Raw genomic sequence first — 59,380 nt, forward strand, 5'->3', positions numbered from 1 at the left:
GTGGACAAGTCTGAAGAACATGGTGGCCATAACCCCTTGCTCACAGTTTGCTCCTCCGTAAACCGTTCATGAACCCGTTCCAGTGAGGTGCGTCATGTTGCCCCGTCTTGTTGGAAACAGCAGGACATTTTTTTCCTCTGATGTTAGTTGGTTGGAAAATTGTTCAAAGATGTCCAGTTAAATTGCGGTATTCACAGTTGATTTAAAGAAAATTGGGCCCACTACTCGTGTACCTGACATTGCGCACCAAACAACTATTTTCTAGTAGTGAAGGTGTTTTGTGAGTCAAATGGGTATTTTCAGCAGACCAGTACCTCATATTCTGGGAATTTATGTGACCTGATAAATGAAACCAAGCTTCATCCGTCATGAAGTACAACAATGGGTCCAAATGTCTATCAGCATTCATAGTCACCAAGTCCAGTAATTTCCACGTTTAGCTTTGTCAGACTCAGTTCCTGCACACGTTATTCGGTGCGGTTTCAGGTTGAGATTTCAGCACTTGCTGACACACCAACTTGCGGAGACAGTCTTAGAGTTGATTTTTGGTGGCTACTTGCAATCCGCTGCTGAATTTCATGCACGACTTCAGCCGTCCTGATCCGATGGAGGCCTCTGTTTCTTCGTGTTTGCAACAGAGCCAGTTTGATGCCATATCTGACCAAGACTGAATACGTTTAGCTGTTTTTTTTCCCTGGGTACTTGTCAGCAAAGGTCTATTGCATGTCTTTAATCGATCTCCATTGCACATCACAATCACTATTCGCTGTTCCAGGGAAGAACACCATCTTTCTGACACAATAGACCGAATCATAGCAACCAATCAGAGCTCAGCTTTCAGTTCTTACAGGGCTCTGAAAAAATGAAAGTAGCACTCCGATTGGTTGCTATGGACAACTAAGACTGATTTACTATTAGGCAGTTTGATGTGGAGATATTGAAGGCGGGCTACTTTTTCGTGGGCCACCCTGTACTAGGGACTGCTATAGCATCTTTACCTCTGCACTAATCACTGTAGGGAACAGAAGGGGCTTTTAAGGCAGATGATACTAACGAATGGCATAACTGATGGATTGTAAATCGGAGGCCCATCTGAAATATTTTAAAGAAAGCACAAGACTTTTTTTTTTTGAGAAATGTATTTAGGGGAAGGATGTAATGCACAATAATACAAAGATCACTGTTCGAACAGAGTGAAGCATTTATCAAACCTGTTCATGCATCGAGTTATCTTACTACAGATACTTCACATTCCTGGACCCCACGGACATGTACAAAAAGATCATTTAAAAAGGGTTATAAATAGATCAAGTTTGCCACAAAAATAGATTTTGACATACAAAAAAATTACCAGAACATTACTGCATCACCTAAGAAAAGACCACATGGGAGGTAAACTGGCATGGGAGAAAACGATTAAACTTTTCCTGTTGGCACAATATTAGCACTGGTCCTTGGGCTGGTATATGGAAAGCTAAGGCACGGACTTGTCACAGAACAAAAGCCAGTAACCACAGTAATGTGTGCATTTCATGAAACATTCACAGCAATGCCAGCTGAGAGGGGGCTCTTTAGCAGATTAGAGGCATTGTAAAAAAAATCTGATTTCTGCAGTTTTAGCCACTGCCAGTACTGATAGGTCAGCCGTATTATGCCATTCAACTTCTTCATATTCGGGTATTAGACTAGGGTACATAAAATGAGAACGGGATACCTTTGGCACCTAAACGTTGAGCAGCACCATAATGGAATGCACAATTCACATTTACTAGCTTTTGTTCTCCTGCTGCACAGGAACTATAACGCTTCCAGTAAACCAACCATTAAGAAAAGGAACAGTTACATCAAGAAAATATTCATTATGTAAGATATTGAACATTATCTAGCTATCCAGATGAGAAATAATCCACAAGTATAATGAATGACATGCCTGTGCCAACACAATGCTCACATCTTTAAGGCTGGGTTCACACAAAGCATCCAGTCCAGATTTAAAGGGGTTGTCCAGGGATTTATTTTAAATCTGCCTCCTAAGCCAGCAGGACGTATGGAGAGATACATACTCACCTGCTCCCCGGCTGTCTTCACTGGATTTCAGCTCCTTGTCTGATAACTTTCTACACGGACAGGGTCAGATGCACTGTTGCAGTCAAGGACTGGCCTTAGCAGTGACTTCCTGCCAAGCCGTATGTCGCAGCTCAGGGACACGTTACTGCTGAGCAAGAACTAAATGGCAGGAACCAGATGAGTATGGATTTCTCCACAGTACCTGATGGCTAGGGCAGAAGTAAAAAAAACAAAACAAAAAAAAACAAAAAAACACAAAAACACATGGACAACCCCTTTAATGCTCTGCTCACATCTGTTAAGAAGATCCATTACGAGCCTCTATTGCAGATACTGGTTTTTTTTTGGGAACAACACTGGTGTATGCAGCAGCATTAGGCCAATTTCAGATGCATGGGTCCATTGCGTGAAGCATGCTCCATGTGGGGGCGTCATTTCCCTTTATAATGCTGTGCGTCTCTGCTCGACCTTCGCTGTAATGACTTTGTACTGACAGCATTATGTGAGTACTAATCATTACAGTTGAGGTTGGGCAGAGAGACAAAGCATTACACAGCATTATAATGCTGTGCAATCCTGTCACAGGAGAAGTGTCCAGTCTAGGAAATCAAGCTCCCACTTGGAGCACGTTTCCCGCGGTGGACACTAGTCTGAACCTGCCCTTATTCTCATCAAAACAATGGACACCTAGGCTGAACCTGACATACCCTACTATATATCAATTGGGACTGTGGAGCAACTGCCCTGTGGCTCCTGTTATAAAGAAAAGCCACAACACAGATGTGAACAGAGCCTTAGCTGCACAAACTAACATCTGGGCCCAACTATGTGTTAAGGCAAAAAAAAAAAAAACATTAAAAAAGTTCTCTACTTTCGTCACTTCTGTCCCAATATAAGTTCACCACATCCGTACCCACACAATCACAGCAATAATGCGGACCTGGGGTTAAATTGTGCATGACCAGTTGGTTTCACCTTGAATGTTGGCTATGGCCAAGCCATGGGGCATCTAACATATACTTTGAAGTTTTCAGGGAAAAGCAAATCATTTTCAATTCGACTGAAATGTTATTGAGCCTTTCCTTTTTGTGTGTACTCTTCCCAAATTAAACTTCTCAATATTACTTGATTTCAGGCTATGCAGTCATCATGATATTAGGAGACAAAAATAATTACGGTTTTCCCTGAATTTGGGCATGTGAGGTAAGTCTACATATACAGGAGTTTTCCTATAAACATTTCTATCCCATCCAGAGGATGTATTATCAGTGAGGGTCCAGCCACTGGGACCTCTGTTCTCCTGATGGGTGGGGCCTCCAGCATTTGGACCCACAGTAACTATACATTTATTGCCTACCCTAGGGATAAATGATTATGGGAAAAACCCCTTAACTGTCACATTTATGAACAAAAATCAAATATTTGAAAGAAGATTTTATGCAGTAATTTCTAAAAGAAAAGCGAGAACTGAAAGCCTTGCACCAAACAGGTGGTCAATAAACATACATATATTTCAGTATGTTTATTTTTTTCTACTTGGATCCCCAAAGCAAAGCGGCGATGTTAACACTGGCCCTCTGTCGGATTTGTGTTGTGTGGCTCCAGTTTTAATCTATGCATACTAACAATTTGTGCAGATTTGCCACCTTAAAAGGATGAATATGAAGAATGAATAGAGTCCTCCACAAATGATTCTTTCCCAGAGATTTCTGTGACTACGGCTTTCTAGTTCATTGCTAGCAAACTGGGCAATGCAGTCTGAAAAGCTTTGTGGCTGTGAGGTGTCCCTTTTTCACATAACAAAGGCTTGGATCATTCCAATTCAGACAATTTACACGGCCTTCGGAATTCCTGACCCCGTTCGTGGATCCATTTATTTGACACTGCAATAAAAGACGCGGATAGAAGCTATTAATCAAAAATCTTATATTTTTTTATCACATTTTTAATTTAAAATTTTAAACTACTTTTTGGCAGCAGATAAAGTAAAATATATCTTCATTTTGGCCACTGGGGCCACAACACATCGGCAACAGTCCATCAACACCCTACTCTGCAGCAGTGTTAGGACGGTCTCACACGAGCGAGTCCATTGCAGGAATTACGCTCCGTGTGCGAGTGTGTTCCTCAACTCTGGACTTGGATTATGATTTATAATGCTATGTGCGCCTGCTTGACCTTACTTCTATAGGATTATAGTAGGAAGGTCAAGCAGAAGCACACAGCATTATAAATCATGATGATGCCCAGAGCTCTCCTGCAAGACAAGCTATGTCCAGAACGGAGGATCTCGGACACACGAGACACCATTCCCGCAATAGACTCGCTTGTGTGAAACAACCCTCACACTGCTGGCACAGCCTTCCAGCAGGTTGTTCCAGCATAGAATGTCAGGAATCGGACAGACAAAAACTGCTATTTGTCCGGCCGTTTCTCAGATCACTCCCGAACCCCATTACAGTTAATGGGACCGGAAAGCAGTGCCGGCAATGCAGCATCCGGCAGGCTGTTCCCGGCCGCAACAGCATGCTGGAACAGTAAACGCTAGTGTGCAACTAGTCTTAGGTGATATCACATCTGCATTCGAGGGGCCTCCATCACAAACTTAATTAAAACTGACCCACAAAATAGTGCAGTACACTGCACCATTCTGTGTGGTGAGAGCCCGGCTCCATGATGGAAACCCAACAAACCTCCTATAACACAGCAGAACATCAGAAATACAAAGCCTTAGACAAATGGCTACCATACTCACCCCATTTGCTGCCAACTAAAACAGGACATGCTGCGTGCCTTGTACTGTAATCTCCTTCTCCACTTTCAAAGAGATTATACCAAAAAACTGCTGTTCCCTGCAAAAAGACACATTTACCAGCAAGATTAATTTTATTAAAAAAAATATATATTTTTGGGATTGACCAAAATGCCTTAAAATACAATTATTGCCTATTTTATCATTTTTGTCAAGCCTGCATGAGACCATGCAATGAGAAAATACATTGATCGCTTTTTGCTTGTCAGCGGTGGAGAAATAGCCACAATAACAGAAAACCGACTGACATGCTAGATTGCTTAAAGTATGTAACATCTGTAATGTGTGCTGCAATCCATGTGATGGATAACACCTTGACTTCAGTATGATGAAAGGACGAAGTGAAATTTAGAGACATACACCAGCATTACAGCACGATACCTTTTTAGGGTATACAGCAGCTCCTACTTCTGGAAAGACTGTAGCGCCACCTGCTGGCACATCACTCATCTGTAAAAGTCAAATATTAAATTTTTTTGTGCATTTTATAGACAGGCATTAATTTCCATGTTCTGATAACATTTCCAGCTGTAAAACTAAACCTTTATATCTGGGGGGACTACACATATGTATGTCCACACAGAGTAGTAAGGCATAACAGCTACCAGTCAGTTACCAGAGATCTAATATATAAAGCTTATTCCTACTTTTATCTATGCTCCCGTGAGGAAGCTGGCAGTCTGCGAGCGTCTTTCCCTCACCGCGCCTGCGGTGCGAGATTTGAACGGCGCGAGATTTCACCAGAGCACAGGGCTGGAAGAAAGATGCGAGCGCTGCCTACCCCTGTCAATCAGGACTTGGAGGGAGGCGACAAAGGTGGGAGAACGGAGCCTCTAGGAGCAGGAACAACGCCCCCTCTGCTCCTAGAGGCTAATTAGCATATAATAAAAGTTAGATTTCTGGTGTAACGGGGGCATAGATAAAAGTAGAAATAGGCTAGTTAGGTTTATCTGACATTAGCACATCGCTAATGTCAGCTAGCTTAATAGGGTTAATTCTGGATAGATCAGCATCTGATCGGCGGGGGTCCGACACCTGGGACCCCCGCCGATCAGATGCTGATGATCTATCCAGAGGATAGATCAGTTTAAACAAACTGCAGAACCCCTTTAAATCTGGTGACAGAATCCCTTTAAGGGGGTGGGCTGCTGTGAAGGTCCCATTTTAAGGGACGGGGCGCCGTGGGGGGTGGTCAGTGTTAAGGGGCAGGGTGCTGTAGATGTCACTGCTATAGTGGATACTGTTGATATCTTAACGACACACACACAAACATTAAATGAAATAGATTAAATATACCCGAGCGAAGCCAGGTCCTTCAGCTAGTACATTTATGTTTCTAATTGTTTTCAGGCCTAATCTACAGGCAGCATGCTACAGAGCAGAAGATGCTGAGCAGATTGATTTAGTTTTAAAAGGAAAGGATTTAGTAAAAGTTTTAATTTATAAATTTAAACCTCTGCTCTTTCAGAGATCAGTAGTCCCCGTGTACTGATCCCAGTGACTGACAGCCATCTCTGTATATACACAGACAATGCCATCAATCACTGATAAACCAACCACCCCGTATATAACTGAAGTCAGAAATAGCAGAGACATAAATTACAAGTTTTACTGAATCTTTTCCCACAAAAATATATATCAGTCTGCTAAGCTCCTTAAGATGAGCTCTCTATTTCTGGCAAATAAAAAAAAAAAAAAAATCTAGTTGTAATGTGTTTGCTGCTTTGTGGAGCAATTGCTCCTGAATCAGGTTGTGTGGATCTAGCATTACAACAGGTCTTTGGTGGGACCTAACTTAAAGGGGTATTCAGATTACATTAAGTTATCCCCTATCCACAGCGTATGATCCCAGCGTAACAGAACACCCCTTTAAAAACCTGGCTCAGACACCTGGCTACTTTTTGTCAGAGTATTAACTACACAAACAAGGGTTCATCCAGACATCTTTAGCTGGCCATACACATTAGATAAGCCAGTGGATGATGACTGTATAAATTATTCCCCCAAAAAACAAGCCAGCATACAATAGAGAGATTTATGTACTGCCTTTCGATAATGCCCTGCCACTACTAAGAGACGAGAGGAGCAACCAACAAAGCGATTTGTTGAAAAATTTCAAAAAGAAAAAGTCCAAAGAATGAAACAAAAAAAAAAAAACCACGACAACTTTTGAACAAATATCCGTGAGGTGTGGGTTGAAGTATACACTTTCATGTACAATATTTCCACACAGATTCCTACAGTATGTGCATGGTATCTTTATCTAAGATACCAATTCTTTAAAAAGGTAGCTATCATTTTTACAAACTTCTGACATGTCCGGTCAACCAAAGGCATGAATCCGTACTCTGCATGCCTGGCATTCAGAGGAGACAAACAGAAATAAAGGTGCCCAGTGCTCAGCTGAGCATTTCTGCCCCTTTTTTTCAGTGATCGTTGGGGATGAGCACTGAAACCTCCACCTATCAAAAGTTCTGACATGTCACTACGACATGTCAGAAGTTTGCAAAAATGATCGGTAAGCCTTAAACAATTTTGACACCTTAGAAGAATGGGGTGAATAAATGGTCTGACTTAACACTCTGCTCATATACAGATGAGGCCTATGGTGGCATAATGGGTGAGACTAGTAACTTACATAAAACAACCAAGTGGCAATTCTGTTGCCTGTACCAAGCTCTTTAAAAGCATCCGGTTCATCTTTCTGTGGAACACACAAGAATAGGTTAGATTTCCCCTGCCATTTTAAGAAGGGTTCTGACGATGTGCACTAATTCATTGTATCATGGAAAGTTAATTTAGCTTCCACCATATACCGAAATCAGTTTTTTTTTTACAGTCAGTGTGTTATAATCAGGTTACAAAGATCCAGAAACATGCTCAGACAAACATTTTCAGAAAAGTTAAGGATTAAATCAATGTATTACATTCAAAACAGGTATAGATCTCCCAGTCCAATTCTGATGTATTGATCCCATTCTACAAAACCACCATGAGTTTCATCAAGAAAAACAAAGGACTACAAATTCATTTTTTCCAAGGTAATATCCATAAGGGCCTTGTTGGTAATTTTGAGTATTCCTTATTCATTTTTCTCTTGGTGGTTTTATTAATTGTTGTACGGAGACAGATTAAATCATCAATTGTAAGATTTCTGTTGACACAAAAGTATGGTGGCATCACTGAAAACAGCAGTCCCATCAGCTTCGGCTCAGGTAATGGAAATAAACACGTTACTGCAGTTATAGCCCACAGATGGAAGTGCTGCTTGCAGGACCAGAGCGTTACTTGCCCGTGCAAAGTCAAAGTGGGGTTCATATTGTCCTCCCATGCCATAATTTGCCACCTGAAAGAGATAAAAGACAACACATGGGAATATTTAACTGTGCTTTAAAAGATAAACTTACCCTTCCAAAATCAAAGTGGGGCTCATATTGGCCTCCAACACCATAGTTGGCCACCTATGAGAAGAACACAGTGAGGAATGAGAGTGGATAGACAATGATGACGTGAATCCGTTTGGCCTTAAAGGGTTTGGGTTAAGTATTAAACTTGATAGGGGATATGCAGAGGCGTAGCAAAAGGCTCATGGGCCCTAGTGCAAGACTTCAGCTTGGACCCCCCTTCCCTCAGTGCTTTGTGGCCAGAGGCAAAAATTGAAACGGCACAAATACCTCCCTCCACCCCCAATGCCAAATTCTTGACCGAACCCCTTCCCACCAGCCAGTGATGTAACTTGACTAGCATGCACTTTCTATAATACTGGTGTCTTCTTATGCGGCACAAGGATCTTTGGGCCCCCTCAGGCTCCTGGGCCCAGTAGCCACTGCTACCTCTGCACCCACTATAGCTCCGCCCCTGGGGATACGGGATAAGCGTTTGGTGAAGGTCTCAGCAGTTGGACCCCCACTGATCAGTCTTAATAGCGGCCCTATGTCTCTCCGTATAAATGTAGTGACTGTTGAGCAGGCACACTGCTGCTACATGGGACTGCCAGATATTGCATAGTGCTGCACTCTGCACCAGTCTACAGAGATTAAGGCCTCTTTCACATGGACGTCGTGTGTGAGGGCTGGACAAGATGCGGGTGCGCAAGTGCAAAGAGTTTTAATCGGCATATTTGGTACCCAGACCCAAACCTGGACTTCTTCACAGAAGTTCGGGTTAGGTGTTGTGTAGATTTTATTATTTTCCCTTATAACATGGTGTAGGTAGGCGCAAGGGTCAGTCATTGACGGAAGGTACGTGTCACCGAGGTTCCTGGCCTCGATGAGATAAGAACAGTTTATTTTAGGTGTCAGCCGCAGCTAGTGCTTGCTGACACGGTTTATTCTTAGTGTGGCTGAAAAGCCGATCCGGGCCGGTTCTTATTGGGAGCAGCCAAAGAGCAGGGTGGGTGGCTGTTCCCCACGTCCAGGCCAGGTCTTGGGCTGGGGTTTAAAAACCCAGCCAGCAGCTGGGGGTGGTATGTTCCTCCAAGTGAAAGTGGAGCTGTGAAGGCTCTGTCTCTGGGAGCTGCATGAGAGCCACCAGCTGGAAGCCAGGCGCCCTAAAGCCTGCTGTGGATATCTAGGTGACGTGTTTGTTTTGAGTTCTGTGGACTTTGGCCGTGTGAAATAACACGAGGAATTCCTGTGGTGTGAATTAACACCAGGACTCTGCAAAGTGTTTGTGTTATGTTTTTCCTTGGGTGTGAATAAACACTGAACTTTTTGCTTTACTACCGTTATCTTGCCTCTGTACTGCGTCCGCTTACCCTGCCTACCAGAGCAAATCCCTACAATGGTTATAAGGGAAAATAATAGCATTCTTAATACAGAATGCTAAGTAAATTAGAGATGGAGGGGTAAAAAAATAATTAAATTCACCTCATCCACTTGTTCGCGCAGCCCGGCTTGTCTTCTTTCTTCTTGAGTACCTGGGAGGAAAAGGACCTTTAGTGACGTCACTGTGCTCATCACGTGGTCCGTCACATGGTCCATCACCATGGTGATAGACCATGTGATGAGCACAGTGATGTCACCAAAGGTCCTTTTCCTCCCAGGTCCTCAAAGAAGAAGAAAAGACGAGCCGGACTGCGCGAACACCTCCATCCCCAATTTACTTAGCATTCTGTATTAAGAATGCTATTATTTTCCCTTATAACCATGTTATAAGGGAAAATAATAAAGATCGGGTCCCCATCCCGATAGTCTCCTAGCAACAATGCGTGAAAATCTCACCGCATCCGTACTTGCTTGCAGATGCTTGCGATTTTCACGCAGCCCCATTCACTTCTATGGGGCCTGCGTTGCGTGAAAAACGCACAAAATAGAGCATGCTGCAATTTTCACGCAACGCACAAGTGATGCGTGAAAATCACCGCTCATGTGCACAGCCCCATTGGAGTGAATGGGTCCAGATTCAGTGCGGGTGCAATGCGTTCACCTCACGCATTGCACCCGCACTGCATTCTCGCCCATGTGAAAGGGGCCTAATGGAACAGCAACGTGCATGTTCAACTGACACTCCATATATACGGGGAGGCAAAAGCAAAGAAAAAAAATTATTTATGCAAATTAGGGCTTTAGTGCACCAAGGGGTAGGTCCTGTTTCCTCAGTGCACCTCAGCTGTCCGGTGCTGGCCACACGCCTCGCTGCATAAAGCAAATAAGACTTTTTCTCTCTGGAATGCTGCAACTGATTTTGACTGGTATTATTTTAAGCAGCAGGATTAACCCAGACAGGTAGTATGACTTTTGTAGAAGGGTTAATCCTGGCAAGAATTGTGTTTTAAATAAATGACAAATTTTGCTGAATCTTGTCCCTCAGCATCTCTTGCTCTATAAGACGTTGCCCACAGAGTGGAACATTGTGACAGGTTCCCTTTAAGGAATATAATGGTAAACTAAAGCACAGGTAGGAACCTCTGATTTTGTATGAATCTTGTTTGTACACCTGCAGTTCTAAAAGCTTTGTATGAATGTGCTTTTCTTGCGCAACAGAGGGAAAACTGGGCGCAATAACTGATTGAACAGCTGCTGGAAAGTTACATAGGCCACAAGAGAATGCTGAATTGTTGGCTTATACTTAGGTTTCTTTTTTTTTTTTTTTTTACACATTTAGTATTTTTTGTGTTTATTTTCCATTATGCAAGTCCCTTTGAACTTTTCCATCAACCTACCTGCAGTTCTTCAGCAGTGGACACATCTAGCCCTGTTAATGCTTGTATTCTTGCATTAATTCGAGCAATGACAGGGTCCTCGTAGCTAGACAGCCAAGCACTGGTGTAAAAGGAAGAACAGGGACACCGATTATTATTCTAGTCAGGTGCATACAAGTTTTACAGCTCTTTTAAGCACAGTCATTTAACATGCACAGCGCTAGTGCCTTAGTGCCATTTCAAGAGGTCAGCGTTGCTGCTGCGCATACATATGGACTTGAAGGTCCATCCACATCACCCAACTATTGCTATGCAAAGCCATTGCCCTGCTGCAACACATGGCTGCACCGTGGGATTCTCGAGGTCTACAGTGTATTGCTTGCATAAATGTGGGAAATACAGAATTCAGGGTCCAATCTCCTCTAATAAGCAGTCAGCCCGCAATAATAATTTTGAGCGGTTCCAAAAAAACGTACAGTGCTAGTCATTAGGAAGCTTTTTATGCAGTTGTTTCAGTTTATGCCAGATCACTTTATTAGGGCACGTCCACACCAAAGCAGTAGCGGATTTGCCACAGATTTTACCGCATGCAAATGAGAAAATCCGCAGAAAGAAGAGTCACGGACTTAAAATCTGCACTGTACGTCAATGTCTGAGCAAATTTTCTTCCGCAGCATATGGATGAGGTTTGTTGAACTCTTACCCACAGTGCTGGTACTGTAATATACTGCAGGTTTTCTGCAATTTATATTCTGTATCAATTTGGTGTCGTTGTAAAGATCTCTACATGCAATCATTTAGGCTGTGCCTACATGATGTGCCCATGGGTGCGTCTTCTGTAATCATGGCAAAAAGTTGCGTTTCTGCCGTGATTGTGGAAAAATGTGGCAAGAAATTCAATGCTTCTGTGGTTTGGACGCAACGGGTAGTCCTGGCTTTTGGCCTCATACATATGTCCGTGTCGGTGACCACATCTGTGACAAGACAGTCAGTGGTTCATCCGTGAAGATGTCGGTGTGGGATCAGAGTGCCGGTTTTTTTTGCTCACTGCTAGGCTGAATATTTCCAGAGCACATCCATGTTGGGGACCTGTAGACTATTATGAGTGTGAGGGATCCGTAATCACTGGACACAAATGCGGCGTACTACCCTGGTGTCACCACAAACCCATTGTTCCGTGGAAAACCGCTGATGTGTGAATACACACATTAAAGGCAATGTATACGTGTGCTGTCCGTAGAGATCACAGACGGCATACGCCCCTGATTCACTGACGTGTGAAAGATGTGTTAAAGAGGACCTGGGGGCGTGTCTACTGTGAAACCCCCCCCCCCCCCCCCAGTAAGGCTCCATTCACACTAGTGTTTTTGCTGGAAATGGCAGGGTGCAGCAAAAACGCTTTTGTTACAGATAATACAACCATCTGCATCAGTTATGAACAGATCCGGTTGTACTATCTTTAACATAGCCAAGACAGATCCGTCATGAACTCCATTGAAAGTCAAGTCTATTGTGTCAGAGAAAACTGATCCGTCCCCATTGACTTGCATTGCTTCGCATGCCATGACGGGAACCTTCGCCGTTTACAGAGGTGCTTAAAGGGTTTCTGTCATGAGAAATAACGTTATGTAGCTGACTGACATTAGCAATGTGCTAATGTCAGCAGTACATAACAGTGTGTTTTATAACTCCCTGCCTGCCGCCGTTCTATTAAAATACTTTTAAATATGCTAATGAGCCTCTAGGTGCTAGGGCGTTGCTTCAGCACCTAGAGGCTCGGTCTACACACCCTTTGGCACGCCCAGGTCCAGTTGATTGACCTTCGAGTTCTCCTCGCCAAAGGAAGGAAGCCGGCAGCAGGAGCACGTCCTTCCCTCACTGCGCCAAATACTAAAAAAAGACGGCACGGGATTTACAGGACACTGAGGAGAAATCGAAAGTCAAATCAACTGGACCTGGGCGTGCCCAGGGGTATGTAGACCGAGCCTCTAGGTGCTGAAGCAACGCCCTAATAGCACCTAAAGGCTATAGCACCTAAAGGCTCATTAGCATATTTTAAGTCTTTTTTTTTTTTTAAGAGCACGGCGGCAGGGAGTTATAAAGCATACGGTTATGTACTGCTGACATCACTAATGTCAGTCAGCAACATAACGTTATTTCTCATGACAGAAACCTTTAACTCATTAGGCCTAAAATGCTAAAATACAACATCAGAGCTCATCCATGTAACAAGCTGTGTACCAATCCCCTGATGGGGGCAGGTTTTTATCCACTGGATGTAAACAATTAAGGTTCCCATTGGTTGACTGCATATATATATATATATATATATAAATAAATGGCGGCACTGGCTACAGAGAGAAATTGCGGGTGCACGTCCCAAGGGGAATAGACTGGTGTCCCCGATGAATAAATCCGGAAAAAAGAGCGGCACTCCAAAAAATAAATAAAAGCAAGTGAACCTTTATTCACCCCAGTGGTGCAACGTTTCGGCTCTGGTCACGAGCCTTCCTCAAGCGCTTGAGGAAGGCTCGTGACCAGAGCCGAAACATTGCACCACTGGGGTGAATAAAGGTTCACTTGCTTTTATTTATTTTTTGGAGTGCCGCTCTTTTTTCCGGATTTTTATATATATATATATATATATATATATATATATATATATATATATATACACACATATACATACACATATACATACACATACACACACACACACATACCACTTTATAGAACAAAGACATTAAAATTCTATGGGTGGATGTGAATGACTGTCACATTCAGTGAGTGGAACCCTCTTTATCAACTCAGACAAATGTGAACCAGAAGTGCTTTAAAAAAAAGGAGGGGAGAATTAAATAAGCCCTAGCTATGTTGCCAAGTCGACTACATTTTAAAGAAAGATGGGTGATACATTGTCAGTCTTTTGAATGGGCCACTGGGAAAATTTTGTAAATTGTAATCCTGGTGGAAATTTAGGGAAGTTCGGGCTCACAAAAAAACTGGCCTATATGCCTTGCATATATGTAAAGAGTAAAACTGAGGGTTGATCAAATCTTGAGGAAAAAGTATCCAAAAAGATAGGATGAACTAGAGGCACCAGTGGATTAGGAGTGTTTGTTGGTGGGTTGACTAAAGATTTACCCAATAAACGGGTGAGTTAAGAAGGAGGAGTAGATCGCTAGTAGACAGTAGGAAGGGATAGGCTGCTAATGGGATAGACTACGTGGATAACAATCAGCGTGTGAAGCAGGTGCAGTAAAAAGTGTCCGATGGGTTCAGGAGTGGACCCAAAGGGCAAAGCAGTTTTTTTTTCCTCCCAAATAAAAGTACCAGATACCTAAGATGGAGAGGAGCAGTGTGTCAGTGCCACTTTAGAAGGGTAGAATACTGGAAAAATAGACCCTAGCTGTACACCAGGGTTAGTAATCCCTTCTATTTGTATATAGTAAAGTATACAATAAGGCACAGTGGGGATTAACAAGGTCCAGTATTTAGATAAATAGATATCTGAACTTGCCAAGCATCAAATAAAAGGTAATAGAATAAAAATTATGAAAGTAAGTATGAGCTTTACTCACTTCACAAGAGGGTGGTTTCCTGGATAAGCTCAAGACACCAGGAAACCCCAAAACCCCCCTTGCCTGGATCACTTGTAGATTGGTAGAAATTGAAGGCAGCCACGTCCACAGGAATTTCTGATGAAATTTTTTATTGGTAAATCCGGCTCAACGCGTTTCGGGGTTTAAGCATACAAACCCCTTTTTCAGGAGCATCATACATGAGAATAAATGACGACAAAGTGTACATACCTTGTTTAAATGAGGTTTTGTGGTCAAAAAGCCAGCCAAAAGGGACAGGGCTACGCATCATGCTTTTTCCGGTCATGCGCATGACCAGGTGCCAACTACCGGTCCGATGCGTTCCACTGTGAAAAGCATCGGGTACTTCCGGTTTGCTGTGCGTTCCAGTGTGGAGCGCTGCTAGTATCTCCGGTCACCTGTGTGCTTGACATAGGCAAACCTGCTGAATAAAACCTGATTTGTAGAGAATATCTATGTACATAAATGTATATGCACAAAAAGATATATCCACATCTATCCTGAGGATATACATATATATTGGAAAAGGATTTTTACAATGATTTTTTTCAAGGATATTTAGTCAGTGGTATAAAAAATAATTGTGTATATACGTCTAAAACAATATTCATATGTCATTAATAAGGAGAAATAAATAGTAATACTTAAAAACTACTTAAGGACAAAGGCAATAGATCTTAATTCATTAGAAAACTGACACGTCAACGTCATTTTAGTATAAAAAATTCCCTTAAGACCCCCCATCCGGACAATCAATTAAAGGTTTTCTGTCATCAGAAATAACGTTATGTAGCTGACTGACATTAGCGATGTGCCAATGTCAGCAGTACATAACAGTATGCTTTATAACTCCCTGCCTGCCGCCGTGCTCTTAAAATAAAGACTTAAAATATGCTAATGAGCCTCTAGGTGGTACTGGGGCATTGCTTCAGAACCTAGAGGCTCTGTCTACTCACCCTTTGGCACGCCCAGGTCCCGTTGATTGACTGTCGAGTTCTCCTCATCGTCACGTAAATCCCGCACCTGCGCCATCCTGTTTAGTATTCATGCAGTGAGTGAAGGACGCGCCCCTGCTGCCCGCTTCCTCACTGCGCCTGCGCCGAAGGAAGGAAGCCAGCAGCAGGAGCGCGTCCTTGACTCGCGCCTGCGCCGAATACTAAACAAGACAGCCAAACGCGGGATTTACATGACGATGAGGAGAACTCGACAGTTAATCAATGGGACCTGGGTGTGCCAAAGGGTGAGTAGACAGCCTCTAGGTGCTGAAACAACGCTCCAGTATCACCTAGAGGCTCATTAGCATATTTTAAGAGCACGGTGGCACGCAGGTAGTTATAAAGCATACTTTTATGTACTGCTGACATTAGCACATCGCTAATGTCAGTCAGCTACATAACGTTATTTCTCATGACAGAAACCCTTTAATTGAAGAGTCAGCCATTACAACTCCAGCGGCTGACCTCAAACCAAACGGATCCATACTAAACCCCATGGATACAGTTACTGCTATCAAACCAACAATAAAGAATAAGTCATCCTTTTACCCTTTGGAAAGTAGAGGCCCCCACATTGAGAGTTATTACAATATGGTAATGGGAGACCTAAAAGATGCCTTTTCCACTCTCGACCCCCATAATCCTTCAACCAATAAAAAAAAAAGAAAAGCTATCTATACTCCAGAACCCAATTACCTAAATCCAGACCTGGCAAAGGCCCTAAAAAACAAAAACAGATATAGTGATTAAAAATGCCGACAAGGGCGGAGGTATAGTCATCATGGACACCAGCTATTATGAGGCTGAATCTGTAAGAACACTTTCAGACACTGAATACTACAGACCACTTAAAAATGATCCCACAAGAGAATACAAAAAACTACTTTATGAATGGATAGATCTGGGATTCCAAACGGGCGTCCTCGACCAGAAAGAAAAACCTTCTTGAAAGTCCTCCACCCCACCACAGCTTGATTCTATTTTTTACCAAAAATACATAAGTCCCTTGTTAATCCGCCTGGACAACCCATAATATCCGGGATAGACTTCCTCACCTCAAATCTGTCTGAATACATTGATGGAATCCTTCAAAGATACGTCAATACATTACCATCTTACCTTAGAGATTCATCACACCTCATTAACACTCTGGAAAATATAGACTGGCAAGAGAACTTCTTGTGGGCAACCTTAGACGTACCATTACTTTACAGTAATATAATACACTCACTAGGCATCAAAGCAGTCAAGGAATATATAGATGCTGACACCTCTATGCCACAAACACAAAGGGATTTCATTCTGAAATCCATTTATTTTATTCTGCAACACAACTACTTTTCATATAAAGACATAGGGCCAGATTTATCATTACTCTGACCGCTCACTCCACTTTCACATGTGGCTAAAGTCAGTTTTAGCCAAGTCAGATTTATGATCGGCCCTTTAAGACTGTAATAAATGTGGTTCGACGGTAGTAGTTTATCCGTCAGTAAGCAGCTTTACAAAAGTCGCACATCTTTACGAAAAGGTCACACGTCTTTACAAAAAAGTCACATGTTCTATTAAAAAGTCTCATAAAATAAGCATGGTCCTCACTGGAGTGAAATTGCGCATTTTATTTTAACTTTTTAAATAGTCGCAATAGTAAATCTGTCTAGAGATTTATTTACAAAAGAAAACACGCCCACTTTCTGAAAACTGGCGAGCATAGTGCAGAGCAGTAAAAAGTCGCAAAATTTATGCGCAGTTTAAGCGATTGCGCAAAAATTTGCAACTTTCACTCCATTATTCTGACTTGAGCTAATGATAAATCTGGCCCATAATCTTTATACAGGAGAAAGGAACGGCGATTGGCACAAAATTTGCCCCATCATATGCAAATTTTCTAATGGGCTCGTTTGAGAAATATATAGGCTTATTCAGCCACCCTAATATCGTCTTCTATAAGAGATACATTGACGACATCATATTAATATGGAATGGGAAGGCAAATGAATTGGAATCTTTTATACGGACAGTTAATGCTAATGACAGGAATCTGAGTTTCACCTTGGAATCCCACCCTAGGGAAGCCATTTTCCTAGACCTTCACCTTAGTAGAATCAACATTCAAATCTCTACTAAAACACATTGTAAAACAGTTGATGCCAACAGCTATTTAGACTTTAAAAGCTGCCACCATCATAAATGGAAAACCAATATACCATTTAGTCAAATGAAAAGAATCAGACGAAATTGCTCAGATGATACTGTCATGTGAGAATAGAACTCCTGAGGACTAGGTTTTTCGAGAAAGGATATCCCCCAGCTCATAAAAGAATCAAAAAAGAAGGTCCTCAAAGAGAACCAAAAAGAAAGCCTAAAACAAAAGACTAGTCCAAAAACTTCTCCACATCCATTCAGACTTTGTTTAATAACCAGATACAACCGCAAACACAAATTGATCCGACAAATCCTAACTAGACATTGGCCGGTCCTACTAAAAGATATCCCCAGACAACCCAATTTAACATTTCGTAGGGCCAAAACTATAAAAAAAAATATGCTGGCCCCGTCATGCCCTAAAAACAACTCTACCCTAACAAAGCCCCACAAGGAGACAAAAGAGAAGGGTTCTTTCAAATGTGGGGCACGTAAATGTAACTGTTGCAAGATGATCACTTGTGCCACTGCGGAGGTTTAATTACCACATCTCAAACAAAATCCATTTTCAACACCATCTGACGTGTGGCAGCACGAACATAATATACTTATTACAATGTCCCTGTAACCTTTACTATATAGGCCATACAACACAAACGCTCAGAGCGAATGAATGAGCACTATTCTAACATAAGCAGGAAAATCACCACCCATAGTGTGTCGCGCCATACGATGGGAATTCAGCCGGTCTCAAAGTGACCCCTCGCGAATATGTATACTTCTCCTTCCAACAGCTCTGCAGAAAGGAGATGTTTTGGATTTATCAATTAAACACCCTTACACCGTATGGCCTAAATGAATCACTCGAATATGTTAACTATTGAGCTACCTACCTATCCGACTTGTGCTGCTATTACCTTTTATATTAGATGTATTTTACCTTTGTATACTTTTTTTTTGTATTTTTTTAATACTTTTGTATTTTTTTATATGCTCTTTCATAATTGTCTTGTACCTTCGGCAATTTTTTTTTTATTAGTTATCATTTAATCATCCTATATATTTACCATTACTTTTACTATAGGACTCCATATCATGACCATTACCTTGTTTATAAGATTTTTTATTAAGCTTTTAAGATCTTCTGATTATGACTACTCCCCCCCCCCCCCCCTTATATCATGATCTCTTTTGGTCCTTAAGGCGTTTTTAAGTATCACTCCATTACTATTTATTTCTCCTAATTAATGCCATATGAGTATTGCACAATTTTTTTTTATACCACTGACCAAAATTCCTTGAAAAAAAAAATAAATCATTGTAAAAATCCTTTTCCAATATAATATATATGCATGTCCTCAGGATAGATGTGGATATATCTTTTGTGCATAGACATTTACAGTTGTGTTCAAAATATCAGTATGTTTAAAAAAGTGAATAAAGCTCAAAATCCTTCTAATAGCGTTTATTTCCATACACACAAATGCATTGGGAACACTACACTTTCTATTCCAAATCAAGAGATGAAGAAAAATATATCACATTTGTGTTCCTCTAAATTAAATTAAAAAAAAAATAAGAAATGTGAATATTAGACTGTTCAAAAATAGCAGTGTTTGTATTCTTCTTTACAAACTCAAACATTCACTATATAAACTGAAAAATATTTGAAGATTTTGCTTTCCTTTGAATCACGTAACTAATATTTAGTTGTCTAACCACGGTTTCTGAGAACTGCTGTACATCTGTGTTGCATGGAGTCAACCAACTTCTGGCACCTGTGAACAGGTGTTCCAGCCCAGGATGATTGGACTACATTCCACAGTTCTTCTCTATTTCTTGGTTTTCCCTGAGAAACTGCATTTTTTTTATTTCACCCACAAGTTTTTTATTGGATTAAGATCCGGGGATTGGGCTGACCACTCCATAACGTCAATCTTGTTGGTCTGGAACCAATATGTTGCACGTTTACTGGTGTGTTTGGGGTCGTTGTCTTGTTGGAACACCCATTTCCTCTTAAGGCAACATGATCTCGTCAAGTATTCTGATGTATTCAAACTGATCCATGATCCCTGGTATGCGATAAATAGGACCAACATTCCCATATCATGATGCTTGCGCCACCATGCTTCACTGTCTTCACAGTGTACTGTGGCTTGAATTCAGTGTTTGGGGGTCGTCTGACAAACTGTCTCCGGCCACTAGACCCAAAAAGAACAATCTTACTTTCATCAGTCCACAAAATGTCTCTTTAGACCAGTCAATGTGCCCTTTGGCAAATTGTAACCTCTTCAGCACGTCTTTTTTTTTTCAACAGTGGGACTTTGTGGGGGCTTCTTGCGGATAGCTTGGCTTCACATAGGAGTCTTCTAATTGTCACAGTACTCACAGGTAACTTTAGACATTCTTTGATCTTCCTGGTGCTGATTGTTGGCCGAGTCCTTGCCATTTTGGCTATTCTTATATCCATTTGAATGGTAGTTTTTCGCTTTCGTCCATGTCTTTCAGGTTTTGGTTGCCATTTTAAAGCATTTGCGATCATTTTAGCTGAGCAGCCTATAATTTTCTACACTTCATTATATGTTTTCCCCTCTCCAATCAACTTTTTAATCAATGTACACTGTTCTTCTGAACAATGTCTGGAACGACCCATTTTCCTCAGAATTTCAGAGAGAAATGCACTGTAACCAGCATGTACAACATTTGCTGCCTTCCTACCTTCCTTAAATATGGGCAATAATTGCCACCTGTTTTTCAAAGAATGAATGACCTCACTCACTGAACTCCACACTGCTATTATTTTGAACATGCACCTTTCAATTAATGATTCAAATACAGAGAATCAGCAGCATGCATGTCATGACTGTTGGGTTTCTATTACTCTACTACACCTGCTTGTAAATTATTTGCCATGTAGAAATATAATTTCTACCAAAAACAGTGATTGATCAGGTTAGTGATGTCTGACTGCTATTATTTTGAACACAACTGTATGTACATAGATATTCTCTACAAATCAGGCAAACCTGCTAAATAAAACCTATGTCAAGCATGCAGGTGATCGGGGATACAAGCAGCATTCCACGCTGGAACGCACAGCAAACCGGAAGTACCTGATGCGTTCCACAGTGGAACGCATCGGACCGGTAGTTGGCTTACACCCCAAAACGCGTTTGCGACGGATTTACCAAAAAAGAATTTGACCAGAAGCCCCTGTGGATGTGGCTGCCTTTAATTTCTACCAATCTACAAGTGATCCAGGCAAGGGGGGTTTTGGGGTTCCCTGGTGTCTTGAGCTTATACAAGAAACCACCTCCCTGTGAAATGAGTAAAGTTCATACTTTCATAATTTTTATTCTATTACCTTTTATTTGATGCTTGGCAAGTTCTAATATCCCTTTACCTAAATACTGGACCTTTATAATCCCCACTGTGGATTATTGTATACTTTACTATAAAAAAAAAAATAGAGGGGATTACTAACCGTGGTGTACAGCTAGGGTCTATTTTTCCAGTATTCTACCCTTCTAAAGGAGCACTAACACACTGCTCTTTTCCATCTTAGGGATCTGGCGCTTTTATTTGGGAGAAAACGGCTTTGCCCTTTGGGTCCACTCCTGAACCCATCGGACACTAGCCTCCTTTTTACTGCACCTATATGCCTTGCCTCACATTTAATTGTGTGCTGTAGACACTTTGTGCACCTAGACATGGGACAGGCTTAGAGGGAAAGAGGCATGACAAAATGTTACAGTGCGCACCCATTTTTGTAAATGAGCTATAATGTTGAAGAATTACTGTTCACATGTGGGTTCTACCATAACTTTAAACAGTCTGTTTTACGGGAAATTTCCAACTCAATGCCTTCCTTTGCACCTGCTCACATGAAAGTCTGAGAGAATAGCAATTTTTTTTAGCAAAACTGTTCCGTTTGCTGTAAAGTAGGAGGTGCCAAGTTGAAATGAGCATTTTTCCAGAGTCATAAAAGTACAGTAACTCTTTTGAGAGTCTGAATTCCTAGAGTGCCAGCAAACAGTGCTGTCTTTTCTGTATGTGTCACATCATAGGCTGCCCTGGTTCATTTACGAAGAGCTTGGTGGATATTGGCGAGATGCCATAGTGAAATGCCACGTATTTTGCACAGGGCACAGTAAGTTACAAACAAGGGTGTATCTGTCATTTATGCCAATGCTCCCGCACAGAGCCAAGTCTAAGAAAACTAAATAAATGAAACCCCTGGAAGAAATTCCATGAACATCACCGTACATACAGTGTCTATACAGCGCACATTCCTATAATATCAGAGTATTGTCTGCAGAACATATGCCATTACATCATATAAATGGCAGTACGTTCTGGAGACTGTCATGCAAGAGGTTAGAATTCAGTTAAAAGGAGGGACCTCAGGTGGTTGATATTTCCTTTAACTTGATAATTTGATTTAAAAAAAAAAAAAAAAAGAAAAAGCAGTGATGAGAGAGACAGAGAGACAGAGACAGAACCTCCCTCTCTAGATGTGAGCTGAACTTGGGCGCAGGGAAACATTTTATGCCTACAAACCATATTATTTTGGTCCATAGTCTACCAATACGTACAATAAAGAAACAGGGCTTCAAAACAAGAACAATTCTTTTTTGTGTACAGGCAATAATTGAATAAGGAAAAAAAACAAAAAGGTGATCTAATAAAATATACAAAAAAGAAAACATCATAAGCAGCAAGAAAAGTGTGAGCATCCACAGAGGTTATTGGGGAGAAAAATTAAAAATATAATTAACATTCAGGTCATGCATCTGCTACCGAATGATTTCTGGCTAGAGACCCCTCTATGGTTAGTATGAAAGATGTAATCATGATGGCCTTAGGGAACACATGCATTAAAGGGGTATTCCGACTTCAGAATATTGTAGCCTATCCTCAGTATCATATCTGTCGGGGTGGTGCAGGGTAACTACTTGCCCCCTTCACTTAACTATGGCGGCGGTGTGCAGACAAACAATGAAGAGGTGGCAGAGCTCGCAGAAAAATTGGTTCTTAGACTCATGTAAAGAACCTTAGTGAAGCCTTTCCCCTCAAAGCTCAGAAGATTGTGCTGACCTCTCCTTCTTCCTAATACACTAACAATGGTAAGTTGTTATCACTGTCATGTTACAGATAGAGGGGAACTGCAGCCCAATTAGGATTCCTGCTTCTACAAGCATTACACTTGGCATTCCTCTTGTGTTCATCACCTCCTAGACACTGACTAACAATGTACCAGCGCTGTTGGAATTGCACAACTTTATTAAAGGGGATGGCTAATTTTTAAAAATGCTTTCCAATAATCTATTATTGATGTGATATACATGTATATCAGATTATAATGTAACCCCACCATGCAGCAGAAGACCCCCTGTGTCCTGTGTAAACACCTACACTGCTATGGTGCAAAGTCCAAGATAGTGGCGGTAACGTGATTCACCCATGTCACAGTTTTCTGTGCTATCCTGAGGGGATTCTCTCCTGTGCATGTTTAGGGCATGCTTAGAGGAGGATCCGTCCATCGAAGGCGCAGAAAGTGGTGACACGGGTGAATCACATGACTGCTGCCATTTTGCACCCTATGGACACAGTGCCTGATAATCAGAGCTTTACATAGGCTATAGATGTAGACCCAGGGGGCTTTCTGCTACCTGGCAGGGGTAAGCTATGATGTGACATACAGATGTACATCATGTCAACAATAGTTTAAAAGCTATTGCAGAACATTTTTACAAATTGGCTAACCCCTTTAATTTTATTTGTTCCCTCTAAGCTTTCTCGCTCTACTTGCTCCTGCAGCGGACATCGGCAGGGAGGAAGTAAAGCGCTGCAGTAATTTCCTCCTACTCTACCCAATATTAAAATGAATGGCTTGTTCAACCTGCAAACTTGAATACACACTGAGGTGCATGTCTGAAAAGTAGATGACCATAGGTACAAATGTCCACAGGAATTTCCCTTACCTCTTAGAAACTCTGTATTGAGCAGTGGTCAACTGTCCTGTCACAGGGTCATGCACTGTAGCCCGTCTCAGCTACAAAAAGAGAAAGGACTATGGTTTAATTTAGGAGCAGGCATGATGTGTGCCGTGCCAGGGGTTCTGATTGGTCTGGGCGAATTCAGTGTTGACTAAGCAGCCATTCTGGTATATACAATGAACATAGCAACAATGCAATTTAACGTCCTTTCGCTTTTTATTAGAGACAATGGAAATGATCACTTTGTGATGCAGAGTTCTTGCCCAATCCTTTTATTTAGATTTTTTTTGTCCTTTAGGTCTTAATTGAGACAATATAATAATGTCACTGAAGATTTATTGAAGGCAAATATGAGACCGTATGATGAAAACCTTTATAATAATCAAAATAGTCAACTTCAGCACCCATACTATAATTAATTCACATGAAAAGGATGGATCACTCTGCACCAGCAGCGACAAGACCAAACTGATCTATCTGGAAATCAATCCTGATAACTCAGTTCCTTCACATAGAAAACAGCATCTAGCCCAAGAAATGGATTGCAGAGTTATGGAACACTTACCTTTTACTAATTCTGTAGTGAGCAGTCTCCAGGACTCCTGTGATAGGGTTGGAAATGGTGGCTCGCCTCAACTGTGAAGCCAACCAATCACAAGAGTTGTAACAAGCAAAAACTAAAATTCACCCAACCAATCAGAAACCCTTTGGATGAAACTTCTGGTGCCAGTAAGAATCAATAATGTCCTTTATTTTATATCTTCAATAATACATTATCTGACTAATGACCTACGCAGGTCAAATTCCACATTATACACTGGATGGTTCAGAATATTGTCCATACTGATAACCAGAGACTCAACCATTGACTCAGGGGAATAAGAAAGAAGAAAAAAAAAAAAAAAAAGTTATTGATAGCTTAAATTAAGGTAAGAGACCATGACTGGACTGTGAAGTGGCCTGGTCACCAGAAAGCCTCTCCAACTGGGCCAATGGAAAAAGTGAATAATGATCATCCTGAGAATGAAAATATCAGAATGAAAAAAAACATTTACACAATCGCCAAATTTCTCAGATATATAACATTTTGGGAGATCTAATCATGACCAAAGCTCCCCTTTCTATTGCACAGTGACATATCAAAGGTTTTTACTGGTGGGTATCAGAGGAGACGTCCACCTATCCAGGGAGGAGATAGATGCTCACACTGGGCACTGTCTTTTCACTGTTGCAGACAGACTGGAGAAATTCTCATTGACTTTCCATTGAGCCCGTCTTCAGCAGCGAGGATAGACATCGCCATGTGCGAGCTCTTCAATCCCCTAATTTTAAATATCAGTGAGGATCTCAGCAGTTGGAGCCCCATGGATCAAACCTTTGATATGTCACTACGAAATATCTAAAGTTTTTTAAAAGTACAGTTACACTTTAATTTAGTAGTGACATCTTCGGTAACAACCATAACACTAATCTATTTCCTTATGTCAATAATTCCCATCTTTATCTACAACAGGGGTAGGCCACCTCTGGCACTCCAGCTGTTGTCAAACTACAACTCACAGCATGATTACCTGCTTTGCTCTTCTCAAAACGCTCATAGAAATGAATGCAGCATGCTGGGAGTTGTAGTTTCACAACAGCTGGAGTGCTGAAGGTTGCCAACCCCTGATCTACAATTTCTAAAGGGTATGTTCACACACTGTGGTAATAGTGTGGGACTAAGGCTCACCACTACCACACTTCAAGGTCCTGACTTGCATACTGCCCTACTTAAGTCAACCATGGAGGAAAGGCTAGAAAACATAAGAGGGAAAAGTATTAAGCTTGTATACCAGAAAACTGGCGAACAAGTCTAAAATTTCGGCACAATTCCAATTTTGCTACCAAATTTTAGACTTTGGTTTAATCTGCCACCCTCACCACTTCTACAAATGTGAATAGGAGGGGACAGACCACAGAGGGCACCACAATTCATTAAATAATGTGGGCCAGAAAACTGGCGCACATTACACCTGAAATCTACCCGGTCTTCCTTGCTGGCATATTTTTAAATTTTTTTTGGTGCACAGATTTTCCGAGGATGAGTGAAAAAATTGAGCTTTCAAGTCTTAATGCATTCCCCCCCATAGCGTGAATGGGACTGGCAAAATACTGCAGCCCCAAAGGGGGTTCTCTGGTCCTTTTATATGGTTAGCCTATCTTCCAGACAGGCCATCAATATCTGATCAGCGGGGGTTTGCACACCTGCACCTCCGCTGATGAGCAGTTCTGCAGCAGCTCTGACGCCTGAACTGCACAGCTCCGTCCATTGTGTGTTGGATGGAGCTGGTTACTGCAGCATTGCTGCAACTCCCTTCAATGGGAGCAACACTATAGTACCCAGCTCCTTCCATTATACAATGGACAGAGTTGGGAAAAGGTGACTGGCAGGGTGCGATCAGATAGTGATGGCCTATACTGAGAACACACCATCAATATAAAAGTACCAGAAAACACAGCAGTATCAGGGTGTTTATGTGAACATACCCTTATCATTACACAATGCTACACCGTCAGACCACAGCTATAATGCTGCGCTCTCAAGACCAGAATCCAGTAACCTCCAATACAGAGGCACTCCCTAAGTTGAAAAAAAACTCTTTTGGCTCCCTTATGCACGTTAAAAAGGTAAAGATGATCACGTCAATGAAAAGTAATTTCACCAACAGATGAATTTCAGAAATATGGACCATATTTCAGTCTCCAGAATAGGAAAGTCACCCGTCAGCAAAATTTGCCATTTATCAGCTTGCAAAGCAAATTACAAAGTGTTTTCTGTATGCTGCTATTTGATGAAGAAAGTTAAACACATTAAGATCCAGCAGAGCTTGACCATACTGGAATACAAAGTGGTCTACAGAAAGAAGCAATGCGGTGAACTACTTACCCTGGGCTTTGCAATCTGTTTAACTTTTTCAATCTCCTCATCAGAAATGATCTCATGGTATCTCACAATGCGAGGTTTGTCCCATTCATCTTCTTGCTTCGTAGGAGACAGGATGAAGGTAGGGCTCTTGTTTCCATCATGGTAGCGGCAGAACAGTTTCCTCTGTCTGCGAGGAGTCTGGGGCAGGAAAATAAAATAAGGGTCATACCTTGTATTTCATACAAAGAGGAGTGTATGGATATATACATACACGAGTATACAATTTATGTACAGCACTTACCATTTTAACACCTTCTCCACGGCACAACTTCTCATACTTCTGTCTTTCTGGTAAATGATCCTTGCTGCGCCCCTTCTTCGTTTTTGGCTGGACAGCTTCAGAATCAGATGAGCTGGATTTATTTTCCTCTTTGGTCATGATATATTCAAAATATTTCAGATTACCATTTCCTCTTTGATGTTCAGGATCTAGAATGCAAACAGGTGGATTAGTTGATGTGCTGAAACCTCTAATTTTAAGACTCTGGACCGACCTCTTCAGTGAAGGCGTTAAACAATTTATTCAGCCATGTCTTACAGAAGTTTCTGGACAACCTAAATATAAAACCAGCAATTGGAGGCCATCTTCAACCTATCCTGGTCTCTTTGGGCCAGATGCATGCCAAAAGTGTCACGTTTGCATATGTCTAGATGTTCTGCACCAGCCCACCTTTTTTGCTATTGAACCACTGTCTACTACACTTTCCAGTAGAAGAGCGCGATAGAAGTCAATGGCTGCCATATGCAAATGCACAGCTTACAGTTGAAGAAATGTGCAATACATTCCCAAATGGAAACATAGCCTTTAGACCCCTTTACACTACCCAAACACCAGGCAGATCATCGTTACCAAGCATTTGTGGGAACGCTTAGACAATCTGCAAGTAAAAAGAAGTCGCTGATAAACGAGTGAAACACTCATTCATCACTAATCAAATCTTTCAAGCAGTCACCTGATTCATTGTTTGCCGGCAGCAGATTTAGCGCAGTGTAAAGCGGCCTTTACTCCCACAGGGGTCGTCACTCAGCTTTCCCAGACTCCAGAATGGCACATCTACCTTGCTCTACCATAAAACATCCTCCATTTCTGTAGTGGAGGATGGCCATCAGATGTACCTTCAGATGTCTGTTGGCCAACAACCCATACAGAAAACTGCATTAGTGGACATATTAAAGGGGTTGTGCAGCCAGTACATATTGATGACCTATCCTCAGGATAGGTTAGCAATATCTGATCAGTAGGGGTCTGACCTCTTGCACCCCTGACGATCAGCTGTTTGAAGATGAGTTGGCACTCCTACAAACCCTGCTTCCTCTTCAAGATTACACTTGGCATGGTTACCGAACTCTCCGTGGTGCAGTGTAATTACAAGTGCTTTTTTGCATTCACTTGAATGGGAAAACCACTTGTGCTTACACTGTGCCGCCGCAAGTGAGACGGCACGCAGTGTTATCTTGATGAGGAAGCAGTGCTCGCACGAGTGCCGCCTCCTCTTCAAGCAGCTGATCGTCAGGGATGCTGGGAGTTGGACCTCCACCAATCAGTTATTGATAGCCTATCCTGAGGATAGGCCACTATATACAGGTTGCACAACCCCATCTAAGTCGATAGAAAAAAAAGACGCATGGTCTTGCAAAACATAATGGGGGTTCTAATTTTGTGGGGGTTGCACTTAAAAAAAAAAAAAAAAAAAAAAAGAAGCTTAATGGAATGGTAAGCAACAGAGGTAACTAAAAGCACTGGTTTTACTTGCACATATAATGCAGCAGGAAACGTCCAAGTAATTTTCAGCATTTAAATGGCTCTAGCAACAGTAACTCCAAGTTTCATGCTGAAAATTTTAATGCCTAAAAAATTGGATCTGAACACCTAACATACATATTCTAAAGTGCATTGAAGGGGGAAGTAAAACAAGCAAAAAGCTGCCCTAAAAATGAAACGATCAGATCCATACTCCTTTTTCAGCAATTTGCACGTATGAACGGTATAATCTCACCAGGACTGCGGCAGATATGTAATTAAAGGTGACAGCTCATATTCCCACACAGGAGCTGTGTTTCCCCAAAGTCAAGATGAGTTATTAAAAGAAACAGCTTATTTGAATATGGCTCCAGTTAAATATAATGTATTAGTGATATGTTTACCCTCTGTGCTCACGACTCTATGCATCGTAGGCTACTGTACAGAGGACACTGTAAAAAACGAATGGCTTTCCTACAGCAATACCCATCCCCAAAAGAAATTCCGAAAGACTAACCCCTGTACTGGACATCAATTATTACTGGTGACTTACCTAGCTCCAGCAACCTTTTGGTTAACATCAAGGCCTTTTCTAAGTCTCCTTGTTGGTATACGGAATAGCTGAGGTAATCCAGAACCAAAGCCTTATCGAGAGAGGATACCTCCCCCGCATCCAATTGACGGAGAGCTTGCTCCATCCATAGCTCTGTGTGGTAATAGTCAGCTTCTGTATATGCAATTTTTCCCAATTCAAAGCAGTCTTCAGCGGTCAGAGTGGCCTTGTTGTGGACCCCTATGACCAACAAGTCTTGATTAGTGATTCTTAGAAAACGAGGTTGACTTGGGGGTTTAACATACATAACATGATAGTCTTGTAGGATTCTTCTTCATTGCTTAAGAGTTTTCCGAGATTTTAGTACTGATGAGCCATCCTCTGGATAGGTCATTAGTATCTGATTGTGGGGGTTCAACACCCCGGACCCCCGCTGATCAGCTGTTTGAGAAGGCACTGGTGCTCCTGTGAGAGCTGCAGCCTTCTTGAGGCTTGTATATTGTATAGCAGCTGTGCTTGGTATCGGGCTCATTCCCATTCACTTCAATGGGGCTGAGCTGCGACTGGCCCCATGAACAATGAGAGCAGCTCTGCCTTCTCGAACAGCTGATCGGCGGGGATCCAGGGTGTCAGACGTCCACCGATCAGAAACAGAGGATAGGTCATCAGTAAGTCAGTCTGGGAAAAACCTTTTAAAAGTCATTTAATATAAATACATTACCTGGCAAGTTTCCTCTGGAAATGGTTTCTGTGTCCAGGTTATATGTGTCCTGTAGACGAATCAAAGCCCTGGCTGCTCCAGTCTGATCCTCATCATTGGGAAAGTACTGACGCTGGATTGTCAAATTGGAGATGAATCCTTGCAAGAAAATCATAGTTAGAAATAGGAGAACAGATCTTATTATATTTAGTAAGTACTGATGTCACGGCCATATTTAGTGATAAAAATAAATAAATAAAAAAAATCGAGCACACAAGACTAATATAGGCAAGACCAGCTAATTTTGTGGAGATCGGCCAACCATCTAATGTGTATAAGGGTACGTTAACACATGTGGCAGCGTATCCAGCAGGCTGTTCCAGTAGAGAACAGCCTGACGAATTCCACAGTTCACCACCATAAAAGCCAGGTTGTGGCCGGACAAAACCCATTTCATGCAACAGTTTTTGTCCAGCGGACATTTGTGCCGGATCAGGCATGCCACACATGTGAATGTACCCTTAGAGGTTCAGCAGAAGTCAGGAAAATAAATAAAAAATTATGGGGCACTACCTGGTCGTTTTATTCTAAAGGGGCATAAGCTGAAGCCAGGTGTCTGGCAGCAGTATTACCCCTCTACACATTGTGCTGAACCAAGCGTGTAGGTTTTGGGAAAGTTGGGAAGAAATGCCGACAGCCAAACCAGCAAACCACTACTGAAGATGTAGGGCTATCTTACGTCTAGTACAGTAATTCATGCTCATATATTCTACCATCTTCACTTAACTGCATCTCAATCTGCTCCTTACCATCTGACATATCCTTAAGCACAAGATTCTCCAGGTCTTGCCACTCAGTATTGAGTCTCTTCATGAATTTGAAAGCGTTGACTGGGTGACCCAGGAATCCCTCTGGGTCCTTCGTAGCAGTTTCTGACAATGAATCAAGTTTCTCTGCCCATCTGGCAAAAATAAAAAAATTTATAAATAGATTTTTACAAACTATGAAAATGCAAAGTCATCACATTATTATCCATAAATGACATTTCATCAATTTACTGTAAATGCCAAAATGGGGATATAGACAAAGTCCATAGATCTCTCAGTTTTCAGAGAGATTTTGCACACTGCCAGGCACGTGTAATTACTTGACAGTTCTTTGAACAATGGATTATGCAAAAAAAAAAAAAGCCAGTTGAAGAAATGCAGCATTTCTAGCCCAAAGGTGCAGGCTACAAGACTAAACATTTCTGCTACAAATAAGATATCCAATAGTTTTATCATGACAGTCATCCGGCAGGCATTTGGAACTCAAACCAGATGTATGGCACTGTATTACAATATAAACATGATTGCCAAGAAACTTAAAGTGTAAAAATCACCAGAAAGACCCTTAAAGGGCTCATAAACACAATTCATTCTCATAATGGTGGTCTCCGCAATGATCTCAGCTGATCACCAGGTCAGCTCATGTTTAAAAAGGGAGTCTCTCTACAGGAGCTATTAGGATACCTGTAACATATTCAACAAGGTAAGTGGTGCAAAAATTTCCCCGATGGGAGAACAAAAATGTTTCAATGAGAAATGTAAAAGCCTTTGCAGCAGTGTATATGTCTCCATTCCATGAATCCTTCAGTAGGTACATCAACTAAATTATATGTTTTATGGGTTGTGCCAAGTTTTTAAGTTATCCGCTGGAATCCCCACTGATCACGAGATTCTGATTCAGGTTGTTCATGCGCACTGCCCTTCCATTTATTCTCTATGGGAGCGGCAGAGTACAGCCATCAGCTATCTCTGGCAGCTCTATAGAGAATGAATGGAGCAGCAGGGCGCATGCACAACCTGCAACTCCATCAGAATGGGGAAACGAGATAGGGGATTACTTAAACTTGGCACAACCGCTTTAAATGTTATTTATTATTATTATTTTTGTATTGTACTATTTTTGATCTAAAAATCATTTTTTCAATTGGCCTTCATTAAAAATATGGAATCCTTTTAGGCTACTTTCACACCTGCGTTCGGGTGTCCACTCGTGAGCTCCGTTTGAAGGGGCTCACAAGCGGCCCCGAACGCAACCGTCCAGCCCTAATGCATTCTCAGTGGACGCGGATCCGCTGAGAATGCATCAGTCTGCCAGCGTTCAGCCTCCGCTCAGCGAGCGGACACCTGAACGCTGCTTGCATCGTTCGGGTGTCCGCCTGGCCGTGCGGAGGCAAGCAGATCCGTCCAGACTTACAATGGAAGTCAATGGGGACGGATCCGCTTGAAGATGACACCATATGGCTCAATCTTCAAACGGATCCGTCCCCCATTGACTTTCAATGTAAAGTCTGGACGGATCCGTTCAGGCTACTTTCAGACTTAGTTTTTTTTTTCAAACTATAATGCAGACTGATCCGTTCTGAACGGATACAAACGTCTGCATTATAGGAGCGGATCCGTCTGAGCAGACATCAGACGGACCCGCTCTGAACGCTAGTGTGAAAGTAGCCTTATCTGTACATAGTTGACATGCTCTACAAGCAGCCTGTTGATTTTCTGCCTTTTCTGTCATCTGAGGAGCAGACGGACTCCTTATCTCTGCTCTCTGACCTTATAAACACTCCTGATAACTACTGATAAGAATGTGGCTTAAATAAGTGTTTATGACTTCTCAGTAGTTTAGAGATAAGGCTTATTAGATGACGAAGTGAAAGTAAAAGTACTAGTCACGCAGTTAGAAAAGCATTTAAGCCTTTGCGACAGAATGGCTCAATATTTTTAATAAAAGCCAATCGAAAATTATTTTTAGCCAGAAATGAGTAAAATGCAATCAAACAAAAATTTCCTCTTACGGTGTACATAGCCTTTAAGGTAGTAGATCGAAGTGTCCTTCCAGACATTAGGGTACTCAGACATTAGGGTAGAGCGGTGATCTGCGACTATAATTTTGCTACGGTGCCCACAGGGGGGAACAGAGGTATTCTGAGACCCACCCCCATCTCATCATTGTTTCAGGCTGTTGCTCCACTTTTGAGCTCCTGACTGTAGGGTAACCTTATAGCAGTGGTTCCCAACCTACTTTAAGTCACAAACCACACCGAGTAGTGAAAGTAAAGGATCCTCTTAAACATATGGCACAGTGATAAGACTCTTACCCTAGAGTTATCTGACAGTGATATGTTTTTGACCCTGGCACCCAGTTCTAATAATACTATGACCTCCCTGATGCCATCACCAGTGCACAATAGTATCTGTAGTCGCCAACAGAAAGAGAGGTAAAGGCAGAGAGCCTACATGTTGCTACCAAGCCTTTGGTTAGCAGATCAGAGGATTAGGGGATCAGTCAAGTGAAGAATAAGATTCAGAGCTTAGGTTCAACTTTCGTAAGTTTATTCTAAAATAAAAGATCTGCACTATAAGCAATTCCCTAGTATACTTCTGACTTTATAACGTAAGAGACTAGAATTCACTCACTTTTTAATCTGTTCCAACTTCAACTCTTCAGCTTTTATGTAATCTTTTAGTGATGTTAACAGATCCTTTTCAGTGTACAGTAAGTCTGTCATATGACCTGCAACGCAAATTAAAACAGTGAAAAAAAATAAAAGAAAACAAATACAGCACAAATATCACAAGAAGAAAAAGTTTTCATAATGTTTAGTTTTAGGTTCGTTAATTTTAATTCTAGAATAAAAAGCATTACAACACTATAAAGTACAAACATGGAAAATAAAAATAGGGGGAAACAAATGGATTTAAATTTTACTTAATTGGTGTAACATTCCAGAAGTCTAGAACTCTTATGTTTTTCTATTTTCCACAAAGCTGTATTGGGTTATTGGAAATGGATAATACCCCAGAGCTCCATGTTCAAGGTCTATTTCATGCCAATCAATTTCTGGAGGGCTCTCTCTTCATAAAGTAAAACACTAGAAATAATGAAGCGCTTGGAAAGAAATACACTTACCAATGGAAGTAAAAAAGTCTGTACGTGCTTGGCATGAAGAAAACAGCACCAACAGTGGTAAAACCTTGAGTATCTTCATTGTATTCACTGTACAACTGCCAAGAAAAGGGAAATGTTACAATAAATGACACTACAGAAGTCTGCAATGCATTCATACGGCAAGAAGCAATGAAGACATCACCTTGATGCTCAAGGTTTTGGGTTTTAGCAACTGCTAGAGAAGCCTATGTTATGCTAATGTATATACGGATCTCTAAGTAAAACTGCATGGAAGAGGAAAATTACTGCAATATGAAGGAAATATGCCATGAGGTTACACCTCTCTGACCCTTCATTAAATCATCCACACAGTGACTCTCCAGTCAACAGGGAACTGCCACATATCTCCAGTCAAGTGAATGGGGCTTTACTGTAGTAAAGTGCACAAGGGGAGAATTGCACAAAAATTGTGACTCCACTCCAACACAATTTTTTTTCTTTAAGGCCCTTGTGCAGAGATAATCTGTGAAGGAAGATCAAGGATCCATTAGAGTGTAAACATCTGGCCTCACCAATCAGGAAGTGAAGGTGTTTTCCCCATCTTCTAAAAAGTAATAGCATGTAGCTGGGACATGTGGGGGGGGACTTTGGGGTCCCCACAATACCAGCACTGGATGCTCTTAGATAGCAAGCTGTGCAGAGAAAAACAATGAAGTGGACACAACACTAAATCAGTGCTGTAACCAGACCCCCACTTGATCGCAGAGAAATGGCATATACTAGTGATATTCCAAAAGTATAAAATGGGAAGACCACCACAGGATGTATGTTCAAATAAAGATGATATGTTGTACGTTTTCATTCTGGATTTAAAGGGGCTTTCTAGGGGTAAAATACTGATGACCTATCCTCAGGATAGGTCAATATCTCATCAGTGAGGTTCTGACACCACCAATCAGCTGTTTGAAGAGGTTGAGGCGCTATAGTGCACATATAATAAGGACAGCACCGTTCACATACTGGCTGTACTTGGTATTCCAAGCTAGTCCCATTTACTTGAATGTAATGGAGCTGCGTCTTGGCCATGTGACCAATGAACGCTACATCACTGGCCTAGAAAGAGGCCATAACAGTCACCAGAGCACCACAGACTCAAACAGCCGATTGGCACCTCCACCAATCTGATATTTATGACCTATCCTGAGGTTAGGCTGTCAATATTAAAATCAAGAAAAACCATCTGAGACAATGGGGGCATATCACTAGGATATGCCCCATTGGGACCTGCACCTACACCAAGAACAGAGTGGGGAAGGAGGTGGCTGGAGGACCCTGGGTTTTCCAGGGTCCGGCCACAACTAAACGCTCTCCCCTGAGTAGTGAATGGGAGTGCACCACATTTGTGCAGCCACCGCTCCCATCTATTTCTATGGGGTCAACGGAAATAGCCGAGCTAGTGCTCCTCAACTTTCGGGGCTCCATTCTTAGTGTAGGTGCGGGTCCCAGAGGAGCACCTGCGGCTGCAAGAAAACTTGAAATGACTGTCTGTATGTCCGTTCCGCAAAAAAAAAAAATGCATTACAGACAAGGATAGGATTGTTCTATTATGGGCCGGCCGTCCCGTTCTGTAAAATGCTAAGCGCACATGGAGAGGATCTGCAATTTGCGGAAAGCAAAACGGTCGTGTGCATGAGCCCTAAGCCAGATTTCCAGGCCTTCATCTCCTACAACAAATCTTAAATGTACAAATTCAGATGACAGGATCTATTCAGAATATACCAATGTGGTTTACAGAATACGGTTTCCAAGGAACTGTAATAACATCATATAACTAGCACTTGGCTGTAAATCAAACACATTAATAAAGATGGTTCAGAGGCATAGTTCCAAGATAAGCTAAGAGCATCTGTTCTTTTAAATTAGCCTTTTAAGAAAAATACCAATCACCCTGCTGCATGACAGATATTTTCCTTCAAAGAGTCAAAGAGCTACTAAATGCATAACATAGACGTATGTATGGCGCTCAAGTGAGTCCACTTTATTTCGTTGAATGAATTATGACGAAAAACGGACAAGGGTGCATGCTGCTGCTGATGTGTAAATGGCACCATTTAGGGTACTTTCACACTTTTCCGGTATTGAGTTCCGTCCTAGGGGCTCAATACCGGATAAAAAAAACTGATCAGTTTTATCCTAATGCATTCTGAATGGAGAGCAATCCATTCAGTATGCATCAGGATGTCTTCAGTTCAGTCACTCTACGTTTTATTTGTATTTTCTCAGTCCAAAATTCATTGAAATGCATTAATGCCCAATATGGCCCCAAATGTTCCGGAAAAACAGATGACAATCGGAGAGACGGATCCGGTATTGCAATGCATGTGTGAGACTGATCCACATCCAGTTCCCTTTACATACATACATACATAGGAGCAACACTGCAGGTGAAGACCCTTAGACCCACAGATCTACTGTACCACACAGGGTGGCGCATACATGTGACCATCAGGCTGGTTCCTGCGCCTGCCTGACACTAGTCTGCTGTCACCATCCACGACCCAAGGTCATACAGGGTGCACGTCTGCGACTGCTGGCTTGCACTGGCAGATTTCAGTTTTAAAAAGACTGGAATTTCTTGCCCAAGGGTCAATGTAAAGAAGTAGTTGTCATGATATACATTATGGGTTATGCGGAGCACCTTGCCTGGTCCCCTGGAATGCTCATTGCAGTACGTATTGTGTGTGAGCTGTCTGGCCAGAATTCTTTGCTCATTGATTTGGCAGCTTCCCACATTTTTCATTTGGTCAGACTTTTTCTGCCTTAAATTTATAAAATGTCAGGCTTTCCAAATACTTGTGAAGCTTGTTTGCTACCGTAATGGAAGGCTTCAATAAATAATTTCATCTGGAGCAGCATCCTATCCGCACTGACCTGAGCACAGCCGCCACCAGTCTACACTGGAACCTCTTTGCGTGCAGGATATTCGTACCACTTGCATCCAGCTCTCTCTTTTCCTGGATGCTGTGAGAGAAGCCTTTGTATCCTTATGTCTGAAAGGGGTCACTTTTAGGACCAATTGCAGGAACTCCCAAAAGCAATGCTCGTTGCTTTAGGCCTCATTCACACAGATCAGTTTTAGAACAGAATATATAAGTATGTAGGTGTCCAAATCCAGGCACCCCTGTGGATCGGCAGAGCTCTAGATGCAAATAAACATATGATGCTTATTCAACGTAGCGCATTAACCGAATCAGATCTTGGCATCAGGGAAGGTGTACTCTCCCCACTGCTGAGATCTGCACCGCGCATGTGCCGACTGAACATCCAACAGCGCATGCGCAGTCCAGATCTCCGCACTGGGGAAAAATACACTTTTACCAATGTCAAAATCGGAAAGCTGTTGGATCTCTGCCGGATAAGGAAGGGCTCCATTCACACGTCCGCATTTTGCGGAACAGAATTGCAGACCCATTCATTTCTATAGGGCCACACTATGTGCTGTCCGGATCCGGAAATGCGGACAAGATTAGGCATTTTCTATTATAGTGCCGGCGATGTGCGGTCCGCAAAATGCGGAACGCACATTGCCGGTGTCCATGTTTTGCGGATGTGTGAATTGACCCTTATAGTCAAGGGGGTCTCGTGAGCAGTTGACACCAGGGTTGCCACCCAGAATTTTTCTTTTTTTCTGAACAAATTATCCCCAAATCACGGACAGGCTGCATTTTTTAAGGACAAATTGGAAAACCATAATGAATGATAAAGATTATAAGTAACCCATGTCTATAACTCAACATACTGATAAGAAATCATTACCAATATTTACTGTGAGCTGTAAAATGATGATCATTTCCAAAATAATCTAGTCAAGTACCACCAAACTCAAAAAATATATAAAAGTTGCCTTCTTTTACGGACGGTCCAGAAGGTTGGCACTATCTGGCAATGCCAGATCCAGAGAACTGTGGCAGGCTGCTCTCTGCTGTGCCGTAAAGATAAAAACTAGCTTTACTCAAGGGGAGAGAGGAGTGGCTAAGAGGGAAGGAGGTGGGAAAGTGGTGCTATGTGGGACTAGGCCCGCCCCTTGGTGCTTTAAACACCTAATCAGCATGTTGAAAAAAGTGCATGTTTCTCTAAAACAGATTTGAACTACTAAGGGATTAATTAACTAAGCAAGCCTAACAGAAAATACGCCTGGTTTAATAGGGTTGACCACGCTGATAAATGTTCGTTATAATTATAGAGCCACATATCCCAACTTCCGGCTTATAATTCTCATCAGCACAATGCAGAACAGGGCTTTGTTAACTTGCACTGATGAAAACTGACAAGTCTGAAACTATGCATGCAAGTTTGAACAAGGGCATGTTCACACATGGCCAAAGTGTCTGCATCTGTCCCATTCAAAACAACCTCATTCAGCTGTAAGAACCATTTTTTTTATTGCATATTACAAATTTGCCCTGTTTGCGTATAACCCAGATATTTTCATTATTTCTCCGCAGAATGAGATCAATAGTTAACAAACATGTGGACACGAGCCACTTTGGAAGCCTACTGACTGACTCACATTTGCAGCAATATTTGCACACTGCGTGCCCTCTGCAGGGATGGGACTGTACATGTTTCTGTACTTGACAGTGGTGCCAAGTAGGGATGAGCAAATTTCATATTTTGAAGTTCGGGTTGTGGTATAATCTGAATTGCATTATGGATTCCGTTACCACGGACCATAACCCAATTCCATGATGGAATGCCTTTAGAGGCATTCCGTCATAATAGAAGTCTATGGTCTGCATAACGGATCCGTCCCATTTCCGTAATGCTGGAGTCCTCTCCTGCAGCTGTGAGCTGGTATAGATTTCAAACTGGGTGCACGGACTGCCAGAGGATGTGCTTAATTTATGAGGTGGCCTGGGCAAGACTGGCATATAAACCTTGATAAATGAGCCCCACTATTGTTAATATACACAACCAGCATCTTCTGGCCAATATGCCGTCCACTTTACAAACAAGTGTCTTAGACACTTAGGGGGTCATTTATTCAGACTGGCATTTTTGATGCCTAAAACAGGGGGTCATTTATTCAGACTGGCATTTTAGACTCCTAAAACAGGTGTAGAAAATGGTAAATGAGACCCGTTCCCCTGATCGCCCTGCAATCAGAACCAGAAATATGCCTAATATAGGCGTATTTCTGGATAGTAAATGACTCCTTAGCGCCTCGCTTAGAAAAGAGGTGTGGTTATCAAAAGGGGGCATGGCTTACCAGAAAGGAGTTTGTCTTTGTTGCCTTAAACAGTAAGGCCCCTTGCAGACTAGCGCGAGCGGATTAAGTCCGGATGCGTTCAGTGAAAATGCGCGATTTCGCAAGCAAGTTCATTCAGTTTTGCCTGCGAAAGTGTTCAATTTTTATTAGGTGGGCGAAATGCGCATTGATGCGTTTTTCACGCACGTGATAGAAAACTGAATGTTTACAAACATCTCTAAGCAACCATCCGTGAAAAATGCATCTCATCCGCACTTGCTTGCGGATGCGATGCAATTTTCACGCAGTCCCATTCACATCTATGGGGCCAGCGTGAAATATAGCATATATATTCTATAGACTATAAACATGCTGCGATTTTCACGCAACGCACAATGATGCGTGAAAACCAACGCTCATGTACACAGACCCATTCAAATGAATGGATCCGAATTCAGTGCAGGTGCTATGCATTCGCATCACACATTGCACCCGCGCGGAATACTCGCTTATGTGAAAGGGGCCCAAGGCCTCTTTCACACAAGCGTGACGGATTAGGTCCGGATGCGTTCAGTGAAACTCGCACCCTTTTGCAAGTTAGGTCAGTTTTGTCTGCTATGTGTTCACGTCACGCATTGCACCCGCGCGGAAAACTCGCTCGTGTGAGAGGGGTCTAAGGCTTTAGCCAATCAGTGCACCCATCTCATAAAACAAGAAACAGACATGCACAAGACTAGCAACCTAAGGATTTGAGCATACAAAGCACTGAAACCTTCAGGCTACTAAAGCTTGTCAATTTTTAACATGTGACAACACTTCACAGAATCTCTGAAATAAAGCGTACAGGATTATTAGTGGAACTCTCAGACTGTATGATCTCTACAAGGTTACAAACACATTCGCGAAAAGGGAAATTCACATTCTAACAGAATTCTGCACGTTACTAATCACGGTGACCGCTCCTCAGGATACAGGTTGTTGTGATCAGAACACTAGTATCTGCAGGCGTACTGAAATACTAAAAGACAAATCAACGAGTGCCCGGCTGGTGTATTAGACAGCCCAATTGTGCAGGCAAGTGTTCCAAACGCCTGCTCGCTAGCAGAGGAGACCACTGCTATTACATGCATTGATCTCCTCCACAGTATATGGAGGAGTGAACGTTATGCCATTGCTCTTCCCTATACTGAATCATTGTTTGCCAGAAGCAGATCATAATTACACAGCACGATTTGCCGCTGGAAAACTATTTTTAAACCTGTTTAAAGATTTGGATTGCCTGATGAATGAGCGTTTGCTCGTCCATCGGGTAATCGGCGGCAGTGTTACACTGCCAGATCATCGCTGATGAGCATTACTACCAATGCTCGTTAGCGATCATCTGGCAGACAATCTGCCTGTCAATACAGCCTTTAGTTTCAGACTGGGGTTCCTTGCACCCACCAGTGGAAATTGTTCTTGGGGCCCAACCCCCATATTATCAATAAAGACTAAAAGATTTTGACTAGACCCTAGTGCAGTGGTTCTTAACCTGGGTTCGATTGAACCCCAGGGGTTCGGCGAGTCAGTCTCGCGGGTTCGGCCGCCGGCCCTGGGGGGCCGCTTTGATAGGTGGCTGCCACAAGACAGGAAAATATTTATTTCCTGTTACTCAGACTCCTTTTGCGCCCGCTGCGGCTCATGATCAGAAGAGCCGAGCGAGCGCAATGATTTTGCTTCCGTCAGCCGCCGGATGTGAGCGGCATATGACGACATGACGTCATATCCGGTGGCTGCGCGGCGGCGGATCTAGTGACTGCACAGCATGGTGGCGGCGGCGGCATCCTGTCCCTCCTGCACACAGACCCCGGCATCACTGAGCTATAGCTGACCTGTTGTACTACAGGTAAGAGTAAAGGGGCTTGGAGGACCTATTGTGTATTGTATTTAAAGGGTTTCTGTCACCCCACAAAACTCATTTTTTTTTTTTTTGGATAGTTAGATTCCTTATAGGGCGATATAGGAGAATATAATGCTCTTACTTAGTTTCATGCGGCCGATTATTTATAAAACGAAGTTTTATAATATGTAAATGAGGGCTCTACCAGCAAGTAGGGCGTCTACTTGCTGGTAGCCGCAGCAGCAATCCGCCCCCTCGCCGTGTTGATTGACAGGGCCAGCCGTGATCTCCTCCTCCCTGTCAGTAATTCAAAAATTGCGCGCCTCTGGTCATTCGGCGCAGGCGCTCTGAGATGAGGAGGCTCGTCTCCTCAGCACTCCCTCAGTGCGCCTGCGCCGATGACGTCTTCTCTTTGGGTGATGTCATCGGCGCAGGCGCACTGAGGAGACGAGCCTCCTCATCTCAGAGCGCCTGCGCCGAGTGACCAGAGGCACGCGATTTTTGAATTACTGACAGGGCCGGCCGGAGGAGGAGATCACGGCTGGCCCTGTCAATCAACACGGCGAGGGGGCGGATTGCTGCTGCGGCTACCAGCAAGTAGACGCCCTACTTGCTGGTAGAGCCCTCATTTACATATTATAAAACTTCGTTTTATAAATAATCGGCCGCATGAAACTAAGTAAGAGCATTATATTCTCCTATATCGCCCTATAAGGAATCTAACTATCCAAAAAAAAAAAAAAAAAAAAGAGTTTTGTGGGGTGACAGAAACCCTTTAAGGGGTCAGCATTGTATTGGAGGGGCGAGCAGTGGTTTTGTTCTTTAATGGTTTTATTCACTTTGTGCACCTATGTATAAATATATACCTATGTTTTGAATTTGAAAAAAATCATATTAAATTTTTCCAATTAAGAAGGGTTCGGTGAATGCGCATATGAAACTGGTGGGGTTCAGTACCTCCAACAAGGTTAAGAACCACTGCCCTAGTGGCTCCAAAGGCAGCTCCAAATGTGTTTTTTCTTTCGTGGATCTTTGGGGCACACTATGGTATCAGAGTCAAAAGCAGCATTTCCAGCGATATTATGTCAAATATCTTAGCCTAGTTACACACTAGCGGTAAAAGCATCCGGTAGGCTGTTCTAGCTGAAGAACAGCCTGCCGAAGTTAATCGTATCTGCCATAGCCGGATAAATCCTTTCCTCTATGGCCCCCTTTGACTATAATGGGACCCAAGGTTTGGTCGGAGAAAAAAATGGTGGTCCAAATCCTTGCACTTTTGCCAGAAACAGGTCGGATCCCTGCCAGGTTCCACTATAGTAGATGGTGCTCCGGCCATTTACAGCTATGCCGGATATAATAACTCTGGTAGGACGTTCCCCTGCAGGATGGTTTTAATGCTAATTTAATAAAATTAGCCTAAGGCCCCTTTCACACAACGCGCGGATGCGTTGCGGGAGGTGAACGCATTGCATCCGCACGGAATCCTGACCCATTCATTTCTATGGGGCTGTGCACACGAGCGGTGATTTTCACGCATCACTTGTGCGTTGCGTGAAAATCGCAGCATGCTCCTCTTTGTGCATTTTTCACATAACGCAAGCCCCATAGAAATGAATGGGGTTGCGTGAAAATCGCAAGCATCCGCAAGCAAGTGCGGATGCGGTGCGATTTTCACGCATGGTTGCTAGGAGACGATCGGGATGGAGACCCGATCATTATTATTTTCCCTTATAACATGGTTATAAGGGAAAATAATAGCATTCTGAATACAGAATGCAAAGTAAAACAGCGCTGGAGGGGTTAAAAAAAAAAAAAAAAAAAACATTTAACTCACCTTAATCCACTAGATCGCGATGTCGGCATCTCCTTCTGTCCCCTTTACGGAATAGGACCTGTGGTGAGCATTAATTATAGGTCAAGGACCTGTGGCGATGTCACTCCGGTCATCACATTGTACGTCACATGATCTTTTACCATGGTGAATCACCATGGTAAAAGATCATGTGACGTACCATGTGATGATCGGAATGACATCACCACAGGTCCTGTTGCTGCACAGAGATCAGATGAAGCCAGAAGGAGATGCCGAGCCGCAAACAAGTGGACTAAGGCGAGTTAAAAAAAAATTATTCTTTTTTTAACCCCTCCAGCGCTATTTTACAATGCATTCTGTATTCAGAATGCAATTATTTTCTCTTATAACCATGTTATAAGGGAAGATAATACTATTTACAGAACACCAATCCCAAGCCCGAACTTCTGTGAAGAAGTTCGGGTACCAAACACGCGCGATTTTTCTCACGCGAGTGCAAAACGCATTACAATGTTTTGCACTCGTGCGGAAAAATCGCGGGTGTTCCCGCAACGCACCCGCACATTTTCCTGCAACGCCCGTGTGAAAGAGGCCTTAGTGAATATTGGACCGAACATTGTAAGCGTATTGCCACTGATTTTAATGGATCTATACCTAGAATGCTGTTGAGGATATGTTCACATGGACAAAATCCAGTGGAAAATGGGTGCTATCCACTGCATAATTCTTCTTTAAAATGCCACAACAAGTTTTCAATGTAAAAAATGCAACCACAATAATTTTTTTATTACCGCCAATTTAAAGAGGACCTTTCACCTCTCCTGACATACCGGTTTTAATAGGGTTGTTGCGGGTATCGAAATTTCGATACCCAATCGATACTTTTGTCCCGGTATCGATACGATACCGGGATTTCCGTTTTTTCGATACTGGGCTGCGCTTCTGCGCAGTCTAGTATCTCTGAACATGAGCGCGCTGCTATCGGCGCGCTCATGTTCTCTCTCAGCAGCACGGGGAGAAGGAAGCTGTCCTCCCTCCCCCTGTGCTGCTGCCGCTGCCACCAATGAGAAGAGAGGGGCGGAGGAGGGGCGGCAATGAGAAGAGAGGGGCGGAGGAGGGGCGGCAATGAGAAGAGAGGGGGTGGAGGAGGGGCGGGCGCACTGCGCCACCAATGATAGGATTACTATCGGAGCGATGGGAGGAGACATCAGCTTCACTAGTGGGCGTTCCTTTTCCCTGCGCTGCGATTGGACAGCGCTACAGCCAGGGAGAAGGAACGCCCACTAGTGAAGCTGATGTCTCCTCCCATCGCTCCGATAGTAATCAGCAGCATGTGGAGCAGGAGAGGAGACAGTAATGGGGCACTGCGGGCGAACGGAGCGGCGCCCAGGACTAAATTGTGAGTGCTGAGACATCGCTGGGCGCCGCTCTATGTGGCCTAATAGTGAAAGTCTGGACTCATATACAGTAGTCAGTCTTTAACACATACAGGAGGCGGGTGCCGGCAGCAGAATCGCATTGCCGGCACCCTGCCCCTGACAGGGAGCTGCGATCAGCGGCAGTTAACTGCCGCTGATCTGCTAGTACCCGCCTCCTGTATAAAGGGGTAAAATCATTGGTGGTGCAGTGTGCCCCCCCCCCTCAATCCCCCCATCCCATTAAAATCATTGGTGGCACAGTGCGCCGGCCCCTCTCAACCCTCCAGTATTAAAATCATTGGTGGCAGTGGCCACAGGGACCTCTCCACTCCCCCTCATTGGTGGTGCAGTGGCAGCTTCTGATCGGAGCCCCAGCTGTGTAAGCCTGGGGCTCCGATCGGTTACCATGGCAGCCAGGACGCTACAGAAGCCCTGGTTGCCATGGTAACATCCCTGATGCTGTGTGCACAAAGCACAGAGCAGCAGGGACAGTGTGGAGTCCTATTCACCCTGATAGAGATCTATCAGGGTGAATAGGAAAAGGGATGAAAGATCCCAGGTTCTAGCCCCTAAGGGGGGAAATAGTTATTAAATAAAAAGTGAAAAAAAAAAAAAACACTAAAATATGAAGTATAAATCACCCCCCTTTTCCCAATTTCACATATAAAATATATAAATAAACATATTACATCGCCACGTCAGAAAAGTCCAAACTATTAAAATATAAAAAAAAAAAATCTAGGTGGTGAATGCCGGAACAGAAAAAATAAAATAAAAACTGCGCGATTCGCCATTTTTAAAAATGAGGAATGCACGTGGCTTTTTTTGTTTATTTTTTTCGCGTGGTATCGAATGGTATCGAGTATCGCAATACTTTTTCATGGTATCGAAACCGAATCAAAAATTTGGTATCGTAACAACTCTAGGTTTTAATAGCTACATGCATTCCCCATGTAACAACAATTCTGGAACATCTATTCTTATGTCTCTATGTTGTGCCGTTCCTTTATTATTTCTACTAGAAGTTATGAATGAACTGTTAACAGTCTGCAGTAAGGGCACAGAGGGGTGGTAACCAGTTGGGGGGGGGGGTGTACCTGAACAGTCTGACAATGGCAGCACTGATTGGATAGAGCGAGTCTATGTAGCGAGCACACCCCCAACTGGTTACCACCCCTCTGTACCCTTACTGCAGACTGCTAGCAATTCATTTATAACTTCTAGTAGAAATATTGAAGGAATGGCACATCACAGAGCCATAAGAATAGATGCTCCAGAACTGTTATTACATGGGGAATGCATCAAGCTTTTAAAAACAGGCAAGTCAGGAGTGGTGACAAGTCCTCTTTAACTACAGTCGTGGCCAAAAGTTTTGAGAATTACATAAATATTGGAAATTCTAAAAGTTGCTGCTTAAGTTTTTATAATAGCAATTTGCATATATTCCAGAATGTTATGAAGAGTGATCAGATGAATTGCATAGTCCTTCTTTGCCATGAAAATTAACTTAATCCCAAAAAAAAATTTCCACTGCATTTCATTGCTGTCATTAAAGGACCTGCTGAGATGATTTCAGTAATCGTCTTGTTAACTCAGGTGAGAATGTTGACGAGCACAAGGCTGGAGATCATTATGTCAGGCTGATTGGGTTAAAATGGCAGACTTGACATGTTAAAAGGAAGGTGATTCTTGAAATCATTGTTCTTCCATTGTTAACCATGTGACCTGCAAAGAAACGCGTGCAGCCATCATTGCGTTGCATAAAAATGGCTTCACAGGCAAGGATATTGTGGCTACTAAGATTGCACCTCAATCAACAATTTATAGGATCATCAAGAACTTCAAGGAAAGAGGTTCAATTCTTGTTAAGAAGGCTTCAGGGTGTCCAAGAAAGTCCAGCAAGCGCCAGGACCGTCTCCTAAAGAGGATTCAGCTGCGGGATCGGAGTGCCACCAGTGCAGAGCTTGCTCAGGAATGGCAGCAGGCAGGTGTGAGCGCATCTGCACACACAGTGAGGCGAAGACTTTTGGAAGATGGCCTGGTGTCAAGAAGGGCAGCAAAAAAGCCACTTCTCTCCAAAAATAACATCAGGGACAGATTGATCTTCTGCAGAAAGTATGGTGAATGGACTGCTGAGGACTGGGGCAAAGTCATATTCTCCGATGAAGCCTCTTTCCGATTGTTTGGGGCATCTGGAAAAAGGCTTGTCCGGAGAAGAAAAGGTGAGCGCTACCATCAGTCCTGTGTCATGCCAACAGTAAAGCATCCTGAGACCATTCATGTGTGGGGTTGCTTCTCATCCAAGGGAGTGGGCTCACTCACAATTTTGGCCAAAAACACAGCCATGAATAAAGAATGGTACCAAAACACCCTCCAACAGCAACTTCTTCCAACAATCCAACAACAGTTTGGTGAAGAACAATGCATTTTCCAGCACGATGGAGCACCGTGCCATAAGGCAAAAGTGATAACTAAGTGGCTCGGGGACCAAAACGTTGACATTTTGGGTCCATGGCCTGGAAACTCCCCAGATCTTAATCCCATTGAGAACTTGTGGTCAATCCTCAAGAGGCGGGTGGACAAACAAAAACCCACTAATTCTGACAAACTCCAAGAAGTGATTATGAAAGAATGGGTTGCTATCAGTCAGGAATTGGCCCAGAAGTTGATTGAGAGCATGCCCAGTCGAATTGCAGAGGTCCTGAAAAAGAAGGGCCAACACTGCAAATACTGACTCTTTGCATAAATGTCATGTAATTGTCGATAAAAGCCTTTGAAACGTATGAAGTGCGTGTAATTATATTTCACTACATCACAGAAACAACTGAAACAAAGATCTAAAAGCAGTTTAGCAGCAAACTTTGTGAAAACTAATATTTTTGTCATTCTCAAAACTTTTGGCCACGACTGTACTTGAGAAGTAGCATGTCCCTACTAGTAAATGGATTTCAGCTGCATTCCCGATTTAAATCTGAGCCATCATATGTGTGTACATGAAGAACATGGAGCGAGTTGTAAAGCTGGTTCCGCCTACTCGTACAGGATAGGTAAGGAAGAGCCACGTGATGTTCCCTTGGCAGGACATTGTAGGTTAAGGTTTTTATGAATGGACCTTTTAAAGAATGAAATGCAAGATAGTGTAAAGTGTTAGATGTAAGTTATGAAGGAAGGTAGTGGGACATTCATTTAGCACATAATTTGCGGGTGATTAAAGAGAAAATGGTATTGTTTTTAATAGCGATTTTATTGAGGTTTTATAATTAAAGGGGTTGGTCACTATAGAAGTAATTTCCACTATATAGTGGGAGGTAGGGTAAAAGAGTTTCCTAATATACTTTATTTAAAAAATCTGAATGGTAATGTTTTTATAATGAGCCCCGCTCAGCGTGCAGCCAGTTTGTCCATGGCTGCACGCGACATGCAGGAGCTTTAGAGAAAGCTCGTACATGGCTTTATTCTAACTGCACATGCGCTTCTTTTCCTAAAATGAGCAGCGCATGCCCAGTCTGCCCCTGCAACAGGCACGCTCCCCGCTCAGACTGTCTCTACAACCGGCTTATTCCTGTCAGAGTTCGGAGTGGGAAGAAAAGTAAGAGCGCTTCTGATCCCCGACGCACTCGGAGCGATCCGTACATAGGAGCGTACAATTGAAATGAATGGGACGGCTTGGGTGTAATTACACCTGCTCACCGCTGCAGATGCAATGGCGAGAAGGTAAACAGTGAAGAGGAGGCGGCGCTGGCACGGCGCGTGCCTTCTCTTCAAACAGCTGATCGGCGGGGGTGCCGGGTGTCGGAACCCAGCCGATCTGATATTGATGACCTATCCTGAGGATCCTCCAGGAGCCAGAACTCCCACAAGTCACTTATTTAACTCTCTAAACTATGCTACATTTTCAACCTAGATAGAAATTCAACATGGCAATGGATGAAAAGGAGTAAATGGTCAGATATCTGAATCCCAACTGCCATGATGAAGTAAAGAGACAATAAACAAGTGGTTTATTATAAGGGATGTAGTGGTGGCACTGGGACACAGACGTTAGGAAAGCCCCAGAAGATGCACATAGGTTAGGACAGCCCCCAGGTCTCATGCACACGGCCGTTGCAGTTTTTGCAGTCCGTAAGTTATGGATCCACAAAACACGAATACCGAGCCTGTGCATTCCACATTTTGCAGAATTGAACGACCTGCCGTCTACAGAACTGTCCTATCCTTGTCCATAAAAAATTGACAAGAGTAGGACATGTTCTATTTTTCTGTGGAGCCGTGAAGTGGTCTGCATCCAACCTGCAAAAACTGCAGATTGAATGCAGACGAAAAACCGCAATTAGACTTACCGGTAATTCCGTTTCCTTGAATCCACCATGACGGCCCACATTGAGATTGACCCTTGACCTCTGTAGGGGCAGGAACACATAGAGAGTTTAAATTCCCCCCACCCCTCCACCTCCTCAGTGCTTTACAAATTATCCGAAAGGTGGAAAAGAGTAAAAGATATTGATTCATACCCTTAAACTCGTATTTTATATATATATTTATTTATTTATTTATTTTTACTACATATATAATATGTGTGTTTTTTTTTTTTTTTTTTTTTTTTGGGATGGGAATAGTACGGGGCCGTCATGGTGGATTCAAGGAAACGGAATTACCGGTAAGTCTAATTGCGGTTTTTCCATTTCATCCACCATGACGGCCCACATTGAGACGTATCAAATGACTACATGGGTGGGGATATGGCCTGTATAATCTTCCGACCAAAAAGAGACTCATTCGAGTCCGGAAGATTAAGGCGATAGTGTCTTACAAAGGTGTTTGTGCTAGCCCAGGTTGCAGCCCTACAAATCTGGTCTAGTGAGACGCCTCTTTTTTCAGCCCAAGAGGAGGCAGTGGCCCTAGTGGAGTGGGCTTTAATATTGCCGGGACTGGGCCTGCCCTGTATCCTGTAGCAACACTCGATGGTGGACTTGATCCATCTAGCTATGGAGGATTTGGCTAGCTTCTTCCCTTTATTTTTCCCAGAGAATTGAACTAGTAGATTATTGTCTATTCTAAGAGCCCTGGTAGCCTCCAGGTATTGAATTACCGTATCCTTAACGTCTAAGAGATACAAGTTATCATCAGACCCTGCAACTTCGGACCTAGTGATAGAAGGTAGAAAAATTTCCTGTTCCTGGTGGAAGGAGGAGACTACTTTAGGGAGGAAACCAGGGTCGAGCGTTAGGCGGATGTGATCATTACAAATTTGGAGATATGGTTCCCTGCAGGATAGGGCCTGAAGTTCTCCAATATGTCTTGCTGAAGTAATTGCTATCAGGAAAGCAGTTTTCAGAGAAAGGTGTTTTAAGGAGATCTCTGATAACGGTATGAACGGAGGCTTTGTTAGGCCTTCTAGGACGATGTTCAAGTCCCAAGTTGGAGCTCTAGATTTAAGGGTGGGTCTTAACCTTGAAGCTGCTCTAATAAATCTCCTGACCCATCTGTGATTGGCTAAGCTGCAGTCGTAGAAGGTACTGAGGGCTGATATTTGTACTTTCAGAGTACTAGGTCTCAGACCTAATTCCAGTCCGCTCTGGAGGAAGTCCAGAATCTTGTTTATGGGGGGAGAGGAGGTGTCCGGGCGATCAATTCCTAACCAAGAACAGTATCTTTTCCATATTTTTAAATAGATGGAAGATGTCACATTTTTTTTCTACTGGCCTTGAGCGTGAGAATCACCTTATCTGACAGGCCTCTGTTCTTTAAGGTTTCGCTCTCAGGATCCAGGCTGCCAGTCTGAAGATTCCTGGGTCTGGATGCAGAAGTGGGCCCTGGACTAAGATGTCTCTCTGAAAAGGAATTTCCCAGGGATCCTCCAGCGATAGCTGTCTTAGAGTAGAGAACCAGCTCCTCTTTGGCCACAGGGGGGCTATTAGGATGAGAGTAGTTGGTTCTCCTCGAAGCTTCTGGATGACTCGCGGTAGTAGTGGTATCGGGGGAAATGCATAAGCTAGTCTCCAACTCCACTGAATTGATAGGGCGTCTATTGCCCATGGACCGTCCTCTTGGTTTAGGGAGCAAAAGCATTCTACCTGCGTATTCTTTCTTGAAGCGAATAAGTCTACTTCCGGATGACCCCATCTTTTTGAGATCCTCTGGAAGATTTTTCGGTTCAGGGACCATTCCCCTGGATCTATTTTTTCTCTGCTCAGGTAGTCTGCTACTGTGTTTTCGCAGCCCTTTAAATGGATGGCGGAGAGCGACAAGGTGTTCTCTTCTGCCCAGGAGAAGATTCTCATTGCTACAGCACCCAGCAGGCGTGACCTTGTCCCTCCTTGGTGTCGTAGGTATGCCACAGCTGTGGTATTGTCGGATAGAATTTTTAGATGATGACCCCTCAGTAGGTCCTCTCCTTTTGTTAAAGCTTCGAGGACAGCGTACAGCTCTCTGTAATTGGAGGATCTTATCCTTATGTCTTCTGGCCAAGCACCCTGTAGAAGGTGGTCTCCTATTTTTGCTCCCCAGCCTTCGAGACTTGCGTCTGTTATTACCTGAACGGCCGGATAGTTTCGCCACTGTAGACCTCCAAGCAGCCTTCTTCTTTCTTTCCACCAGCTTAGATCTGATTTTACAGACTGAGGAATCCATACAACTTTGTCTAGGTTTATCTGTCTTCCATCCCATACACTTAGGATCCAATTTTGGATTACCCTTGTGTGGCTTTGGCACCAGGCAACCGAGGGGATGCAGGCAGTTAGACTTCCGAGAAGACTCATGGACCGTCTGATGGAGCATCTGTGAGAACTCTGAAATATTCGGATCTTCTCTATTAATGCTACGGTTTTGTCCTGGGGGAGAAAGGTCTTTAACAGGGCTGAGTCCAGTTCTACGCCTAGGAATCTTATTCTTCTGGATGGAATCAGCGTGGATTTTTTTATATTTATGATCCAACCCAGACTTTCTAGGAACTCTGAGAATCTCCGAGTTGCAGACAGATTTTCGGCTTCTGTATTGCCAAGAATAAGGAAGTCGTCTAGGTATGGGATAATTGTTATGCCTTCCTGACGAAGATAGGCCACCATTTCCACTACCACCTTTGTGAAGACCCTGGGGGCCGAGGAGATGCCGAAAGGGAGGGCGACATACTGAAAATGGTGAATCAAGCCGTCCGGCCCTTTTAGGGAGAATCTTAAGTACTTTTGAGAAAGATGATGGATAGGGATATAGTAGTATGCGTCTTTGAGGTCGATTGACGACATAAACGCTCCTTTCTGTATTAGGGGAATAGTGGATGTGATGGTTTCCATCCTGAATTTCCTGTATAAGATGGATCTGTTTAGAGGTTTTAGGTTTATGATGGTTCGCAGGGATTGGTCTGGTTTCTTTACTAGGAAGAGGGTGGAGTAGAAGCCTTTCCTTTGTTCTAGTTGCGGGACCCTCTGAATTACCCCTAGATCTAAGAGGTCTCGGACGCCCTGCCATATTTTTGGAAGTTCTGTTTTGCTCTGGGATGAGATGCAGAATCTTCTTGGGAGGATTGAAGTGAATTCTATTTTGTAGCCTTGAGAGACTACGTTTAGAACCCAGGGATTTGAGGTGATCTGCTCCCAAGATGGAAAAAAACCCCTCAGTCTCCCCCCTACTCTGGCGTCATTGCTGTTTATTTTGTCGGTTTTGGGGATTGAGGATGAAGCCTCTCCCTCTTCCCCCTTTGGGATAGCTCCATCTGCCCGTTTTTCCTTTCCCCCTGTAGGATCTTTGCTGGGGCTGGAACTGACGAAAGGGCTTCTTTCTAGACTCCTTGTCCTCCGGAAATCCCTTTTTCTTATCCGCCGCTCCCTCTAGAATTTTATCTAGAGTGGGCCCAAAGACAAACACCCCAGAAAATGGGATAGAACAGAGTTTGGCTTTGGATGCCTTGTCCCCTGACCATGCTTTCATCCATAATGCTCGCCTGGCTGCGTTAGAGAGAGCAGCGTCTTTGGCTGAGAAGCGGATGGATTCCGCGGAGGCATCCGCTAAGAATGCTGTGGCGGAACGAAGGAGTGGAATAGACTCCCTGATTTCTTCTCTAGGGGTCTTATTTTTTAGGTGTTCGTCCAACTCCCCCAACCATATATACATAGCCCTGGCTACTGAAGTTGCTGCAATGTTTGCTTTTACCCCAAACATTGCTGATTCCCAGGATCTTTTTAGGAGCCCGTCTGCTTTTCTGTCCATTGGATCACCCAATTGGGAAGAATCCTCAAAAGGAAGAGCGGTTTTCTTTACAACCTTCGCAACCTGTATGTCGACTTTGGGGGTCTGATTATATATTTTGCTTTCTGCTGGGTCAAAGCAGAGTCGGTTCCTGAACTCTTTGGGGACACCTAATCTCTTTTCAGGATCTGCCCACTCCTCCATTATCATTTCCCGTATATTCTCGTTTATAGGGAAGACGATGGAAGTCTTGGATCTAAGGCCGCCAAACATTTCATCTTGAACGGTCCGGGGTCTAGGGGTATCCTCAAATCCCATTGTGGACCTGACTGCTCTGAGTAAATCTTCCATCTCGTCTGTGGAGAAAAAATATTTTTTGTCCTCCTCCAAAATTTCCCCCTCGGACAAGGGGTCCTCAGCAGGAATCTGTCTGGATGTGACGGAAGCTTCCTCTACATCCTCGCCCTCAGATGAGGAGACGACCGACAGTTTGCGTTTCTTGGGAGGGTTAGGGACACTAGTAGGAACAGACATAGAGGCCAAAGAAGATTTGATTTCGTCCGTAATAAAAGTTTTCATTTTGGACAGGATATCTGGTTGGTCTTCCATCCATATTTCAGCAGTGCAAGGCTTGCACAGCCTCTTTTTGTAATTTTCAGGTAACCTTCTTGAGCATGCACAGCACTTTGAGAGCTTTGCTTTAGTTTTAGAATCTTTGCTGCCCTGGAGGAAGCAACCAGATATACCGTATTCAGAATTGTAACAGAAGTAGAAATTTAAAAATACAATTTCCCCCCAGAGGGGACTCACTGTACTGATGGCCGAAGGGTCAGAGCCTTCCTGGCGAGGAGTAGGTGCTTCAGACATCGCGGTGCAGCAGTCAAAGGCTGATACCGCGGTCTTTTTAAATTCTGTCCCGGCGTCTGACGTCATCAAGCAGCGCCCTCGACTGATAGCGTAAGCCTGCGCCGCACCAGCTTGTAGAAAAAAGGTACGTGCGCCGCCCGGCCCGCCCATAATGCGCTTCATGCGCCGCACCACTCCTGCTGCCGGTCACCTGTAAGGAAGGACGCCAAGCGCCGCGCGCGAGGCGCCTTGTGAAGCCGGCACCCCCGACTATTACCCAGAAGAGGGAAGGAAGTCTGAGGTAGGGAAGGACCGCAGGCCTCAGCATAAGCTAAGACGAGGGTCCTCGTTGCTCCAAGCTGGCCAGCCTTAGCCCCTGCCGTGGGAGGCCAGCAGGAGATTCCTGTAAAAGAATAAAGCTTGCTACCCTCCAGGAAGGAGGGCTCTCTCTACATGTTGGCCCCTGTAGGGGCAGGAAAGCACTGAGGAGGTGGAGGGGTGGGGGGAATTTAAACTCTCTATGTGTTCCTGCCCCTACAGAGGTCAAGGGTCAATCTCAATGTGGGCCGTCATGGTGGATGAAATGGAAAAACACATTTGTGTGTATGGGCCCTAACCCTATTGTTTCCTAATGAGAGTACTACTGGCCCTAAAAATGTGCCACCAACCTCATAAGAGCGATCCTTCCGCAGTCTTGCCCTAATATGCCCCTATAATAGCTTTATGCCATTTTTTGTCCTCAAGCCTTATTCACACGTCAGTGTTCGCTCAGTGATTTTGAGCCAAAACCAGGTGCGGCTCTAAACCCAGAACAGGTTCAGATCTTTCCCTTTTACCTCATGTCTGTGGAGGCTCCAATCCTGGTTTTGGCTCACAATCACTGATGAACGTAGGTGAATAAGGTTTAAGGGCTCATGCACATGGCCGGCCATTCCGTGCATGCACATGGCACGGGCAACATCCGTGCGGAATCCGAAGACGGCTCCAGACCCATTCAATTTGAATGGGTCTGTGATCCGTCCGCACCGCAAAAAAATAAAATAAAAATAGAACATGTTCTGTTTTTTTTGCAGTGCGAAGGCATGGAGAGAAACCCCATGGAAGCACTCCATAGTGATTCCGTGGGGTTCCCTGCCTCCGGTTAGCACTGACCTTCCGGATTGCGGACCCATTCAAGTGAATGGGTCCGCATCTGTGATGTGGGGTGCACACGGGCAGTGCCCACATATTGCAGACCCGCTGTATGTGTGACGCAATACGGGCCACGGCCGTGTGCATGAGCCCTAAGGCCCCTTTCACACGAGCGAGTATTCCGCGCGGATGCGATGCGGGAGGTGAACGCATTGCACCCGCACTGAATACCGACCCATTAATTTCTATGGGGCTGTTCACATGAGTGGTGATTTTCACGCATCACTTGTGCGTTGCATGAAAATCGCAGCATGCTCCTCTGTGCGTTTTTCACGTAACGCAGGCCCCATAGAAGTGAATGGGGTTGCGTGAAAATCGCAAGCATCCGCAAGCAAGTGCGGATGCGGTGCGATTTTCACGCACGGTTGCTAGGAGACGATCGGGATGGAGACCCGATCATTATTATTTTCCCTTATAACATAGTTATAAGGGAAAATAATAGTATTCTGAAAGTAAAACATCGCTGGAGGGGTTAAAAAAATAAAATAAATAATCATTTAACTCACCTTAGTCCACTTGATCGCAGCCCAGCATCTCCTTCTGTCTCCTTTGCTGAACAGGACCTGTGGTGAGCATTTTACAGGTAAAGGACCTTTGGTGACGTCACTCCGATCATCACATGATCCATCACATGATCTTTTACCATGGTGATGGATCATGTGATGATCGGAATGACGTCACCAAAGGTCCTGTTGCTGCACAGAGATCAGATGAAGACAGAAGGAGATGCCGGGCATCGCGATCAAGTGGACTAAGGTGAGTTAAAAAAATGTTTATTTTTTTTTAACCCCTCCAGCGATGTTTTACTATGCTTTCTGTATTCAGAATGCTATTATTTTCCCTTATAACCATGTTATAAGGGAAAATAATACAATCTACAGAACACCGATCCCAAGCCCGAACTTCTGTGAAGAAGTTCGGGTTTGGGTACCAAACATGCGCGATTTTTCTCACGCGAGTGCAAAACGCATTACAATGTTTTGCACTCGTGCGGAAAAATCGCGGGTGTTCCCGGAACGCACCCGCACATTTTCCCGCAAGGCCGTGTGAAAGAGGCCTAAGAGTTTGGACTCATCAAGGAAACATAAGGGAAAAGGTCTGTAATATCAGGCAACTGCTCTGCCGAAACGTTTATGTTAAAGCACAGCTAATGCAGGACTTAGTGGACTAAAGTACAGTGAGGGCAACCATCAAACTTCATGAGGCAGTTTAGTGGTAACACTGATTGCACTAGCTGCGTCTGGAATATGAATTTCAGACTATAAAGGTATTCACATGGCAGAATTTCCCAATGGAATTTTGGCATGGACACAGCAGCAAAATTCTGGCATCAGCCACATAGTTTCTGCCTCACATTGTTTTTAAAGGGAGGCAGCGCTGCAGTCAAGTGGTTTAAAGCCACGACTGTGCTAAGGCTATTTTCACACTAGCGTTGTTTGAATCCGGCGTTCAATTCAGTCACCGGAACTGCCCGCCGGTTCCGGAAAAACGTGTGAAAACGGATTACATTTGAATCCTGATCAGGATTTTTATCACAAACGGATCTGCCATTTATGGGATAACTTTTTTTTCACATTTTTCGGGTTTAACATGCAAAAGCCGGATCCGGTTTGACGGAACACACGGCGCCGGATCCGGCGTTCATACAAGTCAATGGGAAAAAGGCGTTCAGTCAAAGTGTTCCGGATTTTTGGCTGGAGGTAAAAATACAACATGCTACGGTTTTCTGAAAAGCCTGATCAGTCAAAAAGACTGAACTGAAGACATCCTGATGCATCCTGAACGGATTACTCTCCATTCAGAATGCATGGGGGTGAAACTGATCAGTTCTTTTCCGGATTTGAGCCCCTAGGACGGAACTCAGCGCCGGAAAAGAAAAACGCTAGTGTGAAAGTACCCTAAGAAGGGACATCTCCCTCCTTGGTGCAGTGTCCAGACAGAGGCCGCAGCGGATGTCCATTCATGGTTCAAGCTCCATTCAAGAAAGCCAAGCTGCGAGTGTCAAAACCCATTGTGTGAACGCGGCCTTTTGGTAGAAAATACAGCTGAGAAGTCAGACACCCGTTCTGACCGTCTGCTTTAGGCCTCTTGCACACTCATATGAGTGCAGGACAATAGCCCCACGGGCAGTCCGACGTGCACTGCATCATTGTAATCTATAATGCTGTGTACTCCCCTGCGCACAATCAATGCAGCTGCTGGACATATGGCCCACTCACGCATTGGATGCAGACCCATTCATTTCAATGGGTCCGCAAAAAAAGGGACAGCACTCCATGTGCTGTCCACATCCGTATGGCTGTTCTGCAGTCCCAAAAGAAAAGATAGAACATGCCCTATTCTTGTCTGTTTTGCAGACTAGAATAGGCATCGTCACAATGGTTCTGCAAAAAAACGGATGCAACATGGACGTCATCTGTATTTTTGGCGGACCGCAAAATACATACTGTTGTGTGAATAAACCCTAAGGGTAAATGCACACGTTCAGGATTTATGTGCGGACAATCCGCACTGAAATCCGCAGGGAATCCTCATCATTGGTGCGGATTTGCATGCAGATTTTCCTCTTCCCATTGAAGTGAATGGACAAAATCCGGTCAAGAAAACTAAAATAAATTGACATGCTGCGGATCCACACCGTAGGTCAAAATCCGCATCATGTGCAAGAGAATTTCTCATAGAATACAATGTGAATGACCTATGGTGCGGATTTGTCCTGCGTGCAGCATCTGCTGAGGATCAGCGCTGTCCAGTTAGTAGTTTTCAGCAATATTCTCCTCTCGTTCCACGACTTGCATGTATATGACTCATAAAAACACAAAATTGCAACATACTAACATAAACAGCGTTCCAATACTAATCTCCGGATCCTGGTGGAGAGTTCTGGGATGAGGAAGGGGCACTGGACACACGGGGTAATGCAGCAGCCACAGCCACCTCAGCACTGAACATCTGGCACATCACTTCCGCGTCTGTGTACAGCAGAACCATCCCCAAAGTGTTAATATAAATATATTTTGTTATAGTTGTATCTTCTCCATTCAAAATAAATAGAATCAGGTACTGACTGATTCCTAGACCGTGGGATGCAATAAACCAAGTAGTGTAAAGCCGCCAGTCCCACCCCTACCACGTACCATGCGTTATACCCTGGCTGACCATTACTGGAATGACACAAGTCACGTATTCTTGGGGAGTCTAAGTACTTTATCCCACCCCTTCTTGGGGGTGGGGGGGGGGGGGGGGGAGGAGACGTCCACTGAAAATTTGAAATATGAGGCAGCATGAGTTTTACAGATGTGCAGGTTCTGGAAAGCATCTCTTATAGTCCTTCAGCCAAAAATTATATAATAGAGACAGGTCTAATGGAAAACTAGTCTTAAAACACACTATATATATATAGTAATCCATATCGAGTAAAATTTAAGTGTGGGGGGGGCCAGTAAAATACTCATTTGTGGGATCTCTTCTACAATATTACTGCAAAATCAAGAGATGAAAAAAATGAAGAAAAAAAAAAAAAGCTGCACTCAGAATGCCTTCTGATCAGTTCCACACGCCTCGTACCCCTCTCCCACATTCGGCACCAAAGAGGCGAGAAGATAGAAGAACTTGTTGTCAAAGTCAATAAAGCAGAGGAAGCAGCAGGGGGACCCTGGAGTAGATGGGAAGGGGGATGCCCTGCCACGTATATATCTCCATATAGGCTCCCCTCCCCCCGCTGGGGAATGTCAGCCTCCTAATAGAAGAGACTGCAGCATTTATAGTCGACAGGCAGCGGATTCCATCCCAACCTCTGCAAACTTCCCCCTTTTCCAAATATGTCACAAGAGGGAAACGTAATGAGTAGACTAGAAATTTCTAGCAGGCGGCTGCGGGGAGGGAAAATGGCCAGCCTCAGCAGCTTGGCAGGCATAGGGCAAGCTTCACTCTGGGTATCACCTTAGGATGAATGGAAGCTGCCACTCTGCCCATCAGCCTGGGCATAAAGCCTGCAGCTCAGCTGGGGGCATCAGGGACTGACCCCATGATACCCAATGCCCTGGGTAGATAGGCTGGCAGACTATGGCCCTTTACCAATACATTTATATACATTTTCCACATATCTGCTCTGTTACCACAGAAATCATGGATCATGGGCAGATATATGGATCATGACTCATGATCCTTGGGTCCTGATCACATTCAGCGTGATTGTCAGATCTAGGAGCTGCGATAACTGCTGTCTGTAGAGTGGCTCCTGCTAGGACATACCTAGAGGCACTGACAGCTCCCCAGGAGCACCCCATAAAGTTACTAGAACTTTCAGGGGAAGTGTCCTCCCTGCTACCTGCAGCGTCCCCATCAGCAGCAGTGACTGCTCTCACCTCTGCCCGTCACTCCAGGGATCACGGTCAGCTCCGCCGCTATGCAGTGGCCGGTTCCGCCAGAGTGTCAGCCGCAGGCTCCGGGCCCGTACTTTATAGCCTCCTGCCCCCTCCCGTGGCTCCTTCTCCGGCTCCCCCCCTTGTGCCTGCTCTACGTGAGACTCCTCACACTGGCCCGGCCAGACAACGCAGGCGCTAAACAGCTACACACTACGCATGCGTCAACACAGCCGTTCCGACGACTTACGAAGTGGCTTCGGCTTCCGAATCCTGTACGTCGCTGAATTCTGTGAAGGAGATGAACAGAGAAACCGTGTCACTTCATCATGAGAAATGCAGTCTGGTTGTTTCCTTTGGAGAACTGCACTAATGTGTCAGGGGTTTATAAAAAGTAATGAGTGAAACTGTTAATCATGGAAGCCAATCAGAGTCTTGCTCACATTTTTCAATAATAAAAGCAGCACTCTGATTGGCTGCTGTTGCTCTAGTTCTCCCTTACATTTGTTTCAATAAATCTCTCCCAACCTGTATTATGTTAATATTGTTTAACTGATTAGTACTAATTTCTCCTCAAAATATCACAATTCCAGTCCTCCTTAGGCCTCATGCACACGACAGTTGTTGTTTTTTGGAGGATCCGTTTTTTTCCACAGACCCCTTGTAATAAATGCCTATCCTTGTCCGCAAGTGCAAAAGTAGGACATGCACTATTTTTTTTTGCTGAAGGGAAACACGGACACCGGACGCGGAACACAAACGGATGAACTATCAGCATTTTTTTGC

The 59,380-nt window shown here is 43.5% G+C and overlaps 1 protein-coding gene across 4 annotated transcripts; it reads right to left on the reverse strand.

Moving 5' to 3' along the window:
* Nucleotides 1-1,120: 1,120 nt before the first annotated feature.
* On the reverse strand, nucleotides 1,121-58,776 carry P4HA1 (prolyl 4-hydroxylase subunit alpha 1). 4 transcript variants are annotated; one of them, XM_040434830.1, is made up of 15 exons: nucleotides 58,598-58,776; nucleotides 33,676-33,770; nucleotides 33,183-33,279; nucleotides 30,531-30,682; nucleotides 29,743-29,880; nucleotides 29,022-29,261; nucleotides 26,969-27,156; nucleotides 26,689-26,865; nucleotides 23,748-23,818; nucleotides 11,043-11,142; nucleotides 8,172-8,225; nucleotides 7,518-7,583; nucleotides 5,261-5,329; nucleotides 4,823-4,919; nucleotides 1,121-3,950 (listed from the first exon to the last, which is right to left on the reverse strand). In XM_040434830.1, exons 2-15 carry the CDS (start codon nucleotides 33,752-33,754, stop codon nucleotides 3,880-3,882), a joined length of 1,599 nt encoding a protein of 532 aa, XP_040290764.1. In that variant the 5' UTR covers nucleotides 33,755-33,770; nucleotides 58,598-58,776; the 3' UTR covers nucleotides 1,121-3,879. The 4 variants fall into 4 exon arrangements, with proteins under 4 accessions (XP_040290764.1, XP_040290765.1, XP_040290762.1 ...); XM_040434831.1 differs by lacking the exon at nucleotides 8,172-8,225 and adding an exon at nucleotides 8,287-8,340; XM_040434828.1 differs by lacking the exon at nucleotides 23,748-23,818 and adding an exon at nucleotides 24,328-24,398.
* Nucleotides 58,777-59,380: the final 604 nt, after the last annotated feature.

The sequence above is a fragment of the Bufo bufo genome, chromosome 6 (genome assembly GCF_905171765.1).
Source record: "Bufo bufo chromosome 6, aBufBuf1.1, whole genome shotgun sequence".
Taxonomy (NCBI): domain Eukaryota; kingdom Metazoa; phylum Chordata; class Amphibia; order Anura; family Bufonidae; genus Bufo; species Bufo bufo.

Bases quoted from the DNA above. Each gene is read 5' to 3' on its own strand.
- P4HA1 (XM_040434830.1), bottom strand. From the start codon at position 33,754: ATGAAGATACTCAAGGTTTTACCACTGTTGGTGCTGTTTTCTTCATGC. The intron at 26,866-26,968 runs GTAAGTGCTGTA...TTCCTGCCCCAG, and splicing joins GTGGAGAAGGTGTTAAAATG to ACTCCTCGCAGACAGAGGAA. The intron at 23,819-26,688 runs GTAAGTAGTTCA...CTCTTTTTGTAG, and splicing joins AACAGATTGCAAAGCCCAGG to CTGAGACGGGCTACAGTGCA.